Source organism: Salvelinus fontinalis, chromosome 11 (genome assembly GCF_029448725.1).
Source record: "Salvelinus fontinalis isolate EN_2023a chromosome 11, ASM2944872v1, whole genome shotgun sequence".
In the NCBI taxonomy this organism is placed as follows: domain Eukaryota; kingdom Metazoa; phylum Chordata; class Actinopteri; order Salmoniformes; family Salmonidae; genus Salvelinus; species Salvelinus fontinalis.
Window position 1 is genome coordinate 52737415 of NC_074675.1, and position 72089 is coordinate 52809503.

At 44.6% G+C, this 72089-nt stretch overlaps 1 protein-coding gene across 2 annotated transcripts; it reads left to right on the forward strand.

Moving 5' to 3' along the window:
- Positions 1 to 12427: 12427 nt before the first annotated feature.
- On the forward strand, positions 12428 to 46946 carry LOC129865920 (uncharacterized). 2 transcript variants are annotated; one of them, XM_055939003.1, is made up of 8 exons: positions 12428 to 12566; positions 18212 to 18330; positions 32515 to 32599; positions 32871 to 33066; positions 33242 to 34254; positions 34777 to 35606; positions 42961 to 43200; positions 44856 to 46946. In XM_055939003.1, exons 1-8 carry the CDS (start codon positions 12475 to 12477, stop codon positions 45101 to 45103), a joined length of 2823 nt encoding a protein of 940 aa, XP_055794978.1. In that variant the 5' UTR covers positions 12428 to 12474; the 3' UTR covers positions 45104 to 46946. The 2 variants fall into 2 exon arrangements, with proteins under 2 accessions (XP_055794978.1, XP_055794979.1); XM_055939004.1 differs by having other exon boundaries at positions 34786 to 35606.
- Positions 46947 to 72089: the final 25143 nt, after the last annotated feature.

The window sequence follows — 72089 nt, forward strand, 5'->3', positions numbered from 1 at the left end:
GGAAGGGATAGAAGACGGAGAGAGCACGTTGGGAAGGGATAGAAGATGGAGAGAGAACGTTGGGAAGGGATAGAAGATGGAGAGAGAACGTTGGGGAGGGATAGAAGACGGAGAGAGAGCGTTGGGTAGGGATAGAAAACGGAGAGAGAGCACGTTGGGAAGGGATAGAAGACGGAGAGAGAGCGCGTTGGGGAGGGATAGAAGACGGAGAGAGAGAGCGTTGGGGAGGGATAGAAGACGGAGAGAGAGCGCGTTGGGGAGGGATAGAAGACGGAGAGAGAGCACGTTGGGGAGGGATAGAAGACGGAGAGAGAGAGCGTTGGGACGGGATAGAAGATGGAGAGAGAGCGCGTTGGGGAGGGATAGAAGACGGAGAGAGAGCGCGTTGGGGAGGGATAGAAGACGGAGAGAGAGCGCGTTGGGGAGGGATAGAAGACGGAGAGTGAATGAACAAAGCATGAACAACATGCTTTGTTCATTCCCTATAAACTGCCTTATACAACATAAAAGGCTTGGAGACTCAGGGCAAGACCATCACCTGTCTTATACAACGTAAAAGGCTTGGAGACTCAGGGCAAGACCATCACCTGTCTTATACAACGTAAAAGGCTTGGAGACTCAGGGCAAGACCATCACCTGCCTTATACAACGTAAAAGGCTTGGAGACTCAGGGCAAGACCATCACCTGCCTTATACAACGTAAAAGGCTTGGAGACTCAGGGCAAGACCATCACCTGCCTTATACAACGTAAAAGGCTTGGAGACTCAGGGCAAGACCATCACCTGCCTTATACAACGTAAAAGGCTTGGAGACTCAGGGCAAGACCATCACCTGCCTTATACAACGTAAAAGGCTTGGAGACTCAGGGCAAGACCATCACCTGCCTTATACAATGTAAAAGGCTTGGACACTCAGGTCAAAGTTTTCCTCTTTCAGTTATGTAATGAGCAAACCATTACATATAACACCAAAACAAGATGTCCGTTAACAATGTCTGTGAGAAGGACAGATCGTTGTACGGCAAGCAATGCATTTTTTTTTTCACCTTTATTTAACCAGGTATGCAAATTGAGAACACGTTCTCATTTACAATTGCGAACTGGCCAAGATAAAGCAAAGCAGCTCGACACATACAACAACACATAGTTACACATGGAGTAAAACAAACATACAGTCAATAATACAGTGAAAAATAAGTCTAATTACAATTACAAGGTACCCTGTTCAGAGTTCCCATCTATTTAAAATGTTCTGGCAAGTTTGCTCCCAGCTGGCCTCCCGCGTGGCGCAGTGGTCTAAGGCACTGCCCCGCAGTGCTAGCTGTGCCACTAGAGATCCTGGTTCAAGTCCAGGCTCTGTCGCAGCTGGCCGAGACCGGGAGACCCATGGGGCGGCGCACAATTGGCCCAGCGTCGTCTGTGTTAGGGGAGGGTTTGGCCGGCAGGGATGTTCTTGTCCCACTGCCACTAGCGACTCCTGTGGCAGGCTGGGTGCAGTGCATGCTAATATGGTCGCCAGGTGTACGGTGTTTCGTCTGACACATTGGTGTGGCTGGCTTCCGGGTTAAGTGGGCATTTTGTCAAGAAGCAGTGCGGCTTGGCTAGGTTGTGTTTCGGAGGATGCGCAGCTTCACCTTCACCTCTCCTGAGTCCGTACAGGAGTTGCAGCGATGGGACAAGACTGTAACGACCAATTGGGGAGAAAAAGGGGTAAAAAATAAATATATATTTATATAAACTCAGCAAAAAAAGAAACGTCATCTCACTGTCAACTGTGTTTATTTTCAGCAAACTTAACGTGTAAACATTTGTATGAACATAAGATTCAACAACTGAGACATAAACTGAACAACTTCCACAGACATGTGACTAACAGAAATTGAATAATGTGTCCCTGAACAAAGGGGGGGGGGGGGGGGGGGGTCAACATCAAAAGTAACAGTCAGTATCTAGTGTGGCCACCAGCTGCATTAAGTACTGCAGTGCATCTCTTCCTAATGGGCTGCACCAGATTTTCCAGTTCTTGCTGTGAGATGTTACCCCCCTCTTCCACCAAGGCACCTGCAAGTTCCCGGACATTTCTGGGGGGAATGGCCCTAGCCCTCACCCTCCGATCCAACAGGTCCCAGATGTGCTCAATGGGATTGAGATCCGGGCTCTTCGCTGGCCATGTCAGAACACTGACATTCCTGTCTTGCAGGAAATCACGCACAGAACGAGCAGCATGGCTGGTGGCATTGTCATGCTGGAGGGTCAGGTCATGATGAGCCTGCAGGACGGGTACCACATGAGGGAGGATGTCTTCCCTGTAACGCACAGCGTTGAGATTGCCTGCAATGACAACAAGCTCAGTCTGATGATACTGTGACACACCGCCCCAGACCATGACGGACACTCCACCTCCAAATCGATCCCGCTCCAGAGTACAGGCCTCAGTGTAACACTCATTCCTTCGACGAAAAACGCCAATCCGACCATCACCCCTGGTGAGACAAAACCGCGACTTGTGAGTGAAGAGTACCTTTTGACAGTCCTGTAGGCGACGTTGTTGCCGGTGATGTCTGGTGAGGACCTGCCTTACAACAAGCCTACAAGCCCTCAGTCCAGCCTCTCTCAGCCTATTGCGGACAGTCTGAGCACTGATGGAGGGATTGTGCGTTCCTGGTGTAACTCGGGCATTTGTTGTTGCCATCCTGTACCTGTGCCGCAGGTGTGATGTTCAGATGTACTGATCCTGTGCAGGTGTTGCTACACGTGGTCTGCCACTGCGAGGACGATCAGCTGTCCGTCCTGTCTCCCTGTAGCGCTGTCTTTGGCTTCTCACAGTACGGAAATTGCAATTTATTGCCTTGGCCACATCTGCAGTCCTCATGCCTACTTGCAGCATGCCTAAGGCACGTTCATGCAGATGAGCAGGGACCCTGGCCATCTTTCTTTTGGTGTTTTTCAGAGTCAGTAGAAAGGCCTCTTTAGTGTCCTAAGTTTTCATAACTGTGACATTAATTGCTTACCGTCTGCATGTTCAATAATTGTTTATGGCTCATTGAACAAGCATGGAAAACAGTGTTTAAACCCTTTACAATGAAGATCTGTGAAGTTATTTGGATTTTTTACGAATTCTGAAAAAGGGCCGTTTCTTTTTTTGCTGAGTTTAGTAGATGGATGTAGTAGATGGATATAGTAGATGGATGAAATTGTACAGCATGACGTCACAAACAGAACACAGTGTAACGATCGTCCTGGGAAGAAGGTGACCAAAACGCAGCGTGGTAAGTGTTCATGTTATAATTTAATTGAAACTGAACACTAAACAAAATAACGAGGAAGAACGAAAACGAAACAGTACTGTCAGGTAATACACAAAACAGAAAACAACTACCCACAAACACAGGTGGGAAAAGGCTACCTAAGTATAGTTCTCAATCAGAGACAACGATAGACAGCTGCCTCTGATTGAGAACCACACCCGGCCAAACACATAGAACTAGACAACATAGAACACAACATAGAATGCTCACCCCAACTCACACCCTGACCAAACCAAAATAGAGACATAAAAAGGATCTCTAAGGTTAGGGCGTGACACACAATCTGAACGTCTGGGAACATTTTCACGCTAGGAATATTTTTACGCGAGTTAGGATGTTTTAATTTTTGATATGAATGTTTCCAAATATATATATATATGGTGATTTTTGTTAATTCATTTCTAATTCCATTTATTTGCTACATTTGTATAATGTCATGAAAATGTAATGTATCAGTTAAGAATGTGTTTCTCGTTTTTTATTTTTTATTATTATGTATATTTTTTACAATGGTTTATTTTTCAGTAATGTTTCAGTAGTGGTAATGTTTTTCCTGCCCTATACTGTCACCATAATGTAGAAAACACTTCAAAATGTGTACATAATGTATATATAACGCAACACCTCAACACAATAAGACCAACTTAATAACCACCACAATGTCTAGTTTTATTATTGATTAGTTCATATGGACATTGTGCCAATACGATATTGTAAATGTAAATGACAAAAAAAAAAAAAAAAAAAAAAAAACTGGCATCATAAACAAATTCAAGTAGGTATGCCTTGTTTCATAGTAGTTTGACTGAGACAGCGGTAGAGGTAGAGTGAGGTAATCAGGCACACATTGTGTCTGGATATCTTACAAGTGTAGATGGATCTGAACAGTGAAACCATTTTAAACCATAATTAGTGAGTGTGGATGAGATTAAAAAATTATTGTTGTCTATCTACAATGACAAGCCACCGAGGTCTGACAATTTGGATGGAAATTTGCTGAGGATAATAGCGAACGATATTGCCACTCCTATTTGCCAAATCTTAAATTTAAGCATACTAGGAAGTGAGCCCTCGGGCCTGGAGGGAAGCAAAAGTCATTCCGCTACCTAAGAATAGTAAAGCCCCCTTTACTGGCTCAAATAGCCGACCAATCAGCCTGTTACCAAATCTTGGTAAAGTTTTGGAAAAAATTGCGTTTGACCAGATACAATGCTATTTCACAGTAAACAAATTGTAAACAAACAGACATTCAGCACACTTATTGGGAAGGACATTCAACAAGCACAGCACTTACACCAATTAATGATTGGCTGAGAGAAATTGATGATAAAAAGATTGTGGGGGCTGTTTTGTTAGGCTTCAGTGCAGCTTTTGACATTATCGATCATAGTCTGCTGATGGAAAAACGTATATGTTATGGCTTTACATCCCCTGCTATATTGTGGATAAAGAGTTACCCGTCCAACAGAACACAGAGGGTGTTCTTTAATGGAAGCCTCTCCAACATAATCCAGGTAGAATCAGGAATTCCCCAGGGCAGCTGTCTAGGCCACTTACTTTTTTCAATCTTTACTAAGGACATGCCACTGGCTTTGAGTAAAGCCAGCCTGTCTATGTATGCGGATGACTCAACACTATACACGTCAGCTACTACAGCACAGCAACTGAAATGACTGCAACACCTAACAAAAAGCTGCAGTTAGTTTCAGAGTGGGTGGCGAGGAGTAAGTTAGTCCTAAATATTTCAAATCATTCACTAAACCTCGAATAAATATGGTAATAAATAATGTGGAAATTGAGCAAATTGAGGTGACTAAACTGCTTGGAATAACCCTGGATTGTAAACTGTCATGGTCAAAACATAATTAATACAACAGTAGCTAAGATGGGGGAGAAGTCTGTCCATAATAAAGTGCTGCTCTACCTTGTTAACCAGCACTTGTTGCAGAAGAGGTATGTGTGTCCTCCACCCCTTGTGTGGTCGCCTGTTTTGTGTACAGAAACAGCTGTTGCGTCATGCTAAGCACCACACGGGTACTTCAATAGGAGTTTTGGTGGCGGGGCAGCACATACTTCAGCTCTCTTTGGAGTTCAGTTAGATTTTAAGGGAACTTCCAGCCATGCAATGGCTGTTTCTTTCAACTCAGTGGTGGCTGGTGGGCGGAGATATAGGAGGACAGGCTCACTGAAATGTCTTGTAAACCATGTGATTGATACTGTTCCATTAATTCCATTACAGTGAGCATGTCCTGCTATATTTTCTCCCACCAGCCTCCTCTCTTTAAAATAATGCTTCAAAAGTAATATCATGCTTTTGAGGCTCTTAGTGCCAGATCTCTATTGACATCCATTTTGTTCTATAATTCCCTCTCTTTTGTGCTTGTCGTCTGTATTTCAGATGAGAGGGAATATATCTGTGAGTACTGTGCCTTTAAACATACATGTCATGATCCCTCTGTTGACAAGGAACATCATCTGGTGTCTCTGCTCCTACTACTATTACTTCTTCAACTTCACTCCTTTCCTCCACTTTTCTCAACGCCTCCAGATAGGAGACGTGCTGGACAGCCCTTATTCTTACCACCTCCATCTCCTTCACCCTAACAGGACACTTCAGAAAATCGGGTGCGTGTTCACCACCACAATTGCAGCATTTAGAGTCGGCTGGAAAATATTATACTCCTCCCGTCTACTTACAATTGACACATTACCAAATAATTTACATTTATCACACTGCATGGGTTTTGGCACGAAGGTTCTCACAGGCAATCTCATATAACACAAATACACGGGAGAAAGGGAGACTCTTCATCAAAAAAACTATAGAATGGATGGAGTAGGCTTTCGCACTCCATCTACCATACGGGTCAGTCGTTGTGCACCAACCACTTGATCCAATTATTCACGTATATCCTTTACATTTACTTATAGAGTCACCCCAGAGATAAAACCCTTGATAGGCACCCTGCCTAGAAGATCCATTCACGACACATTCCAATCCGACATCTTCTTGAGGTGCAGAGCACAATCTCTCTGATTCAAACATCTGCTTCTGACATTTTCCTGTGGCCAGAAACCCGACATTCGTCTTTCTATGTCGGGATTTTGCAACACAGCCAGATACAGTGCATTCGGAAAGGATTCAGACCACTTGACTTTTCCCACAGTTTGTTACCTTACATCCTTATTCTAAAATGGATTAACCTTTTTTTTGGTTCTTCATCAATCTACATACAATACCTCATAATAACAAAGCAAAAGCAGGTTTTTAGACTTTTTTAAAACATTTATTCCAAATAAAAAAACAGAAAAACCTTATTTACATAAGAATTCAGACCCTTCGCTAAGAAACTCAAAATTGAGCTCAGGTGCTTCCTGTTTCCATTGATCATCCTTGAGATGTTTCTACAACTTGATTGGAGTCCACCTGTGGTAAATTCAATTGACTGGACATTATTTGGAAAAGCACACGTCTGTCTATATAAGGTCCCACAGTTGACAGTGCATGTCAGAGCAAAAACCAAGCAATGAGGTTGAAGGAATTGTCCGTGGAGCTCCGAGACAGGATTGTATCGAGGCACAGATCTGGGAAGGGTACCCAAAAAATGTCTGCATCATTGAAGGTCCCAATGAATACAGTGGTCTCCAACATTCTTAAATGGAAGAAGTTTGTAACTACCAAGACTCTTCCTCTAGCTTTCCACCCAGCCAAACTGAGCAATCGGGGGGAGAATGGCCTTGGTCAGGGAGGTGACCAAGAACCCGATGGTCACTCTGACAGAGCTCCATAGTTCCTCTGTGGAGATGGGAGAATCTTACAGAAGGACAACCATCTCTGCAGCACTCCCCCAATAAGGCCTTTATGGTAGAGTGGCCAGACAGAAGCCACTCCTCAGTAAAAGGGACATGAAAGCCAGCTTAGAGTTTTCCAAAAGGCAACTAAAGGACTCAGACCATGAGAAACAAGATTCTCTGGTCTGATGAAACCAAGATTGAACTCTTTGGCCTGAATGCCAAGCGTCACGTCTGGAGGAAACCTGGTACCATCCCTACGATGCAGCATGGTAGTGGCAGCATCATGCAGTGGGGATGTTTTTTAGCGGCAGGGACTGGGAGGCTAGTCTCTAAGCACACAGCCAAGACAACACAAGAGTGGCTTCAGGACAAGTCTCTGAATGTCATTGAGTTGCCCAGCCAGAGCCCGGACTTGAACCCGATTGAACATCTCTGGAGAGACCTAAAAATAGCTGTGCAGGGCTTGAGAGGATCTGCAGAGAAGAATAGGGAAACTCTTCAAATACAGGTGTGCCAAGCGTGTAGTGTCATGCCCAAGAAGACTCTAGGCTATAACTGCTGCCAAAGGTGCTTCAACAAAGTACTGAGTAAAGGGTCTGAATACTTTTTTTTCATTTAAGCTTTATTTAACCAGGCAAGTCAGTTAAGAACAAAATTCTTATTTACAATGACGGCTTAGGAACAGTGGGTTAACTGCCTTGTTCAGGTGCAGAACGACAGATTTTTACCTTGTCAGCTCAGGGAATCGATCTAGCAACCTGCCACCCATTTACTTGTGAAAATGTGATTTTTATTTTTTTTATTGTTAACACATATTGTGTGTGTATATTGATGGGTGGGGGGACAATTTAATACATTTTAGAATAAGGCTGTAAGTAACAAAATGTGGAAAAGTCAAGGGGTCTGAATACTTTCCGAATGCACTGTATGTACACAGTCTTTTAACCTTAACCTTTTTTAAACCTACTATCATACTTGTTGATTAAATCTGACTATTAATATAATGAGTAATTCAGGAATGTCACGAGTTAATTACATAAAAATATAGGGAAAATAGCAACTCTACAGAGCGCGATGACTATAATGAATGGTTAAATGACTTCCTGACACAAAGGGTCTCTGCCTCATCACGCTATTATGCTGCAGCTACCCCTTTCTCAGCTGAGAAGGGCTCATCAGGATGACTGACTGAACCGACACCTCAGTAGACTGAACCAATGGCCGTGTTCGAGAGCACCAAAACAGTTATGTATTATGGGTCAATTGTGACTGACTGAATAACCGATCTACAAAATAGTAATGAGTCGTTATTTATGATGGAAGGTGATTTGTCGATCAGTACGTCGGCAGTCGCCTGCACTGTCGGCTGTAATCAATGATTTATATATTCACTAGATGACAGATAGGGGGCACTGTGTTGAAGTCACTTCCATCTTGGCATTAACATGGTAAAAAAATATTTTGGAAGCTTTTAAAAAAAAAAATACAATTGATTTAACCTTTATTTAACTAGGCAAGTAAGTTAAGAACAAATTCTAATTTACAAAGACGGCCTACCCCAGCCAAACCCTAACCCGGACGACGCTGGGCCAAATGTGCGCCGCCCTATGTGACTCCCAATCACGGCCGGTTGTGATACAGCCTAGAATCGAACCAGGGTCTGTAGTGACACCTCTAGCACTGAGATGCAGTGCCTTTGACCGCTGCCCCACATGTACTAATGTCTACATCAATTTCTGCCACGTTTATTTTATTACAGACATCTGAATGCATTTTATTATTATTATTATGTGAGCTAGACATACAAATAAAAACTGAAAAATATATAAAAACATTTTCCCTAAAGTATCCTTTTTAGAGGCTGTTCTTACTGGTGAGTGCCAATATGGCCGACCGTGGCTTCAAAGTCTCTCAATGGTCAATACATAGCATTAGCAAAACAGGGTTTATATAAATTATTGGCTGCAATGTCGAACAATCCCACAGGCTGTGGACTGAGCTGAACCGAATCAGTTCGTCTGCGTGTCCGTACCGCTCCCGGTTTGGGTGTAAACCTCTGTGCGTCCCTGAAAAACGCCCCCGCGCTTACGGAACCAATTACATTCCATTACCCTTGTACGTCGCGTTCATGTGAACAACTAAATAAAACAAATTATCAAATTACTGCGACGACGAAATGGACCTCTAGCTCAAACTGCACGTTTTCAACATATTCGAGGTTGGTAGCTTTAGATTATTTATTTATCTAAGTCTCCATTTCTGTAGGAGGAGAAAAACACTCGGGCTGCTTTCTGCCCGTTACCACCATTGGTTACCACCGACTCACCGCAAACCACCTCGAGTAAATGGCTGATCAGGAGCACATTGAGATAGACACGCTCCTAGACATGCCTGCGCCGGGGCAATCGAGAACGGGGAGAGCAGCGGCTCTGGCTCGGCTTCTGCACCAGGACTGCAGTCATCTTCTGGAGCTATATGTGAGTTGTTACTGAGTGAATTGGGCGAATTTGTAACTGTTTGTATAATTTTTTTAGGGCAGCTTGCTGGGTGTCAACAACACCACATAGCATACCTACGACGTCATTCACGTCCCGTTAGACCTCAGGCCTATGTCGCTGCACCTGTAAGGCACCATTTAAAATACTTGTAACTTTCTTATTTTAATTTCCCTGGATTAGTCTTAGTTAGTTAAAAAATATATTTTTAAGATCTTGTTTCAAGATTGATCTGTAGCCAGATGGTAAATTCCAACATTGGTCCAACAACTGTCTACTGTACTGTAACTGTGCACTTGCCTTGCAAAATATGTAATGCCGCTGCAGTTCCTAATTGAATCATCCTTTAAAAACCACCCCTCCCTCTCCTCCATGTTCCCAACCCAATCCATTAAACTGTCCACCCTAATGGATTGAGTCACTCAAATTTGGCTGCTGGCTCCCATAGACCAAAAAAAATACATCTACAAAAATAACCAATTTATGTAAATTAATTGTATAGAGTGAATTAATTGTATAGATATTATAAATATGCAATTGTTTTGGTTGTTTTAAAATTATATTTTATTGGGTATGAATAAAGCTGATGCTTTCACAGAATAGCCAACACTTTTTTTCCACAGAAAACAAAGTAGATTTCTCAAAAATCAGTGGCAGGTTGTTTACTGTTGGTGCACACGTTTATTTGTAGCAGCGTATGTTACTCATTAGTACTTAAAAATAAAAATAAAAGTTTTCATGCTTATATTATCTTGCTTTCATTTTCTCTACCCCCTGGCCCTCCCCACCCACCCTTTCTCCTCCTCCTATATCCTCTCAGAGGGAGAGGGAGAGCCTCTTGTCAGACCACACCCCAGCGGGGGACCGCATCGTGTCCCTCTCTCTGTCCTCGCCTGACCTCAGTTCTGACGAGCAGGTTCAGCTTCTACACTCAGCCCTGCGCAAATGCTTGGGACTACTGGAGTGTCTCATCCTACGAGAGGAGGAGGAGATGGGTGAGCTAGAGGGCGAGTACGAGACGGTGAGAAAGAGCGTCCGGGATCGATTAGGACATCTGCTTCACAGCACCAAGGTCCTACTGGAGACTGAGGAGGACGTCACCCCAGACCATCAGTGCAACGAGGTTCAAAATCACCATTATCATGGGTTATCTTCCATTTAGTGAGGCCATAATATAAAACTATGTCCTAATCAGTCTAAAGCACAAACTGATACGTTGGGGTGGCAGTTAGCCTAGTGGTTAGAGCATTGGGCCAGTAACCGAAAGGTTGCTAGATCAAATCCCCAAACTGCCAAGGGAAAAATCTGTTGTTCTGCCCCTGAAAAATGCCGTTAACTCACTGTTCCTAGGCTGTCATTGTAATTTAGAATTTGTTCTTAACTGACTTGCCTAGTTAAAAAAAAATGAACTTCTTGTTGTATTGGGGGCTTGTGAGAAAACCTTGATGTTTATATAACTACTGACTTTTCTTTCTCTTTTAGGAGGTTGATGGAGTTGTCGGTACTTTTGGGGCGAAAATGTGGACCTATCGGGTCCTGCTAGAGCTAATCCACTGGGCCGACTCTGCCTCGCAGACCCTTCACGTCCTCCACTCCGAGAGGGAAGGGAGAGAAGAAATCTAGTTCCTGTCTCAGTCTAAGATCAGTCAGCTTTCAATAGCAGACATGTTATTAATGAAAGTCCTAAGGTATTATGACATTTAGTCCCCAATGCTGGGAAGCTTTACTAAAATCACAACTAAGCTCCTTTTATGAAATTCTGAAAATGACTTTCATCAGATGATTGTATTCACTATGTTGAGGTGCACCAGCAAGACTTGTTGCAGTATCTTTCCTTTGTCAGAATGGATGGTCATGTCATGGATGATGTGTTAAGTTCCCAGGACAGTTTTTGTTGTTATTGTTGTGTCGTCTATTTATTGAAGCGGAACAACTTACTGATGAGAAATGTAAATTATTCTTTCTACTTTTGTTTGAGGTAGAATTTGAAGGGGCTTAGTTGAAACATTCTAACACTGTTTGAATCATGTCGTAACTAACACTTCAGACTAACGCTAACTATTAGAATGTAACCACAAGTTACTGATTTACTGTGAAAATGCAGCTTACTGATCAATGAAGATAGCTGGTGGTTCACTTGCACCACATGATGCCAACATATCTCCAGATTCCACTTGTTTACCATAGGAGAAAAATAATTCCAACGAACAGAAGAATATGATCATGTAACTGACATACCGATGTTGTGCTCATCTTTTTTTTGGTCAGGCAAGTTTAGAAAATAAACTGTGATGGACCACGTCGCTGCATGTTATTGTACTGTCAATGTGGCTATTCACTTACAGCAGGCTAATTGTATATTCTACATACTTGAAAATGCTGCTAAATTGTTTTAACTTGTTGACGTTTACCTTTTAGCTAATATTGCTCAGTAGCAAACTGAATGTGTGTGTAGCCAAAACTGTCACACCCTCTTCACCCTCCTCCACAGTCCTCCACAGCTTCCAAACACTGACGGAATATTATGGAAATAACCTCGATTTTATTTTTTTGTTATTGTGAGCTTTTCTACTTTGTCAAACATTATCTGTAAATTATTTGGATTTGCACTGAATATTAAACTGAAGTGTACCTAGAGTGTTTTGTTGTAGTTTTTCATGAATAGTATTCAGTGCATTTATAAATGTAATAAAAACATGTTATAGAATACTTTATTCTAATTCCAACGCAATAATAATGAAAAGGAAGAGATTGATCTCTTGCTTTCTTGCCTCCTTGTCCTGCTATTCCACCCCCATTTTACCATATAAATCTCTGCATACTCGCACATGCGCGTTGCGCAATCTACCGGAGCGCGAGGTAGGGGAGCTGTACTAATGGCGGAGAACGTACGGTCGCCTTTTGAGTACCGGGAGCCACCGACCCTCGACAGCGACGGGGATGGGAGCAAGCCGCCGCCGCCCCGGGGGTGAGATAAATAACTTATTGGGGAATATCTGATCACTTGCTAGCTACTTGTTTAAAAGTGAAGTCGAATGCAAGCCCTGCCTGAGCGGGTGTGTTTGTTTAGTTAGAGGCATCCATCCCTGTGATGATTCTGAGAAAAATTTAACGGCGAAAGTGCTTTTTCGCTTCAGGATCAATAGCTACCTAGTTTCGCTGTTTGTTTTTTACAGCCTGTCACACACTTCTCACTGTTGATTATCCGTATGTTTTTGAACTTTCGTTTGGGAGCTAGCCAGATGTAATGTCCTGTCTGTTATTTAATTAGCCAGCTAGCTAACAACTAGCCATCTGTTAGTTAGCTAGCTGGCCAGTTACATCTGCACACGGTAGTCATAGCTAGCTAGCTAAACAGATTAAATTGCATTTAGGCTAGCCTTGCTTGATTTTGATAGCTAGCTAACTCGAAAGCGATATGGCTCGTTATTTAGGCATTTAATCGTTAAAACCACATGTTTGCTAGATATTCTGGTACTGTAGTTAGCTATGTGCTACTACCATCTTCATTCAAACTGATGTTGTTGGGGAAATCCGTCAGTTACATTAGGCATCACTTTCACTGTGTAGATCTGACTGACTTGTGGTCTACTGTATAAGAGAACGAATGAGGGATGCAAAGGCGTACTGTATCTCAGGTGTGTGTGTGGGGCATTTTAATAATGCCTGGTTATTGGGGCTTGTCAAATAGCTACAATTATTGAAAAGTATAATATTTCACGAGCTATTTTTCACGAGTACAATTTGTTTCCGATATATTATTTGATTGTCTGATACTTTATGGATTTGATTCAATTTGTTTTTACAATTGTATTCAATAAATATAATGTCCCAGTTTCCCCAAGAGCATCTTAAGGCTAAGTTAATTAGAATCATTATTAAATCGCCAAGTTGTTTCCAAAAAAGCATCATTATTAAAGTTGCACTTGAAAACAAATAATCAGATTATATTTTTCACATGCCCTAGATTTTTTTAAATGTTTTTATTTAACCGTTATTTAACTGGGCAAGTCAGTTAAGAATAAATTATTATTTACAGTGACGGCCTAACCCGGACGTCACGGACAATTGTGTGCCGCCCTATGGGACTCCCAATCATGGTCGGTTGTGATACAGCCTGGAAATACAACAGGTGTAGACTTTAATGTGAAATGCCTAGTTATGAGCCCTTTCCCAACAATGCAGATTTAAGAAGTAAGCAAATTGAGAGAAAAAAAGGACTTAGTAACACAATACAATGACAATAACAATAACAAGACTATTTACAAGGAGTACCAGTTCTCTCTGTGTGTGTGTGTGTGTGTGTGTGTGTGTGTGTGTGTGTGTGTGTGTGTGTGTGTGTGTGTGTGTGTGTGTGTGTGTGTGTGTGTGTGTGTGTGTGTGTGTGTGTGTGTGTGTGTGTGTGTGTGTGTGTGTGTGTCAGGGTAGTATGTGTGGATAGAGTCCAGTGAGTGCATAGAGCCAATGCAAAAGAAAAAGGGGGTCAATGCAAATTGTCCAGGTAGGCATTTGATTACCTGTTCAGCAGTATTATGGCTTTGGGGTAGAACCTGTTCAGGAACCTTTTGGGTCAAGACTTGGTTCTCTGGTACTGCTTGCTGTGCGGTAACAGAGAGAACCGTCTATGACTTGGGTGGCTGGGGTCTTTGACAATTTTTAGGGCCTTCCTCTGACACCGCCTGGTATAGAGGCCCTGGATGGCAGGGAGCTCGGCCCCAGTGATGTACTGGGCTATACGGTCTACCCTCTGTAGCGCCTTGTGGTTGGACGCCACGCATTTGTCATACCAAGCGGTATTGTAGCCAGTCAAGATGTTCTCAATGGTGCGGCTGTATAACATTTTGAGGATCTGAGGGCCCATGCCAAATCTTTTCAGCCTCCTGAGGGGGAAGAGATTTTGTCATGCCCTCTTCACGGCTGTGTTGGTGTGTTTGGACCATGATAGGTCCTTAGTGATGTGGACACCGAGGAACTTGAATCTCTCGACCTGCTCCATTACAGCCCCATCTACAGTGCCTTCAGGAAGTATTCAGACCCCTTGACTTTTACAAACATTTGTTAGGTTACAGCCATATTCTGAAATGGATTTAAACAATAACAATTCCTCAGCAATCTACATACAATACCCCATAATGACAAAGCGAAAAACACGTGTTTTGAAATTTTAGCAAATGTATTAAAAATAAAAACACATACCTTATTTACATCTGTATTCCGACTCTTTGCTATGAGACTCAAAATTGAGCTGTGAGCAGGAGTCCACCTGTGATAAATTCAATTGGTTGCACCTGATTTGGAAAGGCACACAACTGTCTATAATAGGTCCCACAGTTGACAGTGCATGTCACAGCAAAAACCAAGCCATGAGGTCGATGGAATTGTCCATAGAGCTCCGAGACAGGATTGTGTCGAGGCACAGATCTGAGGAATGGTATCAAAAAATGTCTGCAGCATTGAAGGTCCCCAAGAACAAAAGTGAGCTTCCATCATTCTTAAATGGAAGAAGTTTGAAACCGTAGAGCTGGCCACCCGGCCAAACTGAGCAATCGGGGGAGAAGGCCCTTGGTCAGGGAGGTGACCAAAAATCTGATGATCACTCTGACAGAGCTCCAGAGTTCCTCTGTGGAGATGGGAGAACCTTCCAGAAGGACAACCATCTCTGCAGCACTCCCCCAATCAGGCCTTTTTATGGTCGAGGGGCCAGATGGAAGCCACTCATCAGCAAAAGGCACATGACAGACTGCTTGGAGTTTGCCAAAAGGCATCCAAAGACTCAGACCATGAGAAACAAGATTCTCTGGTCTGATGAAACCAAGATTGAACTCTTGCCTGAATGCCAAGCGTCACGTCTGGAGGAAACCTGGCACCATCCCTATGGTGAAACATGGTATTGGCAGCATCATGCTGTGGGGATGTTTCTCAGCAGCAGGGGCTGGGAGACTAGTCAGGATCGAGGGAAAGATGATCAGAGAGATCCTTGATTAAAACCTGCTACAGAGCGCTCGGGACCTCAGACTGGGGCGAAGGTTCACGACCCTAAGCACAGCCAAGACAACGCAGCAGTGGCTTTGGGACAAGTCTCTGAATGTCCTTGAGTGGCCCAGCCAGAGCCCGTACTTGAACTCAATCTAACATCTCTGGAAAGACCTGAAAATAGCTGTGCAGCAACGCTCCCCATCCAACCTGACAGAGCTTGAGAGGATCTGCAGAGAAGAATGGGAGAAACTCCCCAAATACAGGTGTGCCAAGCTTGTAGCGTTATACCCAAGAACACTGGAGACTGTAGTTGCTGCCAAAGGTGCTTCAACAGAGTACTGAGTAAAAGGTCTGAATACTTATGTAAATGTAATAGTTTTGTTTTTATTGTATGCATTTGCAAAGAAAATAAAACCTGTGTAGATTGCGTGAAAATAGTGTGTGTGTCTTCGGAAAGTATTCAGACCATCCTTGTCTTTTTCCACATTTTGTTAAGCCTTATTCTAAAATAGATTTTATTTTTTATATATATAATCATCCTCAGTAATCTACACACAGCAAAGGGATTTCTGTTCTTATTTTTAATACATTTGCAAACATTTCTTAATACATTTGCAAACATTTCTTAATACATTTGCAAACATTTCTTAATACATTTGCAAACATTTCTTAACGTTTTTTGCTTTGTCATTATGGGTGTAGTATTGATGAGAAAATCTATTTCATCCATTTTAAAGCAAGGCTGTAATGTAACAACATGTGGAAAAAGAAAATGGGTCTGAATACTTTCCGAATGCACTGGACACATGTTTTTCATTTTCCCTTTATTTAACTAGGCAAGTCAGTTAAAAACAAATTCTTATTTTCAATGACGGCCTAGGAACAGTGGGTTAACTGCCTTGTTCAGTGGCAGAACGACATTTTTACCTTGTCAGCTCTGGGATTCAATCTGGCAACCTTCCGGTTACTGGCCCAACGCTCTAACCACTAGACTACCTGCCGCCCCTACACTCTAACCACTAGACTACCTGCCGCCCCTACACTCTAACCACTAGGCTACCTGCCCCCCTACACTCTAACCACTAGGCTACCTGCCCCCCTACACTCTAACCACTAGACTACCTGCCGCCCCTACACTCTAACCACTAGACTACCTGCCGCCCCTACACTCTAACCACTAGACTACCTGCCCCCCCTACACTCTAACCACTAGACTACCTGCCGCCCCTACTCTAACCACTAGACTACCTGCCGCCCCTACACTCTAACCACTAGACTACCTGCCGCCAATACACTCTAACCACTAGGCTACCTGCCACCCCAAATGTAACGTAGGATTCCCGGAATATGTTCTATATGATTATTATAATTTAATTATCAGTAGTTTAACTACAATAAAACAAAATAAACAGGCTAATATCATTGTGAAAATACAGTGGATCTATGGTAATGCCACATTGAATTTTTTAAAGGAAATTAGACGATTTTTATTTATTTGCATCTGAATAACAACATTTATTATAGCTTATTCTTTTAACATCGAATAGGTTACAAATAAATTATTATTATTGTTATTATTAGCTGATCAAACTTTTATTTCTCACCAGAATGAGGCTGTGATTTGGGAGATTGAGCTCCGTCTGGGCATTCACTAGGTCCATAGACCCTGGCCTGTGTGTGTGTGCGCTCTCGCTGTTCAGCCACGGCTAGTTCAGTTGCCTCACTGCAGCCACGATGTTTTCCCCGTTGTCTGTGGTGATACAGAACACGTTGTTTTCGTCAAGGGGCCAGTCAAAGCATGGCTTCGGCCAGAGTGTCAGCTGTGTGGGATTGTTTTTTTTAAAAACGGCGGTATTTCAGTGTCCAGTCTTTCGAGAGAGTGCACTGTCAGACTCATGTAAGGAGTCATATTTACACTTTAGTGGCAAAAAAATAATGCCACTTTTTTTTTTTGCTAGACGAGACATCTTTTTCACCTCACTCCTCCGATCTACTGTAACAATGAAAAGGGCCAGAGGTGAAGAGCAGAGGCTACCCACCCACCCCCAGCCTGTAGGCTATAGGATCTATAATTGACCTCAGTCCCCGCTTTTCACTCCACCCCTCCTCTTCTTGAATTGACTGATTTGACCTTCAAAGATTCTCTCCTATCCGTGATGGAGCGGATTTGCTGATTGCGCCACATTTTTAAAAGATGGTTAGAAAGAGGAGGTGACGAATACAATTTTAATAGGCGGACTAAGTTAGCAAAACAATACCGTACAAATCAATAGTTAACACTCCTGCTATGGGTAAAGTAGATATACATTAAAATAAAGTTGTTGAAACATTTTATGGAAGAAAAAAAAAAAGATGGCTGACAGCTATTTTATTTTCATGATGGTCAACACCCAAAACCGTCAATGTCACAGTTATCCAACTACCGTCACAGCTCTAGCTGTAGGCTTACCTGGGGTTGTTTGGATGGTGAAAAATGGCCTATTCACAATGTGGCAGATGTAAATGCAGAAAATCTACAAATGTCATTCTTGTCATGTACAAAATAAATCTGTCAGCTCTATTCAGTAAAACCATGCATTTAAAAAAAAAAATCTGAACTGTTCTAAATCTGAAGGAAACCCCTTGTGTGTTTTGTAGGAGGGTGTGTGTCAGGAAAAGGAAGGGTACCCCTGTGAAGGTGTGTGACCGGGCCTACGTGACAGAGGATGAAGAGGAGGAGGAAGAGGAGAGTATGTCTGAACACAGCTACAGTCCAGGTAAACACACACACGTGTTGCATGGTATTACCGGTACTACGATAATGGTACCAAAACGTTATGAGACTAACATTTTAGAAAACTGTAGAACCGTTGCATATGTAGTACTGGCCCTGCCGATCTAAAGAACCCACTGGTGCCTGTTTTATAAAATTACATTTCAGTAAAAAAAAAAAAAAAAAATTTGCAACAGCAGCTAGTTTCTTATATGCGCCGGTCCAATAATGGCCACTTCACATTCATTCACACACCCTCGGTGCAGACCCCAATAATTATTCTACTGTTACCTTTCTACATTGGGGCAGCGCAGGCAAAGTTGATGCGTTGTATCAGGGATATAAACCCGTCACTTTTAAGCGATTTCTATTTGTATTTTTTATATATATTTATTTTTATTTTTTATTGCATTGGGTCATCCACGTGAATTGTGTAACTTTTTTTGGGGGGGGTGCACAGACAGTGTATCACCATTGAGCTGTAAAATAGGCTGATCTTCTCCCTGTGTGATCACTACCTTCTCTCTTGAAATGAATGACTGCGTACAGAATGCATCCTACAAAGAGAATATCAGAGGTCAGATGTCATCTTGTTTTGTAAATGTTTTAATTGTATTAAACTTTTCTAAGTTGTACAAAACATGACATTTGGATTATTACATTCAACATGCAAAGTACATAACTAAGCACTCAGGTTTCAAGAAAATAAACAAATACTACCAATTTCCCGGGTGTAGGTAGTAAAATAGTTATACCTTGTTTCAAAAGTGGGCATGCAAATATTATTCTCAATACGTTCAGTGAAGGTAGATCTTAGATCATTCCAAAAGAAAGTTGGATGTTAGGTCGTTACAGCCAGGCAATTTATTTAAGGCTGGTTTCTTTACGGCTATAGCCAATTCCTCTATTTTAATCTCTGCCTCGCAAAACTCGTTCAATTCTTGTCTATTGTAGAAATATGCCTTTTGTTTTTAGTTTTCTTCAAAAAAAAGTAATTTCCGTTAGTGGGGAAATAGGATGAAAAAATGTCTGTAGCAATCCACTTTGGGTCTGTTTTTTTCCCAATCTCATTTAACATACAAATAATTAATAGTATTCCTTTCCTGGCGCCTTTTTTCAAGGCTGCTAAAGTAAGAGGTGATTTATTCTCCTTTTATCCACTTTGCCGTTGATCTTACGTAGGCGGCAGATATGTCATATCAGAATGAGTTTATTTTTTTTTCACCTTTATTTAACCAGGTAGGCTAGTTGAGAACAAGTTCTCATTTACAACTGCGACCTGGCCAAGATAAAGCATAGCAATTCGACACATACAACAACACAGAGTTAAACATGGAATAAACAAAACATAGTCAATAATACAGTAGAACAAAAGAAAAGAAGTCTATATACAGTGAGTGGAAATGAGGTAAGATAAGGGAGTTAAGGCAATAAATAGGCCATGGTGGCGAAGTAATTACAATATAGCAATTAAAACACTGGAATGGCAGATGTGCAGAAGATGAATGTGCAAGTAGAGATATTGGGGTGCAAAGGAGCAAAATAAATACAGTATGGGGATGAGGTAGGTAGATAGATGGGCTGTTTACAGATGGGCTATGTATAGGTGCAGTGATCTGTGAGCTGCTCTGACAGCTGGTGCTTAAAGCTAGTGAGGGAGATATGAGTCTCCAGCTTCAGAGATTTTTGCAGTTCGTTCCAGTCATTGTCAGCAGAGAACTGGAAGGAAAGATGACCAAAGGAGGAATTGGCTTTGGGGGTGACCAGTGAAAAACACCTGCTGGAGCGCGTGCTACGAGTGGGTGCTGCTATGGTGATCAGTGAGCTGAGATAAGGCGGGGCTTTACCTAGCAGAGACTTGTAGATAACCTGTAGCCAGTGGGTTTGGCGACGAGTATGAAGCGAGGGCCAACCAACGAGAGCACACAGGTCGCAATGGTGGGTAGTGTATGGGGCTTTGGTGACAAAACGGATGGCACTGTGATAGACTGCATCTAATTTGTTGAGTAGAGTGTTGGAGGCTATTTTATAGATGACATCACCGAAGTCGAGGATCGGTAGGATGGTCAGTTTTACGAGGGTATGTTTGGCAGCATGAGTGAAGGATGCTTTGTTGCGATTTAGAAAGCCAATGTTGGATTGGAGATGCTTAATGTGAGTCTGGAAGGAGAGTTTACAGTCTAACCAGACACCTAGGTATTTGTAGTTGTCCACGTATTCTAAGTCAGAGCCGTCCAGAGTAGCGATGCTGGACGTGCGGGCAGTGATCTGTTGAATAGCATGCATTTAGTTTTACTTGCGTTTAAGAGAAGTTGGAGGCCACGGAAGGAGAGTTGTATGGCATTGAAGCTCGTCTGGAGGGTAGTTAACACAGTGTCCAAGTAGGGGCCAGAAGTATACAGAATGGCGTCGTCTGCGTAGAGGTGGATCAGAGAATCGCCAGCAGCAAGAGCAACATAATTGATGTATACAGAAAAGAGAGTCGGCCCGAGGATTGAACACTGTGGCACCCCCATAGAGACTGCCAGAGGTCCGGACAACAGGCCCCTCCGATTTGACACACTGAACTCTACCAGAGAAGTAGTTGTGCTTCGTCATATATCACGTGTGAAGCCTTGTTCACATTACCCATAAGCACTCCGTTACATTGCGCCGGATATCATGCATTTCATTGGGGACGTCCACAACGGAGTGGAATCGCAACGCCCCCTTGCAGTTGGAGGCTCTGTTACGACGGACACCGCATACTTTGAAATGTTTCAAACTTTACGTCTTGAGTCCAGCCAGAGTCAGTCGAAGAACAGGAAGTTACCAAACTACAGAAGAAGATAACAATTTGCTTTTCTTTTTTGGGGGGATAGCTAGCAACAATTATCCATTACTGTAAGTGTGTACAATTATTATTTTTTATAGTAATGTTACATAATACACATTGGTTATTAAGGCAGTTACATTACAGTGCATTCGGAAAGTATTCAGACCCCTTGACCTTTTCCACATTTTGTTACGTTACAGCCTTATTCTAAAATTGATTTTCTTTTCTTTCTCATCAGTCTACACACAATACCCCATAATGACAAAGCAAAAACAGGTTTTTAGAAATTGTTGCTAATTTATTTAAGCCAATCTGAAATATCACATTTACATACAGTTGAAGTTGGAAGTTTACATACACTTCTACAACCACTCCACAAATTTCTTGTTAACAAACTATAGTTTTGGCAAGTCGGTTAGGACATCTACTTTGTGCGTTACACAAGTCATTTTTCTAACAATTGTTTACAGACAGATTATTTCACTTATAAGCTTCATGATGGAGGAACATTATGTGGATATATTGAAGCAACATTTCAAGACATCAGTCAGGAAGTTTGGTCGCAAATGGGTCTTCCAAATGGACAATGACCCCAAGCATGCTTCCAAAGTTGTGGCAAAATGGCTTAAGGACAACAAAGTCAAGGTATTGGAGTGGCCATCACAAATCCCTGACCTTAATCCTATAGAAAATCTGTGGGCAGAACTGATAAAGCATGTGTGAGCAAGGAGGCCTACAAACTCAATTACACCAGCTCTGTCAGGAGGAATTGGCCAAAATTCACCCAACTTATTGTGGGAAGCTTGTGGAAGGCTACCCGGGTTTTCCCCGCTACCCCAGGATGTTTGTTCCCGTTTTCTATGTGTTCCGCACAAAAACATGTCCCTGATATTCACACCTCTACTAAATGTAAGACATTGAATTTAAATTCACACTGTATAATAGAAAAGGCTACTGCAGAAAATAGCATTTTGTTTCATATCCAGAAGGCCCACTTATGATGGGGCAGGAGGGAATGTAACTAAACAAAACCTTTTATTATCACCTGAAACAATATATTTATCCTGGGGCGGCAGGAAGCCTAGTGGTTGGAGCGTTGGGCCAGTAACCGAAAGGAAGCTAGATCGAATCCTCGAGCTGACAAGGTAAACATCTGTCGTTCTGAACAAGGCAGTTAACCCACTGTTCCTAGACCGTCATTGTAAATAAAAAATTTGTTCTTAACTGACTTGCCTCATTAAATAAAGGTTAAAAACATTAAATACAGTCTTGAATGAAAAGGTCATATTTTGCGATCTCCCATCTTGTGTTAAACACAACACTTGTCCATTCAGTAGCGTGACAAGATATACGTAGGGCATAATGAAATGCGTCACAATGTATACGGGCCATGAGTAGGTTTATGGCTGGTTACGAGATGCGGTTGGCCTCTCACATCTTAAAAATTATTTTTTTTTTTTATCAATAATCAAATCAATACAAAAGGCACGTGGGGAACACACGATCCATAAAATATATACAAAAAGTACAGTTGGGCCAGAGGGAACAATAACACATTACACGAACACCTTAAGGGACATGCACACCTAAAATTCTGAACAGGAAAGTATTCAGACCCCTTGACCTTTTCCACATTTTGTTACGTTACAGCCCTATTCTAAATTGGATTACATTTTTTTTTAAATCCTCAGGCATCTGCACACAATACTCACAATGACAAAGCAAAAAATAGAGAACAGGTTTTTGCAAATGTATAAAAAAAAAAAAAAAGCATTCAGAGCCTTTTCTATGAGATTCGAAATTGAGCTCAAATGCATCCTGTTTCCATTGATCATCCTTGAGATGTTTCTAAAACTTGATTGGAGTACACCTGTGGTAAATGAAATTGATTGGACTTGATTTGGAAAGGCGCACACCTGTCTATATAAGGTCCCACAGTTGACAGCGCATGTCAGAGCAAAAACCAAGCCATGAGGTCGAAGGAATTGCTCGTAGAGCTCTGAGACAGGATTGTGTCGACGCACAGATCTAGGGAAGGTTACCTAAACATTTCTGCAGCATTGAAGGTCCCCAAGAACACAGTGGCCTCCATCATTCTTAAATGGAGTTAGTTTGGAACCACCAAGACTCTTCCTAGAGCTGGCCGCCCGGCCAAACTGAGAAACCTGGGGAGAAGGGCCTTGGTCAGGGTGGTGACCAAAACTCTGATGGTCACTTTGACAGAGCTCTAGAGTTCCTCTGGATATGGGAGAACCTCCAGAAGGACAACCATCTCTGCAGCACTCCATCAATCAGGCCTTTATGGTAGACTGGCCAGACAGAAGCCACTCCTCAGTAAAAAGGCACATGATAGCCTGCTTGGATTCTCTGGTCTGATTGAACTCTTTTGCCTGAATGCCAAGCGTCACATCTGGAGGAAACCTGGCACCATCCATATGGTGAATCATGGTGGTGGCAACATGCTGTGGGGATGTTTTTCAGTGGCAGGAAGACTAGTCAGGATTGAGGCAAAGATGAAAGGAGCAAAGTACAGAGAGATCCTTGATGAAAACGTGCTCCAGAGTGCTCAGGACCTCACTTGGGCGAAGGTTCATCTTCCAACAGGACAACGACCATAAGCACACAGCCAAGACAATGCAGGACTGGCTTTGGGTCAAGTCTCTGAATGGCCCATCCAGAGCCCGGATGTGAACCCAATCGAACATCTCTGGAGATATGTAACGAGTACGCTAAGAATCGGGAAGCAAGTACAGGGAGTGAATTTAATAAATAACTGAACATGGAACAAAACAAGAAACACGAGAAGCATACAGACATGAAACACAGAAACCGAGTCAATAACACCTGGGGGGGGTGGAGTGACAGATATAGGGGAGGTAATCAGGAAGGTGAGTCATGAGGCGCAGGTGCGCGTAATAATGAATAAACTGGCAACAACGAGCGCCAGAGAAGGGGGAACGAGAGTAGACGTGACAGAGACCTGAAAATCGCTGTGCAGTTACGCCCCCCTATCCAACCTGACAGAGCTTGAAAGGATCTGCGGAGAAAAACGGGAGAAACTCCCCAAATACAGGTGCGCAAAGCTTGTAGCGTCATACCCAAGAAGACTCGATGCTGTATTCGCTGCCAATGGTGCTTCACTAAAGTACTGAGTAAAGAGTCTGAATACTTACAGTTGAAGTCGGAGGTTTACATACTCCTTAGCCAAATATATTTAAACTCAGTTTCACAATTCCTGACATTTAATCCTTGTAAAAAATCCCCTGTCTTAGGTCAGGTAGGATCACCACTTTATTTTAAGAATGTGAAATGTCAGAATAATATTAGAGAATGATTTATTTCAGCTTTACTTTCTTTCATCACATTCCCAGTGGGTCAGAAGTTTACATACACTCAATTAGTATTTGCTAGCATTGCCATTAACTTGTTTAACTTGGTTCAAACATTTCAGGTAGCCTTCCACAAGCTTCACACAATAAGTTTGGTGAATTTTGGCCCATTCCTCCTGACAGAGCTGGTGTAACTGGGTCAGGTTTGTATGCCTCCTTGCTCACACACGCTTTTTCAGTTCTACCCACAAATGTTCTATAGGATTGAGGTCAGGGCTTTGTGATGGCCACTTCAATACCTTGACTTTGTTGTCCTTAAGCCATTTTGCCACAACTTTGGAAGTATGCTTGGGGTCATTGTCCATTTGGAAGACACATTTGCGATCAAGCTTTAACTTCCTGACTGATGTTGCTTCAATATATCCACACAATTTTCTTTCCTTATGATGCCATCTATTTTGTGTAGTGCACCAGTCCCTCCTGCAGCAAAGCACCCCCACAACATGATGCTGCCACCCCTGTGCTTCACGGTTGGGATGGTGTTCTTCGGCTTGCAAGCCTCACCCCTTTTCCTCCAAACATAACCATGGTCATTATGGCCAAACAGTTCTATTTTTGTTTCATCAGACCAGAGCACATTTCTCCAAAAAGTACATTCTTTGTCCCCATGTGCAGTTGCAAACCGTAGTCTGGCTTTTTAATGTTGGTTTTGGATCAGTGGCTTCTTCCTTGCTGAGTGGCCTTTCAGGTTATGTCGATATAGGACTCGTTTTACTGTGGATAGAGATACTTTTGTACCGTTTTCCTCCTGCATCTTCACAAGGTCCTTTGCTGTTCTGGGATTGATTCGCTCTTTTCACACCAAAGTACGTTCATCTCTAGGAGACAGAATGCATCTCCTTCCTGTGCGGTATGATGGCTGCGTGGTCCCATGGTGTTTATACTTGCGTACTACAGTTTGTACAAATGAACGTGGCACCTTCAGGTGTTTGGAAATTGCTCCCAAGGGTGAACCAAACGTGTGGAGGTCTACAATGTTTTTTCTGAGATCTTGGCTGATTTCTTTGGATTTTCCCATGATGTCAAGCAAAGAGGCACTGAGTTTGAAGGTAGGCCTTGAAATACATCCACAGGTACACCTCCAATTGACTCAAATGATGTCAATTAGCCTATCAGAAGCTTCTAAAGCCATGACATAATTTTCTGGAATTTCCCAAGCTGTTTAAAGGCACATGGCTGCGTGGTTCCATGGCTGCGTGGTCCCATGGCTGCGTGGTCCCATGGCTGCGTGGTCCCATGGCTGCGTGGTCCCATGGCTGCGCGGTCCCATGGCTGCGTGGTTCCATGGCTGCGTGGTTCCATGGCTGCGCGGTCCCATGGCTGCGCGGTCCCATGGCTGCGCGGTCCCATGGCTGCGCGGTCCCATGGCTGCGCGGTCCCATGGCTGCGCGGTCCCATGGCTGCGCGGTCCCATGGCTGCGTGGTTCCATGGCTGCGTGGTACCAAATTGCTCCCAAGGATGAACCAGACTTGTGGAGGTCTACAATTTTTTCCCCTGACGTTTGTGAAATAGCACAGTTATAAATCAAACTGGATGGACATCAGAAATAGAGGAAGGACAAAAAACAAACAAATTATAAGTATTGTAAAATAGATTGTCTGTAAAATGTGTATAGTATGTATAAACTGAAGGTAAAAGCCTAAGTGTTATTGTTTATTAGTTTACTCCAATTGCGGGAGGGGTGGTAGGGTTTGAAGGGAATAATAAAGGTATATATTTTTTAAAGTGTGTATTTACCCCAAAAAATATATGGATGGGGTGACTGGAAATGATGCAGACAATTACATTGATGGATGCAACAATCCATCCGCAATATTAAAGCTGATCAAACCCTTAAGAGGAAAAAATAAATAAATAGATATATTTATCTTGTGCATTAGCACACATTTCATTGAATTTTATAAACCAAATCACAGTCAATTTTAAATGAATACCGGGCTGCTAATTATTGGTTTGATAACAAACAACGGTGTTCAGTCATGTTACCCAGCAAGCTAATAACCTGGTTACTTGACCAGTAGGTCTTGCCTATTGAGTACCCCAGTATGAGTCATAATACCCACAAAACCAAGCGGTAAAACCCGGAAATGGTTCCAATTGATTTTCCACCTCTCATTTTTTCCGTAGGGGATTTTAGAACTATGTCATAAAAGGTTTGTGTTTTGTGTAGACTTACCCTGGCGTGACGTTTTGAGATCCATATAAATCTCTCTAGGACAAGGTGATTTAAAAAAAACAAAAAAAACAATATATTCGCCTGTAATTGCCCCCCCCCAAAAAAAGTATATGCTAATTGACCGCCAAGGTGGCTATCATACAGAAGTACACATTTTGTCACAAGCTTTGACGTAATCACTCAAGTTGCAGGTTGGGGAGAAACATCCGCATTTCTCCGTGCAAACTCTCAACGACAATAGCAACTAACCTAGCAAGTAAATATCTTAGCCTTTTTAGTTTCTTGTGTAAATAATTTATATTGTATATTTCTCATGTGTATTCTTGTTTATACATTTTTAAGTTACTTCGCTAGCTACCTTAGCATTTTTTGTATTACTAGAATAGAATTTACCCTGGCTTTTGTAGCCAACTAGCTAACCTTAGGTCTCTCAATCGAGCAGAAGCAAGGATGATTCTGTGCTATGTAGCGGACTGTAACCACTACTCTGATAGGCACACGTGTACTCGCTCTCTCTCACATCTGCTGGTAGTGATGTACTCGCTCTCTCTCACATCTGCTGGTAGTGATGTACTCGCTCTCTCACATCTGCTGGTAGTGATGTACTCGCTCTCTCACATCTGCTGGTAGTGATGTACTCGCTCTCTCTCTCATCTGCTGGTAGTGATGTACTCGCTCTCTCTCTCATCTGCTGGTAGTGATGTACTCGCTCTCTCTCTCATCTGCTGGTAGTGATGTACTCGCTCTCTCTCACATCTGCTGGAAGTGATGTACTCGCTCTCTCTCACATCTGCTGGTAGTGATGTACTCGCTCTCTCTCTCTCACATCTGCTGGAAGTGATGTGCTCTCTCTCTCATCTGCTGGAAGTGATGTGCTCTCTCTCTCATCTGCTGGAAGTGATGTACTCGCTCTCTCATCTGCTGGAAGTGATGTACTCGCTCTCTCATCTGCTGGAAGTGATGTACTCGCTCTCTCTCTCATCTGCTGGAAGTGATGTACTCGCTCTCTCTCACATCTGCTGGAAGTGATGTACTCGCTCTCTCTCTCTCACATCTGCTGGTAGTGATGTACTCGCTCTCTCTCTCATCTGCTGGAAGTGATGTACTCGCTCTCTCTCACATCTGCTGGAAGTGATGTACTCGCTCTCTCTCTCATCTGCTGGAAGTGATGTACTCTCGCTCTCTCACATCTGCTGGAAGTGATGTACTCGCTCTCTCTCACATCTGCTGGAAGTGATGTACTCTCTCACTCTGGGGGTATTACCTAATTTAAACATCACAGATATAAATTCCTGCTGTGTCCATGATAAAATGCAACGTGAACTGTTGTACTACTGAATGAGACTGTGCCTTTGTGATTGAACTTATGTTGAATACATTACTTTAGTTAGCTGCTTTGAGCTAAACTTGTATGTTATATAACCTATTTTGTCAGCCTAGTGTGTGTGCGCGTGTACACTATGTGGAATATTTTTGGAGCAGTGGCTTCCCTGAAAACGGGTACTGACAGGAGGAGCGATATGAGTCTGTCAGAGGTCGTCACGCTGGATGGGGATGGAGGCTTTGGTGGTCCACACAATGAAGAAGCAGGTGTCCCTTCCAGTAATGTGGAGCTGACCTTGGGACCTGGTGCCAGTAAGGAGGGTCTTCACGGAGGCGGTAAGAACCTCCATCCTTAACATATAAAAAAAAAAAAAATCCTTTGACTTCACTGCCTCTTCAATTATAAAGTCCCTGGCACCATAGGGACACTTGACTTCCAGACCGTCCAATGAGGCACCCAAGGATCCAGGACCATGTGACTCAAAGCCCTAACTCCTTCACACCCCCATTTTGAATGCCTTGAATTCCCTCCTCTTTATCTCTGCCCCACTTTACAGACAACACCCCGTCCAACGACTGATCTGAGGACGCCTTTTAACAGCGTTGGCGTAACGAGCTTGGCCTTAACCACTGCTCCATCATTGCTGTCTGTCAACCTCCCTCTCCTCAATGTGTGCCAGCTGGGGTTGGTGCACTGCCGGATAGCCTCCTGCTGCTCCAACGACTGCTCAATGCTAGCATGCCCCAGATGCCCTTTAACAATGTCCGGTTCTGACAGGGAGGGTAGCGGTTGTTCTGGCTCATGTTTTAAGGAGACATGCCATTCCACTGAACCTGCCCAGGATGATGGTTTCCTTAGACACTGAAGATCCTCATCTGTGGGCTCTCGGGACAGAGGGTTGTGGTCTTCGGGCTGGGTTACAGGTCCTCCAACTGACTGCACCTGGTTGGGCACGGCTGGCTTCCCCTACTCACATTCCACACCCGTACGGACGATTTTTGTGAACCGCCAAAATAGGCTGCAGGCTACACTGATGAGCTCCACGGAGACATTCACATGTTGTAGAGAGAATCCCCTGGTCACCTAGAGAAACCTGCCAACAGGAAGTGGTCACCTAGAGAAACATGCCAACAGGAAGTGGTCACCTAGAGAAACATGCCAACAGGAAGTGGTCGCCTAGAGAAACATGCCAACAGGAAGTGGTCGCCTAGAGAAACATGCCAACAGGAAGTGGTCGCCTAGAGAAACCTGGCAACAGGAAGTGGTCGCCTAGAGAAACCTGGCAACAGGAAGTGGTCGCCTAGAGAAACCTGGCAACAGGAAGTGGTCGCCTAGAGAAACCTGCCAACAGGAAGTGGTCGCCTAGAGAAACCTGCCAACAGGAAGTGGTCGCCTAGAGAAACCTGCCAACAGGAAGTGGTCGCCTAGAGAAACCTGCCAACAGGAAGTGGTCGCCTAGGGAAACCTGCCAACAGGAAGTGGTCGCCTAGGGAAACCTGCCAACAGGAAGTGGTCGCCTAGGGAAACCTGCCAACAGGAAGTGGTCGCCTAGGGAAACCTGCCAACAGGAAGTGGTCGCCTAGGGAAACCTGCCAACAGGAAGTGGTCGCCTAGGGAAACCTGCCAACAGGAAGTGGTCGCCTAGAGAAACCTGCCAACAGGAAGTGGTCGCCTAGAGAAACCTGCCAACAGGAAGTGGTCGCCTAGAGAAACCTGCCAACAGGAAGTGGTCGCCTAGAGAAACCTGCCAACAGGAAGTGGTCGCCTAGAGAAACCTGCCAACAGGAAGTGGTCGCCTAGAGAAACCTGCCAACAGGAAGTGGTCGCCTAGAGAAACCTGCCAACAGGAAGTGGTCGCCTAGAGAAACCTGCCAACAGGAAGTGGTCGCCTAGAGAAACCTGCCAACAGGAAGTGGTCGCCTAGAGAAACCTGCCAACAGGAAGTGGTCGCCTAGAGAAACCTGCCAACAGGAAGTGGTCGCCTAGAGAAACCTGCCAACAGGAAGTGGTCGCCTAGAGAAACCTGCCAACAGGAAGTGGTCGCCTAGAGAAACCTGCCAACAGGAAGTGGTCGCCTAGAGAAACCTGCCAACAGGAAGTGGTCACCTGTAGAGACTTGCCAACAGGAAGGAGGTTAAATGCACCTTGAAATGCCTTTGTTGTAAAAAAAAAATTGCAATATATAGTTTGATTTGATGACATTACAGCTTTAGAATATTTTATAAATTTCCATTAACCTTTTTTTAATTGATAACTTGGGATTTTATCACTTGACAATATCAATCATATAGTGTGAAGGATTCTATAAATCCAGACAGGGAATGCATGTACCATTCTGAATTAATAAATACTATGCCTATTAAAGATGTGTGTCTGGTCATGAAACTACAATACAGACAATGTCTAAACTAAGTACATTCTGAATGTCTGTGTTTTTAGATTCATTCTCATCAATGACAACATTATAGAACTGAGTTATCACTTATCTAAGTCTGGTATCCGGGTTAATCTGGTTAATGGTTAAGTGGCTCTTTCCTTGTAGAATACTGACAGCTGGATAGAACACAGTGTATTACTAAGATGCACAAACTTAATTTAATAGCTACAGTCACCGACACAGGATAAACGTTATCCCTCATGCTGGCCCTGACCAAACCATTAAGTTGCCCCTCACTATAGCTGCACTTCTCCACATGGCCAGACTGATGGTGGTCTCCTCCACATGGCCAGACTGATGGTGGTCTCCTCCGCGTGGCCAGACTGATGGCGGTCTCCTCCGCGTGGCCAGACTGATGGCGGTCTCCTCCGCGTGGCCAGACTGATGGCGGTCTCCTCCGCGTGGCCAGACTGATGGCGGTCTCCTCCGCGTGGCCAGACTGATGGCGGTCTCCTCCGCGTGGCCAGACTGATGGCGGTCTCCTCCGCGTGGCCAGACTGATGGCGGTCTCCTCCGCGTGGCCAGACTGATGGCGGCCTCCTCCACGTGGCCAGACTGATGGTGGTCTCCTCCGCGTGGCCAGACTGATGGCGGTCTCCTCCGCGTGGCCAGACTGATGGCGGTCTCCTCCGCGTGGCCAGACTGATGGCGGTCTCCTCCGCGTGGCCAGACTGATGGCGGTCTCCTCCGCGTGGCCAGACTGATGGCGGTCTCCTCCGCGTGGCCAGATTGATGGCGGTCTTCTCCGCGTGGCCAGACTGATGGCGGTCTCCTCCGCGTGGCCAGACTGATGGCGGTCTCCTCCGCGTGGCCAGACTGATGGCGGTCTCCTCCGCGTGGCCAGACTGATGGCGGTCTCCTCCGCGTGGCCAGACTGATGGCGGTCTCCTCCGCGTGGCCAGACTGATGGCGGTCTCCTCCGCGTGGCCAGACTGATGGCGGTCTCCTCCGCGTGGCCAGACTGATGGCGGTCTCCTCCGCGTGGCCAGACTGATGGCGGTCTTCTCCGCGTGGCCAGACTGATGGCGGTCTCCTCCGCGTGGCCAGACTGATGGCGGTCTCCTCCGCGTGGCCAGACTGATGGCGGTCTCCTCCGCGTGGCCAGACTGATGGCGGTCTCCTCCGCGTGGCCAGACTGATGGCGGTCATCCTTGGAAAAAGCCATATGTGTGAAATAGACAGCAAAGTCGACATACCCTTATAAACAATTATCAAGGCTAAGTAATCCAAAACATGTGTAATTAACCATCTAAAGTTTTGTCAGTGGCTAGTTTAAGACCTGAGAAATGGGACAGAAGAAGTTCAACACTTTAGTCAATTCATTTCAATACAGCACATGGATTCATCATGGATTGGGCGCAGATCTCTGACCGAGCGGGTGAAGAGTAGTTGACCGTGTCGGCTAGAGGTGACGTGCAGGAATTCGTGCTCTTGCTGAGGTGTTCTCCATTTTCCTAATTTAGCATTTCACTTTTTTTTTTTTTGTAAATTGAGGCAAATATATTGATGACTCAAATTGTCTGAGAGAGATTTACACGGTTATCAAAACGCCACGCCAAGCTTACACTGGACACATACTTGGTGGGAAAACGATTGGAACCATTAACGTGTTTGACTACAAGGTTTTATGGGTATTATGAAGCCGTCCGACCGTGGCGGACTATATAAGAACACATTTGGAATGGCATTGGCACAGGAAGAAAGGACAAAGGGTCTGCTACTGATGAGATGTGTATCAAAGGTAGAATTCATATAGGCCTTAATGGAAGCCTAAAGCTTTGTTAAATAAATCTCCTGCTCCTTATTAAATGCTGCTTAACTTTCTTAAAAGTTGTGAGCAGTGTGTGTGTGTGTGTGGTGGAGCAAGAGGGATACAGGTGTTAGTGTGAGAGAGAGGATAGAGTAAAGATGGTGTTATGCAGAGTGTTTTCCGCTCACTGCAGATCATTATACGTTTATCTATTCAGTCCTCCAGCCCTGTCGTGTGTCATGTGTCCGTTGTGTTGAATGTGTTCTGCTGTTCTTACTTGTTTCTAACTCTCCCAGGTGATGGACAGTACCCAGACGGAGCGGAGGACAGACTGCCTCCAACCGGAAGCCCTTACTACCTCGCCGACCCCTCCCAGCTCTGGTGAGAGACAGACTGTAGGATCATGGAATAGACAACCAATGACAGACATGTCTAAGAAATCAATTAAATGACTAGTTGCATTGAGACTGCAGTGTTACGGGTCAACCTAACCTATTGCAGTGGTCACCAAGACTTGGTAAGGGTGTGCAGGCTTTTGTTCATGCCCGGTACTAACACACCTCACCAAGACCCTTGGTCAGGTTGCTAGGCTGGAGCAAAAAGCTGTGTCTCCAGGGAATGGTGTGTAACGTTACTTTGCTTCTCCGTCCAGTGTGTCGGAGCTGGGCGAGGAGGGAGCGAGTGGGGTCCGGGGGCCAGTGCTCTTCCACCCCCCGCCCAACTGTAGGATCCGGGAGGTGCACTGCGGGAGTCAGGTGCGGCTGGTCGTCATAGCGATTCGCGACATCGCCAAAGGGGAGGAGATCACAGTGGACTACAGCCTGATGGACTGGGGAGAGAACGCCATGGTGACTAATGACTAATGATAACATCGCCAGCTCGCCTCGTTGCAAACCCATTTCGGCTATTCTTAAATATACTCCATGAATGAGTGTTGTCACAGGTCATGACGTCTGACCAACAGAAACCTCATACACATCAAAATTGCTTATTTGTTATGTTTTTGGATTTGTCTCCGAACAGGATGAAGAGCCTGGCCCCCACCCGCTGTCTCTCTCCGACTACCTCACCCCCTCCTGGTCCCTCTCCCCCTCCTCCTCCCCGCTAACCCACACTGAGCCCAGTGATTCGGACCGAGAGGAGGAGGAGGAAGACGACGATGACGACGAAGAAGAAGAGATGGAGGAGTTGAGGGGCCGCATGCTCCGCCGCCGAAAGAAGCGCAAAATAGCCACCCCCGTCCCCACCAAGAAGAAGAGTGTCGCCAACCCCAGGGCCGGACCCGGGCGCCCCTGCTCATCCTCCTTCTCCCGGCTGGCTGCCTCCTCGACCCCGGCCCAGACCCCGTCTCAGCCCGCCACCCCGCTGGCGCCCCCCACCACCAACATCAACAACAACATCAACATTAACATCGGCAGCTCCAGCGGGACCACTGTCAGCCGGCGGCAGCACTGCCCCTACTGCGGCCGCCACTACCGCTCTCTGGCACGCCACCTGGAGAAACACCATGCCAACCAGCCAGAGGTCAGGGCTGCCATGGAGCTATCCGCACTCCACACACACCCTTCCTCCTCTACCTCCTCCTCGCACGGCCACATCTTCGCCTCCCCCCAGCCCTCCTCTTCCTCTGCTCCCGCCCCTCCCCCTCTTTTCTCCAGGGAGAGAGAGAGGGATGCGGTGGCCGCTCGAAGTTCCTCGGGGGCGGTCTCCTTTTCACTCTCACTCTCCCCACCCTCGGATTCTCAGTCGGCCGCGGCCAAAAAAGCCTCCAATTTATCGGTTCAGACGCCAAAGCCAGGCTCTGCCCCTGCAGTGGCACCGGTGAAAAGTCCTCCCACATCCACGCCACCCAGGAGGGGCCGCAAGCCGAAGAGAGAGAAGGAGGAGCAGCAGAAAGCGGGGGAGTCCATCAGGAGTAAAGAGGAAGAGATGCCTCCACCTCCTACCCCCAAGCCGGAGGAAGAAGAGCTGGATGAGGAGCTGAGTGGAGCGGCGACAGTAGAGAGTCCTGGGGACTGGAGTACACCGATGGCTAGGTATGATGGATAATATGTTTCTGCTATATTGGAAAGAGAAGTTGGGCCTAAATTAAATGTTACATATGACGTTCTGAATTGTTCTCAACCGGGGGGGGGGTTGCGATGACATCAGACCAACTCTTTGAATCGCCTACTCAATGAAGTTTGCAGTTGTCAAAAAAAAAATGATTCTGCTCAACAACAAAAAATGTGTCCTTAAGTGAATACGTGGGATATTGATTTTCAACAGGAAAAGAAAAAAAATTGCTTTCAAATATTACATTTTGACATTGTATATTTTTTTTTACTGTCTCCCTCCCTCGCTCTCTCTCCCTCTGTGTCGCTCTCTCTCCCTCTGTGTCGCTCTCTCTCCCTCTGTGTCGCTCTCTCTCCCTCTGTGTCGCTCTCTCTCCCTCTGTGTCGCTCTCTCTCCCTCTGTGTCGCTCTCTCTCCCTCTGTGTCGCTCTCTCTCCCTCTGTGTCGCTCTCTCTCCCTCTGTGTCGCTCTCTCTCCCTCTGTGTCGCTCTCTCTTTTTTCTAGCTCCCACAGACACCACATGCCCCCTCTCCTCTCTTCCCTCTCCTGCCTGGTGCTCTACCTGAGCAGGCAGCAGCACTCTTCCTTCTTGTCTCTCACTCGCTCCCCCAGTTCGGCTGAAGCCTGGCGCCTCCTCTGCCATTCCAGCCTGGCGCTGCTCATCCTCTACAACCGCCACCGAGAGTGTGAGGTGGCCAAGCTCACCACCCAGGACTACCACAACCGCACCACCCCCCCAAGCCCCACCCTGACCCAGGCTAACTCAGCCAACACCCCCCCCACAGGCATGGAGGCCATCCTCTCTCCCTTCGAGCACCAGGTCCTCTGCCACCTCCCCCGGGCAGGTGTGCTGGGCAAGCGGGGGCGCATCCAGCCCCTCATCCTGCCCCCGCACTGTGAGTCCTGCCTGGACCTTCTCCTTCAGACCTCCTCCAACGTGGGGGTCGACCCCCACAGCCCCTACGTCTTCTCCCGGCCCTTCCACTCGCCCGCAACGCCGCTCCGGGGCACCGACCTACTGCGCAACCTGGCACGGGCCAGCGGCGCCAAGAACCCCAGGGCGTTGACCCAGACACGGGCGCGCCAGCAGGTGGCCATTCTCACCCAGCTACTGCTCCTGGAGGAAGGCGAGGGGCAGGGCCAGCCGGGCGGGGCTGCTGCCAAGCGCCTGGAAGACTTCCTGCAGAGGGAGTACCACGTGACCCAGAGCTGTGCCACGATAGGCCGAGACCCGGCGCTGATGGGCCGTGTGGGCAGAGTGGTGATCTATGGGGAAAAGGAGGGGGTCCTCTTCAGAGGGATGAGTCTGCAGCACATCTGTCTGGAGCTGGATGGTAAGGGGAAACTACAGGGAACTGGGCTTTGGTATGTTCAAACTACCACACACTGCAAATCCATGGCACAGCTCCATCCCTTATCAGAGAAAGTTGTGTGTGTGGGGGGGGGGGGGGGGGGGGGGGGGTTCATGAAGGGTTTGCACCTGATACCTTCTGAAGGGACTAAAGGAGAATAGTTGCATTGCATTTACATGTGATTTAGTCATCTCCCCGTCTCATTGGGATGGAAGAGAGGAGGAAACGGCACTAGAGGAATGATGGCTTTGTTACCAAGGGAGACATGGCAAGTATGCTGGTCATGCTCAGTAGGGGTATATTTACGAGCAAGTATGCTGGTCATGCTCACTAGGGATATGTTTACTAACAAGTATGCTGGTCATGCTCACTAGGGATATGTTTACTAACAAGTATGCTGGTCATGCTCAGTAGGGATATGTTTACTAACAAGTATGCTGGTCATGCTCAGTAGGGATATGTTTACTAACAAGTATGCTGGTCATGCTCAGTAGGGATATGTTTACTAACAAGTATGCTGGTCATGCTCAGTAGGGATATGTTTACTAACAAGTATGCTGGTCATGCTCAGTAGGGATATGTTTACTAACAAGTATGCTGGTCATGCTCAGTAGGGATATGTTTACTAACAAGTATGCTGGTCATGCTCAGTAGGGATATGTTTACTAACAAGTATGCTGGTCATGCTCAGTAGGGATATGTTTACTAACAAGTATGCTGGTCATGCTCAGTAGGGGTATGTTTACTAACAAGTATGCTGGTCATGCTCAGTAGGGATATGTTTACTAACAAGTATGCTGGTCATGCTCAGTAGGGATATGTTTACTAACAAGTATGCTGGGCATGCTCAGTAGGGATATGTTTACTAACAAGTATGCTGGTCATGCTCAGTAGGGATATGTTTACTAGCAAGTATGCTGGTCATGCTCAGTAGGGATATGTTTACTAACAAGTATGCTGGTCATGCTCAGTAGGGATATGTTTACTAACAAGTATGCTGGTCATGCTCAGTAGGGATATGTTTACTAACAAGTATGCTGGTCATGCTCAGTAGGGATATGTTTACTAACAAGTATGCTGGTCATGCTCAGTAGGGATATGTTTACTAACAAGTATGCTGGTCATGCTCACTAGGGATATGTTTACTAACAAGTATGCTGGTCATGCTCACTAGGGATATGTTTACTAACAAGTATGCTGGTCATGCTCAGTAGGGATATGTTTACTAACAAGTATGCTGGTCATGCTCAGTAGGGATATGTTTACTAACAAGTATGCTGGTCATGCTCAGTAGGGATATGTTTACTAACAAGTATGCTGGTCATGCTCAGTAGGGATATGTTTACTAACAAGTATGCTGGTCATGCTCAGTAGGGATATGTTTACTAACAAGTATGCTGGTCATGCTCAGTAGGGATATGTTTACTAACAAGTATGCTGGTCATGCTCAGTAGGGATATGTTTACTAACAAGTATGCTGGTCATGCTCAGTAGGGGTATGTTTACTAACAAGTATGCTGGTCATGCTCAGTAGGGATATGTTTACTAACAAGTATGCTGGTCATGCTCAGTAGGGATATGTTTACTAACAAGTATGCTGGGCATGCTCAGTAGGGATATGTTTACTAACAAGTATGCTGGTCATGCTCAGTAGGGATATGTTTACTAGCAAGTATGCTGGTCATGCTCAGTAGGGATATGTTTACTAACAAGTATGCTGGTCATGCTCAGTAGGGATATGTTTACTAACAAGTATGCTGGTCATGCTCAGTAGGGATATGTTTACTAACAAGTATGCTGGTCATGCTCAGTAGGGATATGTTTACTAACAAGTATGCTGGTCATGCTCAGTAGGGATATGTTTACTAGCAAGTATGCTGGTCATGCTCAGTAGGGATATGTTTACTAACAAGTATGCTGGTCATGCTCAGTAGGGATATGTTTACTAACAAGTATGCTGGTCATGCTCAGTAGGGATATGTTTACTAACAAGTATGCTGGTCATGCTCAGTAGGGATATGTTTACTAGCAAGTATGCTGGTCATGCTCAGTAGGGATATGTTTACTAACAAGTATGCTGGTCATGCTCAGTAGGGATATGTTTACTAACAAGTATGCTGGTCATGCTCAGTAGGGATATGTTTACTAACAAGTATGCTGGTCATGCTCAGTAGGGATATGTTTACTAACAAGTATGCTGGTCATGCTCAGTAGGGATATGTTTACTAACAAGTATGCTGGTCATGCTCAGTAGGGATATTTACTAGTTGTAAGTTGGTAATAAAGCAGTAGTAAAGGATTGCATGTTTAGAGCTTTACACATGAAGGGTGATTCTCCTCTCACTCGGACACAGCCGGGAACAAACTTATTTGTAATATTTTTTTATTTTATTTTGGAAGGCCAGCTGGGAGCAAATTTACCATTTAATTTAACATTTTAAATAGATTGGAACTCTGAACAGGGTACCTTGTAATTGCATTGCTTGCCGTACAACGATCTGTCCTTCTCACAGACATTGTTAACGGACATCTCGTCTTGGTGTTATGATTTGCTCATTATGTAAATGAAAGAGGAAAGCTTTGCCCTGAGTCTCCAAGCCTTTTACGTTGTATAAGGCAGGTGATGGTCTTGCCCTGAGTCTCCAAGCCTTTTACGTTGTATAAGACAGGTGATGGTCTTGCCCTGAGTCTCCAAGCCTTTTACGTTGTATAAGGCAGTTTATAGGGAATGAACAAAGCATGTTGTTCATGCTTTGTTCATTCACTTTCCGTCTTCTATCCCTCCCCAACGCTCTCTCTCCGTCTTCTATCCCTTCTCAACGTGCTCTCTCCGTCTTCTATCCCTTCCCAACGTTCTCTCTCCGTCTTCTATCCCTCCCCAACGCTCTCTCTCCGTCTTCTATCCCTTCTCAACGTGCTCTCTCCGTCTTCTATCCCTTCCCAACGTTCTCTCTCCGTCTTCTATCCCTCCCCAACGCTCTCTCTCCGTCTTCTATCCCTCCCCAACGCTCTCTCTCCGTCTTCTGTCCCTTCCCAACGTGCTCTCTCCATCTTCTATCCCTTCCCAACGTGCTCTCTCCGTCTTCTATCCCTCCCCAACGTGCTCTCTCCGTCTTCTATCCCTCCCCAACGTGCTCTCTCTCCGTCTTCTATCCCTTCCCAACGTGCTCTCTCCATCTTCTATCCCTTCCCAACGTGCTCTCTCTCCGTCTTCTATCCCTCCCCAACGTGCTCTCTCTCCGTCTTCTATCCCTCCCCAACGTGCTCTCTCTCCGTCTTCTATCCCTTCTCAACGTTCTCTCTCCGTCTTCTATCCCTCCCCAACGTGCTCTCTCTCCGACTTCTATCCCTCCCCAACGCTCTCTCTCCGTCTTCTCTTTCTTCGTCTTCTATCCCTCCCCAACGCTCTCTCTCCGTCTTCTATCCCTTCCCAACGCTCTCTCTCCGTCTTCTATCCCTTCCCAACGCTCTCTCTCTCTGTCTTCTATCCCTTCCCAACGCTCTCTCTCTCCGTCTTCTATCCCTCCCCAACTCTCTCTCTCCGTCTTCTATCCCTCCCCAACGCTCTCTCTCCGTCTTCTCTTTCTTCGTCTTCTATCCCTCCCCAACGCTCTCTCTCCGTCTTCTATCCCTCCCCAACGCTCTCTCTCTCTGTCTTCTCTCTCTCCGTCTTCTATCCCTTCCCAACGTTCTCTCTCCGTCTTCTATCCCTTCCCAACGCTCTCTCTCTCTGTCTTCTATCCCTTCCCAACGCTCTCTCTCCGTCTTCTATCCCTTCCCAACGCTCTCTCTCCGTCTTCTATCCCTTCCCAACGCTCTCTCTCCGTCTTCTATCCCTTCCCAACGCTCTCTCTCCGTCTTCTATCCCTTCCCAACGCTCTCTCTCCGTCTTCTATCCCTTCTCAACGTTCTCTCTCCGTCTTCTATCCCTCCCCAACGTGCTCTCTCTCCGACTTCTATCCCTCCCCAACGCTCTCTCTCCGTCTTCTCTTTCTTCGTCTTCTATCCCTCCCCAACGCTCTCTCTCCGTCTTCTATCCCTTCCCAACGCTCTCTCTCCGTCTTCTATCCCTTCCCAACGCTCTCTCTCTCTGTCTTCTATCCCTTCCCAACGCTCTCTCTCTCCGTCTTCTATCCCTCCCCAACTCTCTCTCTCCGTCTTCTATCCCTCCCCAACGCTCTCTCTCCGTCTTCTCTTTCTTCGTCTTCTATCCCTCCCCAACGCTCTCTCTCTGTCTTCTATCCCTCCCCAACGCTCTCTCTCTCTGTCTTCTCTCTCTCCGTCTTCTATCCCTTCCCAACGTTCTCTCTCCGTCTTCTATCCCTTCCCAACGCTCTCTCTCTCTGTCTTCTATCCCTTCCCAACGCTCTCTCTCCGTCTTCTATCCCTTCCCAACGCTCTCTCTCCGTCTTCTATCCCTTCCCAACGCTCTCTCTCCGTCTTCTATCCCTTCCCAACGCTCTCTCTCCGTCTTCTATCCCTTCCCAACGCTCTCTCTCCGTCTTCTATCCCTTCCCAACGCTCTCTCTCCGTCTTCTATCCCTTCCCAACGCTCTCTCTCCGTCTTCTATCCCTTCCCAACGCTCTCTCTCTGTCTTCTATCCCTTCCCAACGCTCTCTCTCTGTCTTCTATCCCTTCCCAACGCTCTCTCTCCGTCTTCTGTCCCTCCCCAACGCTCTCTCTCCGTCTTCTATCCCTTCCCAACGCTCTCTCTCCGTCTTCTATCCCTTCTCAACTCTCTCTCCGTCTTCTATCCCTCCCCAACGCTCTCTCTCCGTCTTCTATCCCTTCCCAACGCTCTCTCTCCGTCTTCTATCCCTTCTCAACTCTCTCTCCGTCTTCTATCCCTTCCCAACGCTCTCTCTCCGTCTTCTATCCCTTCCCAACGCTCTCTCTCCGTCTTCTATCCCTCCCCGACGCGCTCTCTCTCCGTCTTCTATCCCTCCCCAACGCGCTCTCTCCGTCTTCTATCCCTCCCCAACGTGCTCTCTCTCCGACTTCTATCCCTCCCCAACGCTCTCTCTCCGTCTTCTCTTTCTTCGTCTTCTATCCCTCCCCAACGCTCTCTCTCCGTCTTCTATCCCTTCCCAACGCTCTCTCTCCGTCTTCTATCCCTTCCCAACGCTCTCTCTCTCTGTCTTCTATCCCTTCCCAACGCTCTCTCTCTCCGTCTTCTATCCCTCCCCAACTCTCTCTCTCCGTCTTCTATCCCTCCCCAACGCTCTCTCTCCGTCTTCTCTTTCTTCGTCTTCTATCCCTCCCCAACGCTCTCTCTCCGTCTTCTATCCCTCCCCAACGCTCTCTCTCTCTGTCTTCTCTCTCTCCGTCTTCTATCCCTTCCCAACGTTCTCTCTCCGTCTTCTATCCCTTCCCAACGCTCTCTCTCTCTGTCTTCTATCCCTTCCCAACGCTCTCTCTCCGTCTTCTATCCCTTCCCAACGCTCTCTCTCCGTCTTCTATCCCTTCCCAACGCTCTCTCTCCGTCTTCTATCCCTTCCCAACGCTCTCTCTCCGTCTTCTATCCCTTCCCAACGCTCTCTCTCCGTCTTCTATCCCTTCTCAACGTTCTCTCTCCGTCTTCTATCCCTCCCCAACGTGCTCTCTCTCCGACTTCTATCCCTCCCCAACGCTCTCTCTCCGTCTTCTCTTTCTTCGTCTTCTATCCCTCCCCAACGCTCTCTCTCCGTCTTCTATCCCTTCCCAACGCTCTCTCTCCGTCTTCTATCCCTTCCCAACGCTCTCTCTCTCTGTCTTCTATCCCTTCCCAACGCTCTCTCTCTCCGTCTTCTATCCCTCCCCAACTCTCTCTCTCCGTCTTCTATCCCTCCCCAACGCTCTCTCTCCGTCTTCTCTTTCTTCGTCTTCTATCCCTCCCCAACGCTCTCTCTCTGTCTTCTATCCCTCCCCAACGCTCTCTCTCTCTGTCTTCTCTCTCTCCGTCTTCTATCCCTTCCCAACGTTCTCTCTCCGTCTTCTATCCCTTCCCAACGCTCTCTCTCTCTGTCTTCTATCCCTTCCCAACGCTCTCTCTCCGTCTTCTATCCCTTCCCAACGCTCTCTCTCCGTCTTCTATCCCTTCCCAACGCTCTCTCTCCGTCTTCTATCCCTTCCCAACGCTCTCTCTCCGTCTTCTATCCCTTCCCAACGCTCTCTCTCCGTCTTCTATCCCTTCCCAACGCTCTCTCTCCGTCTTCTATCCCTTCCCAACGCTCTCTCTCCGTCTTCTATCCCTTCCCAACGCTCTCTCTCTGTCTTCTATCCCTTCCCAACGCTCTCTCTCTGTCTTCTATCCCTTCCCAACGCTCTCTCTCCGTCTTCTGTCCCTCCCCAACGCTCTCTCTCCGTCTTCTATCCCTTCCCAACGCTCTCTCTCCGTCTTCTATCCCTTCTCAACTCTCTCTCCGTCTTCTATCCCTCCCCAACGCTCTCTCTCCGTCTTCTATCCCTTCCCAACGCTCTCTCTCCGTCTTCTATCCCTTCTCAACTCTCTCTCCGTCTTCTATCCCTTCCCAACGCTCTCTCTCCGTCTTCTATCCCTTCCCAACGCTCTCTCTCCGTCTTCTATCCCTCCCCAACGCGCTCTCTCTCCGTCTTCTATCCCTCCCCAACGCGCTCTCTCTCCGTCTTCTATCCCTCCCCAACGCGCTCTCTCTCCGTCTTCTATCCCTCCCCAACGCGCTCTCTCTCCGTCTTCTATCCCTCCCCAACGCGCTCTCTCTCCGTCTTCTATCCCTCCCCAACGCGCTCTCTCTCCGTCTTCTATCCCTCCCCAACGCGCTCTCTCTCCGTCTTCTATCCCTCCCCAACGCGCTCTCTCTCTGTCTTCTATCCCTCCCCAACGCGCTCTCTCTCCGTCTTCTATCCCTCCCCAACGCGCTCTCTCTCCGTCTTCTATCCCTCCCCAACGCGCTCTCTCTCCGTCTTCTATCCCTCCCCAACGCGCTCTCTCTCCGTCTTCTATCCCTCCCCAACGCGCTCTCTCTCCGTCTTCTATCCCTCCCCAACGCGCTCTCTCTCCGTCTTCTATCCCTCCCCAACGCGCTCTCTCTCCGTCTTCTATCCCTCCCCAACGCGCTCTCTCTCCGTCTTCTATCCCTCCCCAACGCGCTCTCTCTCCGTCTTCTATCCCTCCCCAACGCGCTCTCTCTCTGTCTTCTATCCCTCCCCAACGCGCTCTCTCTCCGTCTTCTATCTCTCCCCAACGCTCTCTCTCTCCGTCTTCTATCCCTCCCCAACGCGCTCTCTCTCCGTCTTCTATCCCTCCCCAACGCTCTCTCTCCGTCTTCTATCCCTACCCAACGCGCTCTCTCTCCGTCTTCTATCCCTACCCAACAGTGATGTCAGGAAACTCTGCAGACTCCTTCTCAGACAACTCGGACGTGGAGGCAGAGAAGGTTAAAGAGAAGGTTAAAGAAAAGGTTAAGGAGAAGGTGGAGGAGAAGGTTAAGGAGAAGGTGGAGGAGGTGAAGAAGCAACCAGGTCAACCCCCCAGCAAGAATAAAGCCCCCGCTCCGTCCTCGGTCAACCCCTCGCTCCCTGCTGCCCACAAGAGGAGGATCATTCAGCCCAAGTCAGGTATGTACAGTTGTATTTGTTCTACCAAATGTATTACCTACTCATACCTATCTAGGTGAATGTGTTTTGAACAATAGCCGCTTTAATATATTGCGCCACATCCAATGCAAGCCAGCGTCAGACATGTTGGAAAATTGAGGGACTCAACAAGCCAATCGATAACGTCGTCACAGTTATCGAGTCCTTTTCAGATCTACTCGTGTGTGCCGGACACATGCCCCCTCGGCCACTGGGGTTCGAGCCCTGGGTCAGGTGACTCTGTCTCTATATCCCAACCTGTACTTGTATAAACAAAACTACACAAATATATGTAAAGAGATCAAAACGATGTTTCATGAATATATATATATACAGTATACACAAGTGTTTAGTGTTTAATATATATATATATACAGTATACACAAGTGTTTAGTGTTTAATATATAGATATACAGTATACACAAGTGTTTAGTGTTTAATATATATATATATACAGTATACACAAGTGTTTAGTGTTTAATATATATATATACAGTATACACAAGTGTTTAGTGTTTAATATATATATATATATATACAGTATACACAAGTGTTTAGTGTTTAATATATATATACAGTATACACAAGTGTTTAGTGTTTAATATATATATATACAGTATACACAAGTGTTTAGTGTTTAATATATATATATATATACAGTATACACAAGTGTTTAGTGTTTAATATATATATATATATACAGTATACACAAGTGTTTAGTGTTTAATATATATATATACAGTATACACAAGTGTTTAGTGTTTAATATATATATATATACAGTATACACAAGTGTTTAGTGTTTAATATATATATATACAGTATACACAAGTGTTTAGTGTTTAATATATATATACAGTATACACAAGTGTTTAGTGTTTAATATATATATATATATATACAGTATACACAAGTGTTTAGTGTTTAATATATATATATATACAGTATACACAAGTGTTTAGTGTTTAATATATATATATATATATATACAGTATACACAAGTGTTTAGTGTTTAATATATATATATATATATACAGTATACACAAGTGTTTAGTGTTTAATATATATATATATATATACAGTATACACAAGTGTTTAGTGTTTAATATATATATATACAGTATACACAAGTGTTTAGTGTTTAATATATATATATACAGTATACACAAGTGTTTAGTGTTTAATATATATATATACAGTATACACAAGTGTTTAGTGTTTAATATACATATATACAGTATACACAAGTGTTTAGTGTTTAATATATATATATACAGTATACACAAGTGTTTAGTGTTTAATATATATATATACAGTATACACAAGTGTTTAGTGTTTAATATATATATATACAGTATACACAAGTGTTTAGTGTTTAATATATATATATACAGTATACACAAGTGTTTAGTGTTTAATATATATATATACAGTATACACAAGTGTTTAGTGTTTAATATATATATACAGTATACACAAGTGTTTAGTGTTTAATATATATATATACAGTATACACAAGTGTTTAGTGTTTAATATATATATATACAGTATACACAAGTGTTTAGGGGTTAGGTACTCGGTGGGTATGGATTTGGAATTAGGAAATTGATGTTCGTGACTCTGTCCTGTGTTCCCAGGGAAGCGTGGGGTGCTGAAACGACCCTGGTCGGAGGCGGAGCGCATCGCCGTGGAGACGCACCTGAAGAGGAACATCATGGAGCAGCGCGTGCCAGCCAAGGCGGACTGCGAGCGCTGTCTGCAGCTCTGTCCCCTGCTGGTCAGCAACCAGCGTGACTGGAGAGCCATCAAGTTCTACTGCCACAACCGTATCCAGCTACTGAAGAAGCAGGGCAGGAGGGAGAGGGCAGGGCACTCTGTTAGATAGAGATGGGAGACAGCGAGACATCTGACTCCTACCATCTGGAGTGACCCTATTCTAGTCCTGGAGAAGTGCAGTGTGCTTGTTTTTCGACCGAATTTACCTGACCTCTGACCTGACCTAAGAGGTCGTTCCTGGGACTTAGGTGTACAGTATCAGTCCTAGCCCTGTAGCCCAGTAATGCAGTGTTGTCTTCATCAAGAGTCAAGGAGAGAATTAACTGGGATTAGTTGAAATGTCTCCTCTGACCAGGGGACATATCCATATAGTGTCTCAAAAGGGGTCTAGGAATCCTGTTAAAACCATTTTTTTAAGACTAAAAAAACTCCCAGCCCACAGTAGGTTTTAGGATGTTAAGACACTGACCAGACAAACTCTGAGCCAGGAGTAACATCAACTCCTGAAAAGGTTATCTCAGCTGGTCATCACGACAGTTTGAGGTACCGATGGTGATGACACTCGTCGTTGTAAATTATGGGAAATAACCAATCACGAAGAGGCATGGCCAGCTGTGAACTGTATAGCACGTTTCAGACACCCAGATGAATGTGACTGGACATTAAATGTAAAGCACTTGATAGAATTCATCTGACACGATCACTTTGTCTACTCCTAATTATTGCCTAATATGTTGGCATGCATAACCTTCTTTTTTTAACCAATTGTGATGTTTGTTAAAAGCGTACGTTTTATAATATTGTCGCTAACACTCTGAACTCCTGGATAACGACTCTAAATGTATTTTGTACAGTACTGTAGGCATCAAGTCTCTTACTGATAATGTTGCATAAAAAGTTGTATCATTTTCATCACCCAATCAAAGTTAACATAGGCCCTAAATACCGTCAGTGGCCCAATATTAGTTAGGCATATTATTTAACAATGTTGCAGGCCTTTTTTTAAATGACCAAAACACCTGCTGGTAACTCTTAACTGGTGAGGTCAGCTCATGAAGTCTCCTAAATATATCTGTCAACTAAGTTAGAACCCCAATGACTTAATAGGTTTAACGTCTAGCTTTTATTTTGACCCGTAAGGGTAGGAGTAAAATGTCTCTATTCTCAGCACTTACGACACATTTTTAACTCTGAGACGCTCTGTGGATACGGACCCTGGATACGGACCCTGGATACGGAACGATGGTCCTAGAAGTTACTGGAGAATCCCGAGTTTAAAACCCTTTATTTCAATCTGTTAGGAAATGACTGAGAAAGTGAAGGAGTTCAGAGGAGTGGAGCCACCTCCACTGAAAGCTGGAGACTAAATGTGAGTATTAGGTTGTCTTTACAAAGATAGAGGAAGAAACATATGGTTTGAACCAATAAGATCCCCCCTAGAATGAGCATACATGTCATACAGGATGCTGTTTGATATGGATAACTGACTGGTGTGAACTCTAACCATTACTATCACGGCCAGCTGTGCTTTTAACGGTATCGATCAAAGTATTGGACCATGATGCACCAGTGAACTCGTTCACACACAACTCTGTACCACGGTTTCAGTTAAACTGATATGAAACAAGGCACACATACTTTACATTGTTTATCATGTCTGTTTTTTAAATATTTTGTAGTCATTTTACTCGACACTATAATACGGTCTTGTTAGTAACAAATGTAAATACGTGCTAATCAAGAATGAAATTTGACGTAGTAGTGGTTATAAAGTTGGTCGTATTGTGCTAAGGTGTACATATTGTAAATACCACATTTTGAAGTGTTTTCTGAACCACAAATTGTAACGTGATATTTTGCACTATGGTAACAGAAAAGGTTATCTACAGTACTGCAAAACAAAATAAAAAAAATCTGAATAGTCAAATGATAAAGAACATGTCAGAACAATATTCCAAATGTGTTTTCTTGAAACAAATGTAGCTACAGTATATCTAATAACGTTATTAGAATACCTAAAGTCACCTATAGTCATATTAAGAATATCTTAAGTCACTATTACAGATAGAGGGGATACAGTATAGTGTCACTATTACAGATAGAGGGGATACAGTATACAGTCACTATTACAGATAGAGGGGATACAGTATAGTGTCACTATTACAGATAGATGGGATACAGTATACAGTCACTAGTACATCCGCATCCGCTACAAGACCATGGTGCTTGCCTACGGAGCTGTGAGGGGAACGGCACCTCAGTACCTTCAGGCTCTGATCAGGCCCTACACCCAAACAAGGGCACTGCGTTCATCCACCTCTGGCCTGCTCGCCTCCCTACCACTGAGGAAGTACAGTTCCCGCTCAGCCCAGTCAAAACTGTTCGCTGCTCTGGCACCCCAATGGTGGAACAAACTCCCTCACGACGCCAGGACAGCGGAGTCAATCACCACCTTCCGGAGACACCTGAAACCCCACCTCTTCAAGGAATACCTAGGATAGGATAAAGCAATCCTTCTGCCCCCCCCCCCCCCCCCCCCCCCCTTAAAAGATTTAGATGCACTATTGTAAAGTGGCTGTTCCACTGGATGTCATAAGGTGAATGCACCAATTTGTAAGTCGCTCTGGATAAGAGCGTCTGCTAAATGACTTAAATGTAATGTAATGTAAAGTACAGATAGATGGGATACAGTATACAGTCACTAGTACAGATAGATGGGATACAGTATACAGTCACTACTACAGATAGAGGGGATACAGTATACAGTCACTACTACAGATAGAGGGGATACAGTATACAGTCACTACTACAGATAGAGGGGATACAGTATACAGTCACTACTACAGATAGAGGGGATACAGTATACAGTCACTGCTATGGATAGTGGGGATACAGTATACAGTCACTACTACAGATAGATGGGATACAGTATACAGTCACTACTACAGATAGAGGGGATACAGTATACAGTCACTATTACAGATAGAAGATACAGTATACAGTCACTACTACAGATAGATGGGATACAGTATACAGTCACTACTACAGATAGAGGGGATACAGTATACAGTCATTACTACAGATAGAGGGGATACAATTTACAGTCAATATTACAGATAGATGGGATACAGTATATAGTCACTATTACAGATAGAGGGGATACAGTATACAGTCACTACTACAGATAGAGGATACAGTATACAGTCACTACTACAGATACAGCAGGAAAATGCCCTCTGGCTAGAAACTCGTTGCAGGTTTTGAAAAGCACTTTTTAAAAACTTAATCCTCTACTTTTTCAGGTAGGACTTTTGTTAGGAGCTTTTTCTTAACGTTTTAACCGTAGAACGTAGAATCACGCTGTTTTCACATAGTTAGTGGTATGGAATTTCCCTTTAAAGATAGACATGCCCATTGATATTTAATGAATTGAGCCTGATAATCTTGTTACATATCACAACCCAAAACAGAATGGTTATATAACTCTACTGCTGAAAGTAGGTCATATTTTGAAGCTATACATTATTATCTCGTGAACAGTAGGTCCCTGCATCCATAGCTCCAACTATGAATTACAAAAATGACATTTTTCACTACCCACATCCCTTGTGGGCAAGCTGAAAACAAACCCCACGGCCTGTGTTCATTTAAGTGTTTCAGAGTAGGAGTACATATCTAGGATCAGGTCCCCCCCCCCCCCCGTCCATGTAATCTTATGCATTATCATCTGAAAGGCAAAACTAATCCCAAATTAGCACTCATACTCTGATACACACAATTTTGATCTTTTGCCACTAACTGGTGTTTTGACCAATCAGATCAGATCTTTTGCCACTAACTGGTCTTTTGACCAATCAGATCAGATCATTTGCCAATAATGGGTCAAAAGATCAGTATTGGGCTGCCTGTGTAAAAGCAGCCATTATGAATACAGGCACTGATTGTTGAGTCTGGAGCGGTGATGGGTAATTTTGATGGGGTGGTGGCCACAAAAAACCTGAAGTCATCATGATTGGCTGTCGGGTCTGCGTACCCACATCCATACCGATCCATACCGACACTAGTTTAGACAGAGCCGGCTTTAGCCTTTTGGAGGTCCTAATTGAAATGTTAAGTTTGAGTTAATTTCCTGCAATTCTGCACATTGCCATGGAGTGGAGAGAAATGTTTGCAGTTTTTATAGGATATCTGAGTGAGAGTGACTTGGTCAATGGGAGCCCCCCGGTCGCTAATTCGACCATGATTACTAGTAAGTTTAGACAGCTGTCTAGACTAACTTAACAATAATAAAACATGTTAGCTGACATGGGCTAATTGAGTGACTGTCAGTGACTGACATCACAAGAGAAAAACAGCTGATTCACATCCAAGTTTTGATATTGCACCTGGTATATTCTACTATTCTAACTCTCAACAGTAAGTTGAGACCCCAACTGAAATGGCACCTGGTATATTCTACTATTCTAACTCTCAACAGTAAGTTGAGACCCCAACTGAAATGGCACCTGGTATATTCTACTATTCTAACTCTCAACAGTAAGTTGAGACCCCAACTGAAATGGCACCTGGTATATTCTACTATTCTAACTCTCAACAGTAAGTTGAGACCCCAACTGAAATTGCACCTGGTATATTCTACTATTCTAACTCTCAACAGTAAGTTGAGACCCCAACTGAAATTGATCCGTGGGCCTAAAAAAGGGGACGCCAGTTGCCCATCCCTGGTCTGGAGGGTTAGCAGCATCCCACAGAGCCACACACACTGTAGTTACTGACTTTGACCACTTGAGGGAGACCAGATACTGAGTCATGTCTAAAAACTCCAGTAATAAGCCCCGCACCCAAAATACAGCACATAGCATAAGCCTACAACAACACACATCTGAGACACCAGGTGGGGGACAGGTGGACAGGTAGTGGAGGGGGGACAGGGGGGGGGGGGGCAAGTAAGAGTCTTGGTGGTCGAAGGGAGGGGGACAGGTAAGAGTCTTTGTGGTGGAAGGGAAAGGGGACAGGTAAGAGTCTTTGTGGTGGAAGGGGGGGACAGGTGGTGGAGGGGGGATAGGTGGATAGGTGGTGGAGGGGGGACAGTTGGTGGTGGGTGGACAGGTATGGAGGGTGGACAGGTGGTGGAGGGGGGACAGGTAAGAGTCTTGGTAGTGGAAGGGAAGGGGACAGGTAAGAGTCTTGGTGGTGGAGGGGGAGGGACAGGTAAGAGTCTTGGTGGTAGAAGGGGGGGACAGGTAAGAGTCTTGGTGGTGGAGGGGGAGGGACAGGTGAGAGTCTTGGTGGTGGAGGGGGAGGGACAGGTAAGAGTCTTGGTGTCTGTAGTTGTGTGTATGTAGGCCTATATGTGTATTCAAATGTATCAAAATACACTAAGTCCTCTCTTTATGCTGTTCAGATCTGATCAGAGTTACAGACCAACAACTACAGTGCAAAACATCACCATCAGAGTTTATATTGTGACAGTATATATGAGACAGAGTTGTTTTGTTAAAGAAGAATTTCAATCAAAATCCCAAAATATTGTCTGGAACATTGCTCCTCCCCTGTGGGACTATTGACTCCTCCCCTGAGGGAGTAGTGACTCCTCCCCTGAGGGACTAGTGACTCCTCCCCTGAGGGACTAGTGACTCCTCCCCTGAGGGACTAGTGACTCCTCCCCTGAGGGACTATTGACTCCTCCCCCGAGGTAATATTAATTTATTATTAAGTGTATTTCACAAACAATGCTTCAACCCACACAACAGAAAAATAACATACTGTAACTCATACTGTAAGTTTGGCACAGGGTTACTTACCTCCCCTCCCAACCTGGTCTTAGAGCTTGTCATATTATTCTGTATGTAAATCGGGGACACTCCGTGTAGTATGATATGTTACGTTTTGTACATAAGACATGGTTACTTAGGTCAAAAACTAAAGGAGGGTAGTCGGTAGGGGTTGACGGGTAGGTGTATAACGTCTAGCAACATTTTTCTAATTTTAAACTTTTCAACAACTTCCTACTTTTTTGTTATTTTGCAGCTACTTAGCATGTTAGCTAATCCTTCCCCTATTCATAACCTTAACTCTTTTAGCTAAACCTTCACCTAACCTTAACCCCTCACCCCTAGCCTAGCTAACGCTAGCGAGCTAGCTAACATTAGCCACCGAGCCATCTAGCTAGAAATCGTAACATATTGTACATTTGCAAATCGTAACTTATAATACTAATTGTAATTCATAACGTATCATACAAAATGGGTGATGGATGTCAACAAATTAATACATACAGTATCATACAAAACGTAACAGAACATACTAAATGGATTATTCTGGATTTACATCCAGTATAATATGAAAAGCTCTGAGAACGGGTTGCCCCTCCTCTCTGCCCAACCAGGGAGATTGATACCTGAGTCGTTGTTTTGTTCCCTTCAAATTAACCAACCCAATTTGTTAAAAAGGGGTATACAATGTTTGATTTGGAAAATGAATGTCCTTTAGAATGGCAAAAACATCAGAACAAACAAAGACTTCTGAAGGGTTGTAATGGTCAAAGTGAAAGTCTTCAATGAACCTCAGTGGTGTTGTAGAGGGAGTGGTTACTATGCTGTAACATCAGCCGAGTCCACAGATTCTACTAAAAATCTACAGATTTTGACCAAGAATATGTTTGACACATGGCAGAAATATCCACTGCAGGACTGATTTCTGTTGCTCCACCATCCCAGCCATGGTTCGCCTGCTTAACAGTTGATGCTCCACCATCCCAGCCATGGATCGCCTGCTTAACAGTTGATGCTCCACCACCCCAGCCATGGTTCGCCTGCTTAACAGTTGATGCTCCACCATCCCAGACATGGTTCGCCTGCTTAACAGTTGATGCTCCACCATCCCAGACATGGTTCGCCTGCTTAACAGTTGATGCTCCACCATCCCAGACATGGTTCGCCTGCTTAACAGTTGATGCTCCACCATCCCAGACATGGTTCGCCTGCTTAACAGTTGATGCTTCGCCATCCCAGCCATGGTTCGCCTGCTTAACAGTTGATGCTCCACCACCCCAGCCATGGTTCGCCTGCTTAACAGTTGATGCTTCGCCATCCCAGCCATGGTTCGCCTGCTTAACAGTTGATGCTCCGCCATCCCAGCCATGGTTCGCCTGCTTAACAGTTAATGCTCCACCATCCCAGTCATGGAAAATAAATAAACATTAATATGGTGTTTGTTCTTCACTGGTTGACCTTTTCTTGTGGCAAAATTTAATGTGATTGCACACTGTGGTATTTCACCCAATAGATATGGGAGTTTATCAAAATTAGCTTGCTCAGGGGACTCTTCTTCTGGTTCATCTCTCTGTAGGTGATGGCTTTGTTATGGAAGTTTTGGCAATCTCTTCCTTTTAGGTATTTGTAGAATTTAACGCCTCTTTTCTGGATTTTGATCATTAGTGGGTATTGGCCTAATTCTGCTCTGCATGCATTATTTTGTGTTTTGCGTTTTACACAGGAGATATTTTTGCAGATTTCGAGCATGTAGAGTCTCAATTTGGTGTTTGTCCCATTTTGTGAATTCTTGGTTGGTGAACGGACCACAGACCTCACAACCATAAAGGGCAATGGGTTCTATAACTTATTATTCAAGTATTTTTAGCCAGATCTTATTACACTTGTTGTTTGGGTACACAGATTTTATAATGTCATATGTTTTTTCCCCAAAACCACTTTTCATCGATTTGTCTAGCAGACACTCATGCCAAAGAAAGTCAAAAGCATTTTTTAAAATCAACAAATCATGAGAAGTTCTTTGCCCTTGTTTTGGATTGTTTGTCAATTAGGTTTTGCAGGGTGAATACGTGGTCTGATGTACGGAGATTTGGTAAAAAGCCAATTCGACGTTAGCTCAATACATTGTTTTCACTGAGGAAATGTACAAGTCTACTTTTCCCAAGGTTTCTGTTGACGTATATTCCATGGTAGTTATCGGGGTCAAATTTGTCTCCACTTTTGTGGATTAGGGTGATCAGTGCTTGGTCTCTCTCTCTCTCTCCATCTGCCCTTCATAGACAGTCACAAAATAAACCTCATCACCACTTTGTTTCCTCATAGTTTCATCTAAAAGCCAGTGGAAATAAGGTCTAGATGTTTTTGTTTTTTTACAGTGGAGATTATATTAATGAAATGCCTGGCTGGGCTGATGGGAGAGTGGAGATTATATTAATGAATGGCTGGGCTGATGGGACAGTGGAGATTATATTAATGAATGGCAGGGCTGATGGGACAGTGGAGATTATATTAATGAATGGCTGGGCTGATGGGACAGTGGAGATTATATTAATGAATGGCTGGGCTGATGGGACAGTGGAGATTATATTAATGCCTGGCTGGGCTGATGGGAGAGTGGAGATTATATTAATGAATAGCTGGGCTGATGGGACAGTGGAGATTATATTAATGAATGGCTGGGCTGATGGGACAGTGGAGATTATATTAATGCCTGGCTGGGCTGATGTGACAGTGGAGATTATATTTTTGAATGTCTGGGCTGATGGGACAGTGGAGATTATATTTATGAGTGGCTGGGCTGATGTGACAGTGGAGATTATATTAATGAATGGCTGGGCTGATGGGACAGGAGAGATTATATTTATGAATGGCTGGGCTGATGGGACAGTGGAGATTATATTAATGAATGGCTGGGCTGATGGGACAGTAGAGATTATATTAATGCCTGGCTGGGTTGATGGGACAGTGGAGATTATATTAATGAATGGCTGGGCTGATGGGACAGTAGAGATTATAATAATGAATGGCTGGGCTGATGGGACAGTGGAGATTATATGAATGAATGGCTGGGTTGATGGGACAGTGGAGATTATATGAATGAATGGCTGGGCTGATGGGACAGTGGAGATTATATTAATGCCTGTATGGGCTGATGGGACAGTAGAGATTATATTAATGAATGGCTGGGCTGATAGGACAGTGGATATTATATTAATGCCTGGCTGGGCTGATGGGACAGTGGAGATTATATTAATGCCTGGCTGGGCTGATGGGACAGTGGAGATTATATTAATGGCTGGCTGGGCTGATGTGACAGTGGAGATTCTATTTATGAATGGCTGGGTTGATGGGACAGTGGAGATTATATTAATGCCTGGCTGGGCTGATGTGACAGTGGAGATTATATTAATGAATGGCTGGGCTGATGGGACAGGAGAGATTATATTTATGAATGGCTGGGCTGATGGGACAGTGGAGATTATATGAGTTAATGGCTGGGCTGATGGGACAGTGGAGATTATATTAATGCCTGGCTGGGCTGATGGGACAGTGGAGATTATATTTATGAATGGCTGGCCTGATGGGACAGTGGAGATTATATTAATGACTGGCTGGGCTGATGTGACAGTGGGGATTATATTAATGAATTGCTGGGCTGATGGGACAGTGGAGATTATATTAATGCCTGGCTGGGCTGATGTGACCTTGGAGATTATATGTATTAATGTCTGGGCTGATGGGACAGTGGAGATTATATTTATGAGTGGCTGGGCTGGTGTGACAGTGGAGATTATATTAATGAATGGCTGGGCTGATGGGACAGGAGAGATTATATTTATGAATGTCTGGGCTGATGGGACAGTGGAGATTATATTAATACCTGGCTGGGCTGATGTGACAGTGGATATTATATTAATGAATGGCTGGGCTGATGGGACAGTAGAGATTATATTTATGAATGGCTGGGCTGATGGGACAGTGGAGATTATATTTATGAATGGCTGGGATGATGAGACAGTTGAGATTATATGAATGAATGGCTGGGCTGATGGGACAGTGGAGATTATATTTATGAATGGCTGGGCTGATGTGACAGTGGAGATTATATTTATGAATGGCTGGGCTGATGAGACAGTGGAGATTATATTAATGCCTGGCTGGGCTGATGTGACAGTGGAGATTATATTAATGAATGGCTGGCCTTATGGTACAGTAGAGATTATATTAATGCCTGGCTGGGCTGATGGGACAGTGGAGATTATATTAATGAATGGCTGGGCTGATGGGACAGTGGAGATTATAATAATGAATGGCTGGGCTGATGTGACAGTAGAGATTATATTTATGAATGGCTGGGCTGATGGGACAGTAGAGATTATATTAATGCCTGGCTGGGCTGATGTGACAGTGGAGATTATATTAATGAATGGCTGGGCTGATGGGACAGCAGAGATTATATTAATGCCTGGCTGGGTTGATGGGACAGTGGAGATTATATTAATGAATGGTTGGGATGATGGGACAGTGGAGATTAAATTAATGAATGGCTGGGCTGATGGGACATTGGAGATTATATTAATGAATGGCTGGGCTGATGGGACAGTAGAGATTATATTAATGCCTGGCTGGGCTGATGGGACAGTGGAGATTATATTAATGAATGACTGGGCTGATGGGACAGTGGAGATTATATGAATGAATGGCTGGGCTGATGGGACAATGGAGATTATATTAATAAATGGCTGGGCTGATGGGACAGTGGAGATTATATGAATGCATGGCTGGGCTGATGGGACAATGGAGATTATATTAATGCCTGGCTGGGCTGATGTGACAGTGGAGATTATATTTTTGAATGTCTGGGCTGATGGGACAGTGGAGATTATATTTATGAGTGGCTGGGCTGATGTGACAGTGGAGATTATATTAATGAATGGCTGGGCTGATGGGACAGGAGAGATTATATTTATGAATGGCTGGGCTGATGGGACAGTGGAGATTATATTAATGAATGGCTGGGCTGATGGGACAGTAGAGATTATATTAATGCCTGGCTGGGTTGATGGGACAGTGGAGATTATATTAATGAATGGCTGGGCTGATGGGACAGTAGAGATTATAATAATGAATGGCTGGGCTGATGGGACAGTGGAGATTATATGAATGAATGGCTGGGTTGATGGGACAGTGGAGATTATATGAATGAATGGCTGGGCTGATGGGACAGTGGAGATTATATTAATGCCTGTATGGGCTGATGGGACAGTAGAGATTATATTAATGAATGGCTGGGCTGATAGGACAGTGGATATTATATTAATGCCTGGCTGGGCTGATGGGACAGTGGAGATTATATTAATGCCTGGCTGGGCTGATGGGACAGTGGAGATTATATTAATGGCTGGCTGGGCTGATGTGACAGTGGAGATTCTATTTATGAATGGCTGGGTTGATGGGACAGTGGAGATTATATTAATGCCTGGCTGGGCTGATGTGACAGTGGAGATTATATTAATGAATGGCTGGGCTGATGGGACAGGAGAGATTATATTTATGAATGGCTGGGCTGATGGGACAGTGGAGATTATATGAGTTAATGGCTGGGCTGATGGGACAGTGGAGATTATATTAATGCCTGGCTGGGCTGATGGGACAGTGGAGATTATATTTATGAATGGCTGGCCTGATGGGACAGTGGAGATTATATTAATGACTGGCTGGGCTGATGTGACAGTGGGGATTATATTAATGAATTGCTGGGCTGATGGGACAGTGGAGATTATATTAATGCCTGGCTGGGCTGATGTGACCTTGGAGATTATATGTATTAATGTCTGGGCTGATGGGACAGTGGAGATTATATTTATGAGTGGCTGGGCTGGTGTGACAGTGGAGATTATATTAATGAATGGCTGGGCTGATGGGACAGGAGAGATTATATTTATGAATGTCTGGGCTGATGGGACAGTGGAGATTATATTAATACCTGGCTGGGCTGATGTGACAGTGGATATTATATTAATGAATGGCTGGGCTGATGGGACAGTAGAGATTATATTTATGAATGGCTGGGCTGATGGGACAGTGGAGATTATATTTATGAATGGCTGGGATGATGAGACAGTTGAGATTATATGAATGAATGGCTGGGCTGATGGGACAGTGGAGATTATATTTATGAATGGCTGGGCTGATGTGACAGTGGAGATTATATTTATGAATGGCTGGGCTGATGAGACAGTGGAGATTATATTAATGCCTGGCTGGGCTGATGTGACAGTGGAGATTATATTAATGAATGGCTGGCCTTATGGTACAGTAGAGATTATATTAATGCCTGGCTGGGCTGATGGGACAGTGGAGATTATATTAATGAATGGCTGGGCTGATGGGACAGTGGAGATTATAATAATGAATGGCTGGGCTGATGTGACAGTAGAGATTATATTTATGAATGGCTGGGCTGATGGGACAGTAGAGATTATATTAATGCCTGGCTGGGCTGATGTGACAGTGGAGATTATATTAATGAATGGCTGGGCTGATGGGACAGCAGAGATTATATTAATGCCTGGCTGGGTTGATGGGACAGTGGAGATTATATTAATGAATGGTTGGGATGATGGGACAGTGGAGATTAAATTAATGAATGGCTGGGCTGATGGGACATTGGAGATTATATTAATGAATGGCTGGGCTGATGGGACAGTAGAGATTATATTAATGCCTGGCTGGGCTGATGGGACAGTGGAGATTATATTAATGAATGACTGGGCTGATGGGACAGTGGAGATTATATGAATGAATGGCTGGGCTGATGGGACAATGGAGATTATATTAATAAATGGCTGGGCTGATGGGACAGTGGAGATTATATGAATGAATGGCTGGGCTGATGGGACAATGGAGATTATATTAATGCCTGGCTGGGCTGATGTGACAGTGGAGATTATATTTATGAATGGCTGGGTTGATGGGACAGTGGAGATTATATTAATGCCTGGCTGGGCTGATGGGACAGTGGAGATTATATTAATGAATGGCTGGGCTGATGGGACAGTAGAGATTATATTAATGAATGGCTGGGCTGATGGGACAGTGGAGATTATATGAATGAATGGCTGGGCTGATGGGACAGTGGAGATTATATGAATGAATTGCTGGGCTGATGGGACAGTGGAGATTATATTAATGCCTGTATGGGCTGATGGGACAGTAGAGATTATATTAATGAATGGCTGGGCTGATAGGACAGTGGATATTATATTAATGCCTGGCTGGGATGATGGGACAGTGGAGATTATATTAATGCCTGGCTGGGCTGATGGGACAGTGGAGATTATATTAATGGCTGGCTGGGCTGATGTGACAGTGGAGATTCTATTTATGAATGGCTGGGTTGATGGGACAGTGAAGATTATATTAATGCCTGGCTGGGCTGATGTGACAGTGGAGATTATATTAATGACTGGCTGGGCTGATGGGACAGTGGAGATTATATTAATGCCTGGCTGGGCTGATGTGACAGTGGAGATTATATTAATGAATGGCTGGGCTGATGGGACAGGAGAGATTATATTTATGAATGGCTGGGCTGATGGGACAGTGGAGATTATATGAGTTAATGGCTGGGCTGATGGGACAGTGGAGATTATATTCATGCCTGGCTGGGCTGATGTGACAGTGGATATTATATTTATGAATGGCTGGGCTGTTGGGACAGTGGAGATTATATTAATGCCTGGCTGGGCTGATGGGACAGTGGAGATTATATTAATGAATGGCTGGGCTGATGGGGCAGTAGAGATTATATTAATGCCTGGCTGGGCTGATGGGACAGTGGAAATTATATTAATGCCTGGCTGGGCTGACGGGACAGTGGAGATTATATTAATGCCTGGCTGGGCTGATGGGACAGTGGAGATTATATTAATGCCTGGCTGGGCTGATGGGACAGTGGAGATTAAAATAATGAATGGCTGGGCTGATGGGACAGTAGAGATTTTATTAATGCCTGGCTGAGCTGATGGGACAGTGGAGATTATATTAATGAATGGCTGGGCTGATGGGACAGTGGAGATTATATTAATATCTGGCTGAGCTGATGGGACAGTGGAGATTATATCAATGAATGGCTGGGCTGATGGGACAGTAGAGATTATATTAATGCCTGGCTGGGCTGATGGGACAGTGGAGATTATATTAATGAATGGCTGGGTTGATGGGACAGTGGAGATTATATGAATGAATGGCTGGGCTGATGGGACAGTGGAGATTATATGAATGAATGGCTGGGCTGATGGGACAGTGGATATTAAATGAATGAATGGCTGGGCTGTTGGGACAGTGGAGACTATTTTAATGCCTGGCTGGGCCGATGTGACAGTGGAGATTATATTAATGAATGGCTGGGCTGATGTGACAGTGGAGATTATATTAATGAATGGCTGGGCTGATGGGACAGTAGAGATTATATTAATACCTGAATGGGCTGATGTGACAGTGGATATTATATTAATGAATGGCTGGTCTGATGGGACAGTAGAGATTATATTAATGAATGGCTGGGCTGATGGGACAGTGGAGATTATATTAATGCCTGGCTGGGCTGATGTGACAGTGGAGATTATATTTTTGAATGTCTGGGCTGATGGGACAGTGGAGATTATATTTATGAGTGGCTGGGCTGATGTGACAGTGGAGATTATATTAATGAATGGCTGGGCTGATGGGACAGGAGAGATTATATTTATGAATGGCTGGGTTGATGGGACAGTGGAGATTATATTAATGAATGGCTGGGTTGATGAGACAGTAGAGATTATATTAATGCCTGGCTGGGCTGATGGGACAGTGGAGAGTATATGAGTTAATGGCTGGGTTGATGGGACAGTGGAGATTATATTAATGAATGGCTGGGCTGATGGGACAGTAGAGATTATAATAATGAATGGCTGGGCTGATGGGACAGTGGAGATTATATGAATGAATGGCTGGGCTGATGGGACAGTGGAGATGATATGAATGAATGGCTGGGTTGATGGGACAGTGGAGATTATATTAATGCCTGTATGGGCTGATGGGACAGTAGAGATTATATTAATGAATGGCTGGGCTGATAGGACAGTGGATATTATATTAATGCCTGGCTGGGCTGATGGGACAGTGGAGATTATATTAATGCCTGGCTGGGCTGATGGGACAGTGGAGATTATATTAATGCCTGGCTGGGCTGATGTGACAGTGGAGATTATATTAATGAATGGCTGGGCTGATGGGACAGGAGAGATTATATTTATGAATGGCTGGGCTGATGGGACAGTGGAGATTATATGAGTTAATGGCTGGGCTGATGGGACAGTGGAGATTATATTTATGAATGGCTGGCCTGATGGGACAGTGGAGATTATATTAATGACTGGCTGGGCTGATGTGACAGTGGGGATTATATTAATGAATTGCTGGGCTGATGGGACAGTGGAGATTATATTAATGCCTGGCTGGGCTGATGTGACCTTGGAGATTATATTTATGAATGGCTGGGATGATGAGACAGTTGAGATTATATGAATGCCTGGCTGGGCTGATGGGACAGTGGAGATTATATTTATGAATGGCTGGCCTGATGGGACAGTGGAGATTATATTAATGACTGGCTGGGCTGATGTGACAGTGGGGATTATATTAATGAATTGCTGGGCTGATGGGACAGTGGAGATTATATTAATGCCTGGCTGGGCTGATGTGACCTTGGAGATTATATTTATGAATGGCTGGGATGATGAGACAGTTGAGATTATATGAATGAATGGCTGGGCTGATGGGACAGTGGAGATTATATTTATGAATGGCTGGGCTGATGTGACAGTGGAGATTATATTAATGCCTGGCTGGGCTGATGGGACAGTGGAGATTATAATAATGAATGGCTGGCCTTATGGTACAGTAGAGATTATATTAATGCCTGGCTGGGCTGATGGGACAGTGGAGATTATATTAATGAATGGCTGGGCTGATGGGACAGTGGAGATTATAATAATGAATGGCTGGGCTGATGTGACAGTAGAGATTATATTTATGAATGGCTGGGCTGATGGGACAGTAGAGATTATATTAATGCCTGGCTGGGCTGATGTGACAGTGGAGATTATATTAATGAATGGCTGGGCTGATGGGACAGCAGAGATTATATTAATGCCTGGCTGGGTTGATGGGACAGTGGAGATTATATTAATGAATGGCTGGGATGATGGGACAGTGGAGATTATATTAATGAATGGCTGGGCTGATGGGACAGTGGAGATTATATTAATGAATGGCTGGGCTGATGGGACAGTAGAGATTATATTAATGCCTGGCTGGGCTGACGGGACAGTGGAGATTATATTAATGCCTGGCTGGGCTGATGGGACAGTGGAGATTATATTAATGCCTGGCTGAGCTGATGGGACAATGGAGATTATATTAATGAATGGCTGGGCTGATGGGACAGTAGAGATTATATTAATGCCTGGCTGGGCTGATGGGACAGTGGAGATTATAATAATGAATGGCTGGGCTGATGGGACAGTGGAGATTATATGAATGAATGGCTGGGCTGATGTGATAGTGGAGATTATATTAATGCCTAGCTGGGCTGATGTGACAGTGGAGATTATATTTATGAATGGCTGGCCTGATGGGACAGTGGAGATTATATTAATGCCTGGCTGGGCTGATGGGACAGTAGAGATTATATTAATGAATGGCTGGGCTGATAGGACAGTGGATATTATATTAATGCCTGGCTGGGCTGATGGGACAGTGGAGATTATATTAATGCCTGGCTGGGCTGATGGGACAGTGGAGATTATAATAATGAATGGCTGGCCTTATGGTACAGTAGAGATTATATTAATGCCTGGCTGGGCTGATGGGACAGTGGAGATTATATTAATGAATGGCTGGGCTGATGGGACAGTGGAGATTATAATAATGAATGGCTGGGCTGATGTGACAGTAGAGATTATTTTTATGAATGGCTGGGCTGATGGGACAGTAGAGATTATATTAATGCCTGGCTGGGCTGATGTGACAGTGGAGATTATATTAATGAATGGCTGGGCTGATGGGACAGCAGAGATTATATTAATGCCTGGCCGGGTTGATGGGACAGTGGAGATTATATTAATGAATGGCTGGGATGATGGGACAGTGGAGATTATATTAATGAATGGCTGGGCTGATGGGACAGTGGAGATTATATTAATGCCTGGCTGGGCTGATGTGACCTTGGAGATTATATTTATGAATGGCTGGGATGATGAGACAGTTGAGATTATATTAATGAATGGCTGGGCTGATGGGACAGTGGAGATTATATGAGTTAATGGCTGGGCTGATGGGACAGTGGAGATTATATTAATGCCTGGCTGGGCTGATGGGACAGTGGAGATTATATTTATGAATGGCTGGCCTGATGGGACAGTGGAGATTATATTAATGACTGGCTGGGCTGATGTGACAGTGGGGATTATATTAATGAATTGCTGGGCTGATGGGACAGTGGAGATTATATTAATGCCTGGCTGGGCTGATGTGACCTTGGAGATTATATTTATGAATGGCTGGGATGATGGGACAGTAGAGATTATATTAATACCTGAATGGGCTGATGTGACAGTGGATATTGTATTAATGAATGGCTGGTCTGATGGGACAGTAGAGATTATATTAATGAATGGCTGGGCTGATGGGACAGTGGAGATTATATTTTTGAATGTCTGGGCTGATGGGACAGTGGAGATTATATTTATGAGTGGCTGGGCTGATGTGACAGTGGAGATTATATTAATGAATGGCTGGGCTGATGGGACAGGAGAGATTATATTTATGAATGGCTGGGCTGATGGGACAGTGGAGATTATATTAATGAATGGCTGGGCTGATGGGACAGTAGAGATTATATTAATGCCTGGCTGGGCTGATGAGACAGTGGAGAGTATATGAGTTAATGGCTGGGTTGATGGGACATTGGAGATTATATTAATGCATGGCTGGGCTGATGGGACAGTGGAGATTATATTAATGAATGGCTGGGCTGATGGTACAGTAGAGATTATATTAATGAATGGCTGGGCTGATGGGACAGTGGAGATTATATGAATGAATGGCTGGGCTGATGGGACAGTGGAAATTAAATGAATGAATGGCTGGGCTGATGGGACAGTGGAGATTATATTAATGCCTGTATGGGCTGATGGGACAGTAGAGATTATATTAATGAATGGCTGGGCTGATAGGACAGTGGATATTATATTAATGCCTGGCTGGGCTGATGGGACAGTGGAGATTATATTAATGCCTGGCTGAGCTGATGGGACAGTGGAGATTATATCAATGAATGGCTGGGCTGATGGGACAGTAGAGATTATATTAATGCCTGGCTGTGCTGATGGGACAGTGGAGATTATATTAATGAATGGCTGGGCTGATGGGACAGTGGAGATTATATGAATGAATGGCTGGGCTGATGGGACAGTGGAGATTATATGAATGAATGGCTGGGCTGATGGGACAGTGGATATTAAATGAATGAATGGCTGGGCTGATGGGACAGTGGAGATTATTTTAATGCCTGGCTGGGCCGATGTGACAGTGGAGATTATATTAATGAATGGCTGGGCTGATGTGACAGTGGAGATTATATTAATGAATGGCTGGGCTGATGGGACAGTAGAGATTATATTAATACCTGGCTGGGCTGATGTGACAGTGGATATTATATTAATGAATGGCTGGGCTTATGGGACAGTAGAGATTATATTAATGAATGGCTGGGCTGATGGGACAGTGGAGATTATATTTATGAGTGGCTGGGCTGATGTGACAGTGGAGATTATATTAATGAATGGCTGGGCTGATGGGACAGGAGAGATTATATTTATGAATGGCTGGGCTGATGGGACAGTGGAGATTATATTAATGAATGGCTGGGCTGATGGGACAGTAGAGATTATATTAATGCCTGGCTGGGCTGATGGGACAGTGGAGAGTATATGAGTTAATGGCTGGGTTGATGGGACAGTGGAGATTATATTAATGCCTGGCTGGGCTGATGGGACAGTGGAGATTATATTAATGAATGGCTGGGCTGATGGGACAGTAGAGATTATATTAATGAATGGCTGGGCTGATGGGACAGTGGAGATTATATGAATGAATGGCTGGGCTGATGGGACAGTGGAGATTATATGAATGAATGGCTGGGCTGATGGGACAGTGGAGATTATATTAATGAATGGCTGGGCTTATGGGACAGTAGAGATTATATTAATGAATGGCTGGGCTGATGGGACAGTGAAGATTATATTAATGCCTGGCTGGGCTTATGTGACAGTGGAGATTATATTAATGAATGGCTGGGCTGATGGGACAGTGGAGATTATATTAATGCCTGGCTGGGCTGATGTGACAGTGGAGATTATATTAATGAATGGCTGGGCTGATGGGGAAGTAGAGATTATATTAATGCCTGGCTGGGCTGATGGGACAGTGGAGATTATATTAATGCCTGGCTGGGCTGACGGGACAGTGGAGATTATATTAATGCCTGGCTGGGCTGATGGGACAGTGGAGATTATATTAATGCCTGGCTGAGCTGATGGGACAGTGGAGATTAAAAGAATGAATGGCTGGGCTGATGGGCCAGTAGAGATTATATTAATGCCTGGCTGAGCTGATGGGACAGTGGAGATTATATTAATGAATGGCTGGGCTGATGGGACAGTGGAGATTATATGAATGAATGGCTGGGCTGATGGGACAGTGGAGATTATATGAATGAATGGCTGGGCTGATGGGACAGTGGATATTAAATGAATGAATGGCTGGGCTGATGGGACAGTGGAGATTATTTTAATGCCTGGCTGGGCCGATGTGACAGTGGAGATTATATTAATGAATGGCTGGGCTGATGTGACAGTGGAGATTATATTAATGAATGGCTGGGTTGATGGGACAGTAGAGATTATATTAATACCTGGCTGGGCTGATGTGACAGTGGATATTATATTAATGAATGGCTGGGCTGATGGGACAGTAGAGATTATATTAATGAATGGCTGGGCTGATGGGACAGTGGAGATTATATTAATGCCTGGCTGGGCTGATGTGACAGTGGAGATTATATTTTTGAATGTCTGGGCTGATGGGACAGTGGAGATTATATTTATGAGTGGCTGGGCTGATGTGACAGTGGAGATTATATTAATGAATGGCTGGGCTGATGGGACAGGAGAGATTATATTTATGAATGGCTGGGTTGATGGGACAGTGGAGATTATATTAATGAATGGCTGGGCTGATGAGACAGTAGAGATTATATTAATGCCTGGCTGGGCTGATGGGACAGTGGAGAGTATATGAGTTAATGGCTGGGTTGATGGGACAGTGGAGATTATATTAATGAATGGCTGGGCTGATGGGACAGTAGAGATTATAATAATGAATGGCTGGGCTGATGGGACAGTGGAGATTATATGAATGAATGGCTGGGCTGATGGGACAGTGGAGATTATATGAATGAATGGCTGGGTTGATGGGACAGTGGAGATTATATTAATGCCTGTATGGGCTGATGGGACAGTAGAGATTATATTAATGAATGGCTGGGCTGATAGGACAGTGGATATTATATTAATGCCTGGCTGGGCTGATGGGACAGTGGAGATTATATTAATGCCTGGCTGGGCTGATGGGACAGTGGAGATTATATTCATGCCTGGCTGGGCTGATGTGACAGTGGAGATTATATTAATGAATGGCTGGGCTGATGGGACAGGAGAGATTATATTTATGAATGGCTGGGCTGATGGGACAGTGGAGATTATATGAGTTAATGGCTGGGCTGATGGGACAGTGGAGATTATATTTATGAATGGCTGGCCTGATGGGACAGTGGAGATTATATTAATGACTGGCTGGGCTGATGTGACAGTGGGGATTATATTAATGAATTGCTGGGCTGATGGGACAGTGGAGATTATATTAATGCCTGGCTGGGCTGATGTGACCTTGGAGATTATATTTATGAATGGCTGGGATGATGAGACAGTTGAGATTATATGAATGCCTGGCTGGGCTGATGGGACAGTGGAGATTATATTTATGAATGGCTGGCCTGATGGGACAGTGGAGATTATATTAATGACTGGCTGGGCTGATGTGACAGTGGGGATTATATTAATGAATTGCTGGGCTGATGGGACAGTGGAGATTATATTAATGCCTGGCTGGGCTGATGTGACCTTGGAGATTATATTTATGAATGGCTGGGATGATGAGACAGTTGAGATTATATGAATGAATGGCTGGGCTGATGGGACAGTGGAGATTATATTTATGAATGGCTGGGCTGATGTGACAGTGGAGATTATATTAATGCCTGGCTGGGCTGATGGGACAGTGGAGATTATAATAATGAATGGCTGGCCTTATGGTACAGTAGAGATTATATTAATGCCTGGCTGGGCTGATGGGACAGTGGAGATTATATTAATGAATGGCTGGGCTGATGGGACAGTGGAGATTATAATAATGAATGGCTGGGCTGATGTGACAGTAGAGATTATATTTATGAATGGCTGGGCTGATGGGACAGTAGAGATTATATTAATGCCTGGCTGGGCTGATGTGACAGTGGAGATTATATTAATGAATGGCTGGGCTGATGGGACAGCAGAGATTATATTAATGAATGGCTGGGTTGATGGGACAGTGGAGATTATATTAATGAATGGCTGGGATGATGGGACAGTGGAGATTATATTAATGAATGGCTGGGCTGATGGGACAGTGGAGATTATATTAATGAATGGCTGGGCTGATGGGACAGTAGAGATTATATTAATGCCTGGCTGGGCTGACGGGACAGTGGAGATTATATTAATGCCTGGCTGGGCTGATGGGACAGTGGAGATTATATTAATGCCTGGCTGAGCTGATGGGACAATGGAGATTATATTAATGAATGGCTGGGCTGATGGGACAGTAGAGATTATATTAATGCCTGGCTGGGCTGATGGGACAGTGGAGATTATAATAATGAATGGCTGGGCTGATGGGACAGTGGAGATTATATGAATGAATGGCTGGGCTGATGGGACAGTGGAGATTATATTAATGCCTGGCTGGGCTGATGTGACAGTGGAGATTATATTTATGAATGGCTGGCCTGATGGGACAGTGGATATTATATTAATGCCTGGCTGGGCTGATGGGACAGTGGAGATTATATTAATGCCTGGCTGGGCTGATGGGACAGTGGAGATTATAATAATGAATGGCTGGCCTTATGGTACAGTAGAGATTATATTAATGCCTGGCTGGGCTGATGGGACAGTGGAGATTATATTAATGAATGGCTGGGCTGATGGGACAGTGGAGATTATAATAATGAATGGCTGGGCTGATGTGACAGTAGAGATTATTTTTATGAATGGCTGGGCTGATGGGACAGTAGAGATTATATTAATGCCTGGCTGGGCTGATGTGACAGTGGAGATTATATTAATGAATGGCTGGGCTGATGGGACAGCAGAGATTATATTAATGCCTGGCCGGGTTGATGGGACAGTGGAGATTATATTAATGAATGGCTGGGCTGATGTGACCTTGGAGATTATATTTATGAATGGCTGGGATGATGAGACAGTTGAGATTATATTAATGAATGGCTGGGCTGATGGGACAGTGGAGATTATATGAGTTAATGGCTGGGCTGATGGGACAGTGGAGATTATATTAATGCCTGGCTGGGCTGATGGGACAGTGGAGATTATATTTATGAATGGCTGGCCTGATGGGACAGTGGAGATTATATTAATGACTGGCTGGGCTGATGTGACAGTGGGGATTATATTAATGAATTGCTGGGCTGATGGGACAGTGGAGATTATATTAATGCCTGGCTGGGCTGATGTGACCTTGGAGATTATATTTATGAATGGCTGGGATGATGAGACAGTTTAGATTATATGAATGAATGGCTGGGCTGATGGGACAGTGGAGATTATATTTATGAATGGCTGGGCTGATGTGACAGTGGAGATTATATTAATGCCTGGCTGGGCTGATGGGACAGTGGAGATTATAATAATGAATTCCTGGCCTTATGGTACAGTAGAGATTATATTAATGCCTGGCTGGGCTGATGGGACAGTGGAGATTATATTAATGAATGGCTGGGCTGATGGGACAGTGGAGATTATAATAATGAATGGCTGGGCTGATGTGACAGTAGAGATTATATTTATGAATGGCTGGGCTGATGGGACAGTAGAGATTATATTAATGCCTGGCTGGGCTGATGTGACAGTGGAGATTATATTAATGAATGGCTGGGCTGATGGGACAGCAGAGATTATATTAATGCCTGGCTGGGTTGATGGGACAGTGGAGATTATATTAATGAATGGCTGGGATGATGGGACAGTGGAGATTATATTAATGAATGGCTGGGCTGATGGGACAGTGGAGATTATATTAATGAATGGCTGGGCTGATGGGACAGTGGAGATTATATTAATGAATGGCTGGGATGATGGGACAGTGGAGATTATATTAATGAATGGCTGGGCTGATGGGACAGTGGAGATTATATTAATGAATGGCTGGGCTGATGGGACAGTAGAGATTATATTAATGCCTGGCTGGGCTGATGGGACAGTGGAGATTATATTAATGAATGACTGGGCTGATGGGACAGTGGAGATTATATGAATGAATGGCTGGGCTGATGGGACAATGGAGATTATATTAATGAATGGCTGGGCTGATGGGACAGTAGAGATTATATTAATGCCTGGCTGGGCTGATGGGACAGTGGAGATTATAATAATGAATGGCTGGGCTGATGGGACAGTGGAGATTATATGAATGAATGGCTGGGCTGATGGGACAGTGGAGATTATATTAATGCCTGGCTGGGCTGATGTGACAGTGGAGATTATATTTATGAATGGCTGGCCTGATGGGACAGTGGAGATTATATTAATGCCTGGCTGGGCTGATGGGACAGTAGAGATTATATTAATGAATGGCTGGGCTGATAGGACAGTGGATATTATATTAATGCCTGGCTGGGCTGATGGGACAGTGGAGATTATATTAATGCCTGGCTGGGCTGATGGGACAGTGGAGATTATAATAATGAATGGCTGGCCTTATGGTACAGTAGAGATTATATTAATGCCTGGCTGGGCTGATGGGACAGTGGAGATTATATTAATGAATGGCTGGGCTGATGGGACAGTGGAGATTATAATAATGAATGGCTGGGCTGATGTGACAGTAGAGATTATATTTATGAATGGCTGGGCTGATGGGACAGTAGAGATTATATTAATGCCTGGCTGGGCTGATGTGACAGTGGAGATTATATTAATGAATGGCTGGGCTGATGGGACAGCAGAGATTATATTAATGCCTCGCCGGGTTGATGGGACAGTGGAGATTATATTAATGAATGGCTGGGATGATGGGACAGTGGAGATTATATTAATGAATGGCTGGGCTGATGGGACAGTGGAGATTATATTAATGCCTGGCTGGGCTGATGTGACCTTGGAGATTATATTTATGAATGGCTGGGATGATGAGACAGTTGAGATTATATTAATGAATGGCTGGGCTGATGGGACAGTGGAGATTATATGAGTTAATGGCTGGGCTGATGGGACAGTGGAGATTATATTAATGCCTGGCTGGGCTGATGGGACAGTGGAGATTATATTTATGAATGGCTGGCCTGATGGGACAGTGGAGATTATATTAATGACTGGCTGGGCTGATGTGACAGTGGGGATTATATTAATGAATTGCTGGGCTGATGGGACAGTGGAGATTATATTAATGCCTGGCTGGGCTGATGTGACCTTGGAGATTATATTTATGAATGGCTGGGATGATGAGACAGTTGAGATTATATGAATGAATGGCTGGGCTGATGGGACAGTGGAGATTATATTTATGAATGGCTGGGCTGATGTGACAGTGGAGATTATATTAATGCCTGGCTGGGCTGATGGGACAGTGGAGATTATAATAATGAATGGCTGGCCTTATGGTACAGTAGAGATTATATTAATGCCTGGCTGGGCTGATGGGACAGTGGAGATTATATTAATGAATGGCTGGGCTGATGGGACAGTGGAGATTATAATAATGAATGGCTGGGCTGATGTGACAGTAGAGATTATATTTATGAATGGCTGGGCTGATGGGACAGTAGAGATTATATTAATGCCTGGCTGGGCTGATGTGACAGTGGAGATTATATTAATGAATGGCTGGGCTGATGGGACAGCAGAGATTATATTAATGCCTGGCTGGGTTGATGGGACAGTGGAGATTATATTAATGAATGGCTGGGATGATGGGACAGTGGAGATTATATTAATGAATGGCTGGGCTGATGGGACAGTGGAGATTATATTAATGAATGGCTGGGCTGATGGGAATGTAGAGATTATATTAATGCCTGGCTGGGCTGATGGGACAGTGGAGATTATATTTATGAATGACTGGGCTGATGGGACAGTGGAGATTATATGAATGAATGGCTGGGCTGATGGGACAATGGAGATTATATTAATGAATGGCTGGGCTGATGGGACAGTAGAGATTATATTAATGCCTGGCTGGGCTGATGGGACAGTGGAGATTATAATAATGAATGGCTGGGCTGATGGGACAGTGGAGATTATATGAATGAATGGCTGGGCTGATGGGACAGTGGAGATTATATTAATGCCTGGCTGGGCTGATGTGACAGTGGAGATTATATTTATGAATGGCTGGCCTGATGGGACAGTGGAGATTATATTAATGCCTGGCTGGGCTGATGTGACAGTGGGGATTATATTAATGAATGGCTGGGCTGATGGGACAGTGGAGATTATATTAATGCCTGGCTGGTCTGATGTGACAGTGGAGATTATATTAATGAATGGCTGGGCTGATGGGACAGTAGATATTATATTTATGAATGGCTGGGCTGATGTGACAGTGGAGATTATATTTATGAATGGCTGGGCTGATGAGACAGTGGAGATTATATTAATGCCTGGCTGGGATGATGTGACAGTGGAGATCATTTTAATGAATGGCTGGGCTGATGGGACAGAAGAGATTATGTTAATGCCTGGCTGGGTTGATGGGACAGTGGAGATTATATTAATGAATGGCTGGGCTGATGGGACAGTGGAGGTTATATTAATGAATGGCTGGGCTGATGGGACAGTGGAGATTATATTAAGGCCTGGCTGGGCTGATGGGACAGTAGAGATTATATTTATGAATGGCTGGGCTGATGGGACAGTAGAGATTATATTAATGCATGGCTGGGCTGATGTGACAGTCGAGATTATATTAATGAATGGCTGGGCTGATGGGACATTAGAGATTATATTAATGCCTGGCTGGGCTGATGGGACAGTGGAGATTATATTAATGAATGGCTGGGATGATGGGACAGTGGAGATTATATTAATGAATGGCTGGGCTGATGGAACAGTGGAGATTATATTAATGAATGGCTGGGCTGATGGGACCATCAACCATTCGTCAACCATTTTGAAAAGAAGGTCGACGACATCCGATCCTCGTTTGCTAAGTCAAACGACACCGCTGGTTCTGCTCACACTGCCCTACCCTGTGCTCTGACCTCTTTCTCCCCTCTCTCTCCAGATGAAATCTCACGTCTTGTGACGGCCGGCCGCCCAACAACCTTCCCGCTTGACCCTATCCCCTCCTCTCTTCTCCAGACCATTTCCGGAGACCTTCTCGATTACCTCACCTCGCTCATCAACTCATCCTTGACCGCTGGCTACGTCCCTTCCGTCTTCAAGAGAGCGAGAGTTGCACCCCTTCTGAAAAAACCTACACTCGATCCCTCCAATGTCAACAACTACAGACCAGTATCCCTTCTTTCTTTTCTCTCCAAAACTCTTGAACGTGCCGTCCTTGGCCAGCTCTCCTGCTATCTCTCTCAGAATGACCTTCTTGATCCAAATCAGTCAGGTTTCAAGACTAGTCATTCAACTGAGACTGATCTTCTCTGTGTCACGGAGGCGGTCCGCACTGCTAAAGCTAACTCTCTCTCCTCTGCTCTCATCCTTCTAGACCTATCGGCTGCCTTTGATACTGTGAACCATCAGATCCTCCTCTCCACCCTCTCCGAGTTGGGCATCTCCGTCGCGGCCCACGTTAGGATTGCGTCCTACCTGACATGTCACTCCTACCAGGTGGCGTGGCGAGAATCTGTCTCCGCACCACGTGCTC

Excerpts from the sequence above, each read along its gene's own strand:
- LOC129865920 (XM_055939003.1), top strand. The coding sequence starts at position 12,475 with ATGGCGGAGAACGTACGGTCGCCTTTTGAGTACCGGGAGCCACCGACC. Across the intron at positions 12,567-18,211 it reads AAGCCGCCGCCGCCCCGGGG|GAGGGTGTGTGTCAGGAAAA; the intron begins GTGAGATAAATA and ends TGTGTTTTGTAG. Across the intron at positions 35,607-42,960 it reads CATCTGTCTGGAGCTGGATG|TGATGTCAGGAAACTCTGCA; the intron begins GTAAGGGGAAAC and ends CCTACCCAACAG.